The following is a 71,710-nucleotide window of genomic DNA, read 5'->3' on the forward strand; positions in this document are numbered from 1 at the left end:
ACATGAGAAGTTGCATACAGTCAGAGAACAAGAGACTGTAAACCCAGTTCTGAACTTAAACAATTTGTCAGCTTACATACTTCAAAGCTTAAAAGGAAGCTTTCCTAAACAGTCACCTAAGTGACAGCTTAAGTCACAGCTCAAAACCTCATTTCTATAGAAGCAAGCATCCTCACCTTTGCCAATACCAGAAGGAATTGTTCTCATGGATTAACTCCAGAGCCTTGACATGGTTACCTGTACACATCAAGTATTTTTAGCGTTGGCATAAGCAAGCTGCTGCTATGTCTCTGTGCTTTGCTAAAGATTGATTTAAGACCAGAGACATTTATCAAGCACAGCTGCTTTAAAGATGCAGTCTTAACCCTTCTATCTTTTGTTTGGTTAATTACTAGATCTTATTTCCAGAAAGAAGTGAATGGAGTCAGATTATCCATTTCAAAGAAGCATCTGACGCTGCCTGTCAGTTTGCCATCTCTACCTCCACCTGCTCAGTTTTTTTGTTTGTTTAAAGTCCATTAAACATTCAACAGCTGCCAACTATACCGCTCAGGTGAAGTCAGTCTTGCTTAACAACACAATCGCGATTCTCCAGCATGACGCCTTATTATTAGTGGGAGAATTACAAAATACGCTGGTTCTTAAGAAGAAAGGGCCAGCTGATTAGCTTTCACTACTTTCCCTTTCAAGATTTTCTCAGGGGCAGCTTCAGACTAATGACAAGAACCAAGACAAGTGCTATCTGTACTAAAACTGAGGTACACTGCATAAAGAACATTCAGATAACCCAGCTGCATATTCAAAAAAATCCGCTGTTTAGACTTGTCTTCACTGATTCTGTACAGGCAGACCTCCTGTGTCTGCAGTGCCCAGTTTCTCTCACTTGAATTGGGGATGCAGAGAAGTGAGTTCTATGCTTTTGGGGAAGAATACAAGCTGAAGGCATTCTGAAATAGCTTCCAAACTCAGCAAACATGAGGGACAAACTAATCCAATGGCTGGGTATTTCAATGCTAAGAGAGCACGGTACTCAGCCATTCAGAAACGTATTACTGATGTGTATTTTAATACCTACATTTGTTTCAATACTGCAAAGCTACACAAGTTCTAATAAAGAGGTAATCCATTGTCTTGTTACTGTAGTAAACAAACAGAAGATACATCATCTTAGGTCTTCTGCTTCCAGCTGCACTCTTCCTACATACAGTTGTGTAGGGAAGGAAAATCTGAAAATACTGTTGACGTTCTTCTGGATAGCCGAAGCAAGAAAACATGTTTGTGGCTTATTCTTGTTTTCAAAATAAAACAATATTAATTTAATCAAAAAATTTTGGCAAAGAAGTTTGGACAGTGCTCTCTTGGAGAAGAGCATTTCCATTCTAAAGCAGAAGGAGGCAACATTTGCAGAATTATGCTAGGTAAACAGAAACAGAAGTGTCATTTTTTACTATTTAACAGAACACACAAGCTAACCTCATGAACATACTGAAATTGTTTATATGAAGTCCTGTTTTGTCAGTATCCTGGATCAAAGTTCATCAAATTTGGTATCAATTCTTTAACCGTTCAGAGACCTGAATTGCCTTAAATAAGTGATAGAACTGAGCCGGTAGAGTAAGAAACCCTCTCAGGAAGTGCTAAGCTTTAAACTCCCCATTGCCCTAAGCTCATGAAAAGCAAAGAATAGCATTCTAAACCTGTTCTAGTAATAACGCCTTTGGCTTTCCCCCTGCGTTCCCATTTTTCCCCCCCACTTCTTTCCTTTCAACCCACTGTAAAACTAGTTATGTGCTTCTCTCAAACTAGAGGGAAAGCTCTAAGAACAAGAACTCCCTAGCATATAAAACCACTTGTTGTCCCTTCTACCTTATGCAGGCCCAAACCTGAAAATATTTACCAATGCATTCAGCTTTGCTACTGTTGAGAAACAAGGCTGGTTACAATGGCAGCTAAGCCCAAGTTGCGCTGTCTGGCTAGACTTAACAGTTGGATTCCCCCAGCCATCCTGAAGCAGGTTGATGAATCCAGGGAGTCAAAACATAGGACTTCTGCATTTCTGGTTTTGTAGACTGCATCCTGTGTGCAGCCACTACAGCAAGGGCCACAGACTTTCCAAAGGCAGAGCTACAAGAATCTGATTATTTAGAATAACTGTATCAATGCACAACTCCTTGGTTACCTTTTAGAAATTCCTATGCTCAGCCGGATTCCTTTTCCCCCCAGACCTGGTGCGTTCTGGCAGTCTTGCAGTGCCCTCATCTGATCACCTTGCTCACCAAATCTGTCATAGGCATACCCTCTACTATTTTCAAAAGGGAGAAAACCAATTCTGGTATGCATAACAGTTACAAAGCTAACGAATTCAATTTCTGTCTTCTACAAAAAACAGAAGATAGCAGCTACTATAGCTTCTATTACTTAAGCAACCTCTCTGGCATGTGCACGTGCACAGAAAAGGCTTTCACCAAATTAAAAAACTTGGGCCAGAAACAAAAAGCTTTGCAGCAACTTTCTAGCAGCAACTGCTTAGTTTTTTGTGGGGGTAGAGTTTTTTTTTTTTTTCTTGTTTGTTGATAAATGATAGAAAACAGAAAAGTATGTCCCTTTTACGGGGTTGGCAAACACAAGTTTTGATGAAAACTCTCCCCCCCACACACAATTTTTGTCATTTTGTTTAAAGTAATTACTTTCTTTGTTAGAGGATTTGACAAATTTGATTTAGTGTTCTATCAGTTTGTCCTCAATGCTGAGTGAAGCAGTGATGCTTACTTTAGCCCCAAAATTTAACTGAACTGTACCCACAATGCTGAATTAGGGAACAACGTTAAGTAGGTGAGGTGTATTCAGGGCTATAAAATTAAAAATAAATAAATAAAATAAAAACCACAAAAAACCACATGAAGTGGTTGTTGGTACTTTGTGTATTCTGTACATATTCAGCTAAGTCTTGAACTAAACTTAACTTGCAGGGGATGAGAGAGAAGACTTTGCCTGCAGAACAGCGAGCAGAACCATCTGAAAGGTATGACATCTATTAATTTAAAACTTACTTGAAGGAAGAAAGAAATCTCCTTTTTCAGTACGGTCTGCACCTGAAAGGTGGTGACAGTTCTCAGTAAAAAGAATGGGAAATCCAATGAAAATTTTGTATTTTGAGGGAGCTGCAAAGTCTGGATTGTGTTTGAAGATCAATATAACTTTGAGAAAATTGTTGTTTTTATGAAAGGAAGGAAGATGAGCAAGAATAAAAGTACTGATACACCACTTTTTATCCCAAGTTTATCTTCTGAGTAGGATACGAAGATGGGAAACGAGGCACGTTATAATGCTGTATCCACAGAAAGGATCTTTGCTATTGGAGGCCTAATTTTTTCCTTCTACAGGAAATATGGCTCATTTTGTAGTTTAACTAAATCTGTAGCGTTACAAATTTTGCTTTGACAGATATTTCATGGTTTATAACTCAGTTTACTTATAACAAAATAATTTGTCCCTCCTAATGTTCCCTAGGGGAAAAGCTATTAGTTTTAGCTATTTAATTGCTTGCAGTTTGAAAGCTCTGTCCTAATGGGATGATTCTTTCTGAAGCATTCTTTAGAAATTGAAGTAGGCGAAGTGAGTTACAGTTCAGGAGGATGTTTATTGATGTGTTTTTTTCTTTATTTTTTAAGCAAAAACATGGAGGAAGATTTATGATTTATTATTCTTTTTTTTAATACTCCTTTCATGATGAAGTTAATTGTCTGCTTTGAGTTCACATGAAGACCATGTGTTCTTTAGGATCATTTGAGGCCAAATGCTAACTCATCTCTAAAATAAAAAAAATCCAGCAGAATTAATTGAATTTCTTCTTGAGGAGACTGCTTTGTGTTATACTGCTTTCTTGGTTTAGGTCAAATGAGTTATCCTCCAGATAATATTGATGGCTTTTCCTTCTGGGCAAATGGTGTTTTGGGTAATAATGCTTGAGTTAAGGGACTTTGCACTCGGTTTTTAGGGGGTTGCTCTTTTCAAAGAACAGTAGCAGGGAATTTTGTTGACTCTATGCTCATCTGCCAAGCAATTCTTATGTGACCATGGGCATTCTTTGGCTTGCAGAAAGAACTCAACACTTTGTTTTGGCATCTAAAAGTTGGACTTCACAACAACCACCTTTTCAGGGGTGGAAGCGACTGGCTTTAAGGTTCTGGTACAGGTGCAATCAGGTGCTGGGTTTTAATTATGTTTTTTTCAAACTGTTCTAAATTGTCTCTGTTAGAACTCCTTTCTACTTCTCCATTTAGGAAGGAGATACAGCAAACTCATACTGCTTTTGATTTCGTTCACAAAGTTTATTGCAGTGCCCTACCTTTTGTTTGTAGAGTAGGTAGTGGTGGTAGTGTTTTTTGTGATGCTGGTCTCTGTTGGGTGCCATGTTCTGGAGCAGGAGCACCACACTGATCTGCTGGCAAGAGTCCCTTTGGACAGTTGAGTTGGAATACTCAGTAAATCTCTGGCCCACCAATGCTATATATCTATGCGTGTGTGTGTATATATATATATATTTTATATCCTGAGTCCAATTGTAGATTAGACTTGCTTGAAGGCTGACAACTGTCTTTGCCCCCTTGAAGCTCACAGGTGTTAACAGAAAGAGGAATATGGGCTGTTATGGGCAAGCGATAGTTGTCTGAATGAAGATCTATTTTGATGTAAGACTTTTTTCAGAATTCTAATGGATTGACAGTTCGGATTAGAGAAAAGTCTGAGCATATGCCTTAGGGATCTGTCTTCCTCTATGCAGTTACAGTGCTAAGCAGGCTGTTGTCAAGTATTTGACAAGTTTAGACCAGTTCTCCTCCTCAGTATTGTGGGAGTTTGACCTGGTGTCTTCCAGTGCGATCTAATGCACTTTTGTACTGACTGACTGATTGGCTGCAAGATAAGCTTTGATGTCACGGTTTTTCCAGGCATACTTCATTTTCTTGCCATAGTACTTTTGTTAGAGTTATTCCCTATTCCACTTCTGGTTTGGGTTATTTTTTCCCCATTTCCTCTTGGATTAGGATATCTTTCTGGTTATGTGCTAGGCTTTTTTAAGTACCAGAAAAATGCCTTTGTATGCCTTACAAAAGGGATCTGTATTCATGTCTGAAAAGACTTCTGGAATGTTGGCATACCCAAACACCTCTGCTGTTCCTGCTGATGGCCACATGAAAGCCAGAGCTGCTTCTGAAGCTTAGGCCATATTACCTTGCCACACAAGTCTGAGGCGTCCCTATTCTATCAGAGCTGTTGGCAGTGTTTCCCATGTGTATGTGTGCATATGTGCACTCTTTCTGTATTTTTGTGAGCTGTTCTTTTATATCCCTGCAAAAGATACACGTGCATCGCAGAATCAGAGAACCAGTCCTATTTAAAGGAAGCACTGGAAAATAACAATCTAAATCAGCTCTTCTATTTCAGGTCTTCTGGCTTAGTCATTGTTCCCATGTGAACGGTGCACTTATGTATGTCCTTTTCATTGCTGCTGTTAATAAAGTTTTTCCTATTTAGAACATCAAGTATTTACCAGCGTTTAGCAACTTGTGAGACAGCTTTAGTTTTTTTCTGATCAGCAGGTTTCAATTCTAGGACTAATAACAGCTCTAATATCTTGAAAAAAAAATTTGGCTGGTAATTTCTTTTTCTCTTTTTTCCCCCAACTTCTGTACTGTCGTGTGCTAGCAATGTGACCAGCTACAAATTCAGTACTGCTGCGTCCAATGGTCTGTCTTCAGGAGTGAGTAGCGGAGGCGGCAGAATGAGAAGGGAAAGAGGAATACACTATTTATCAGGAGCTGTACAAGAACAGGTAAGTGACTCTTAAATTAATTGCTGTCACTGAGCTTACTGAAGTAACTAGCTAAGTGTGTCAGTTTTATTGCATCATAGTAAATTATAACAATACCGCTTTATTTTTGCATTGTTTTTGTTTTCTTGTGGGTTTCAGAGCAGGCTCCAATTGATTTCCTGTGTTTGAATACCTGAACTTTGCTTATGTAATTTTGAAATTTTTAATTCTCTTACCTTCTCTTCAGATTCTTCAAACTATAACATTTCTCGTTAGCAATTGAATGAATGAGTCCTAAGAAGAGAAGTTTTGGTGAAGGTTTGTATAGTTTTTCTATAGGAATGATACTTGAAACGAGTGCCAAGTATAAAAAGAAAAAAAAAGCTTAATTTTTGGTTTCATATTTAAGTCATACAGAAAGATACAGGCCAAGAGTGTGAAAAAGAGTAGTAGAAGACAGCATTCTGCATGTCTGCTAACGATGACTCAGTTTTTGATACTCACCAAACTCATTGTGAGAGAGTTTTTTTCTCATTTTAATAGGAAAAATCTATTCCATAAAACTATGACCATGAATATTCAGATTATTTTTTCTTTTATTGGATGTTATATAAGCTGCCTGTAAGTTAATTTAAGTATTTATGTTAACATTAAGTATTTAATTAATATTAAGTTAATATTAAGTATTTAAGTTAATTTAAGTTTCAAATCATTAAATGGGACTTCTGGATGATGCAATATAAAGAAATCGTAAACACTGTTGTTTATTCCTGTAACGCAAATAAAATAATGGTCCAAATATCAAAAGTTCCATAAACTTTTCAAATCAAAACTGTGAAACAGATGTAAGCTACAGGATGCACTGAATATCAGTAGTACCAACTTACATCCCTGCCTAGTCATTTCTAAGTAGATCATGATAGTACTGTACAAATTTCGGTCAGATTTTCTATGCCATTTAAAACATAACTCATCCAATCTTAGTAATCAAATAAAGTAAGTGGCAGGGATGAAAATTGAAGTTGTTAAGAGGCTCTCTTCTGATTTTTATATTTGCATCCTGATACATGGTATAGACTGTATTTACCAGAACACAATCTTCAGTGCTGCTAGTCTGACTTTCTTTGGTGCTTTTTGTGTTTAGTTTGGTTGTTGAACCTACCTGCTTCTTTAAACATTACCTTTTTCCACGTTCACTGCTGTAATGACTTTAGAAACTTTGGCAGCTATCCTGCCTAATTTTGCAAGAGGAACACTTTCTCACTTGTCTTGAGAGTGTACTCTTAATTGAAGCCATGCGAGGGTAGTTAGAAAGGATGATGCTTCTCTAGAGCTTTGATGACTAAAGTATAGAAAAGAAAGAAAAAAAATGTGATCTGTGCGTCTCTGTTCTGCACAGGTTTTGAGTTAACTTTCAGTGTTCTTGCTGTACAGTTGTTGAATAGAGTATAATGTGGAAGCAGGCCTGCCATAAATTAAAATGACGTGGTAGACAGAGGTGGGGAGATCGGGATTTCTTCTGGAAACTTGCTTTCTCTTAATTTGTATGGATTTTTGTTCTATTTAATTTTGTTAATAAATTGGGTGGGATGGGGTGAGAAAGTAGTATGTCTTGTATAAGAAAAATTAAAATTTGCAACTTTAGGAAGTGGAGGAACCAGTGCTACCGAAAATACCCCTACCCATCAGTGCTGCATCGCTGCCTCAGTTCAATTCTAGTTTCATTGGTAGTAGCGCTGTCTCAGCGTCACCGAGCGCTGTTTCAACAGCAGCAATGAGCACGGCAACTCCAGCAGCTGCGACGGGCATGGCAAATCCATCAGAGGTGGAGGGCATGACAGATCCATCAGAGGTGGAGGGCATGACAGATCCATCGGAGGTGGAGGACTTGACAGATCTATCAGAGGAGGAGGTGGAGGACATGATATATACAACAGCGACGTCGGGCATAACATGTTCAACAGTGCCCTCAGGCTTGACATATCCAATAATGGCGGCGGGCATGCCATACCTGCTGATGACAAAGGACAAGGCAAAGTCAACAGCGGCAACGACAAGCGTGGCAAATTCAACGGAGGCGGCAGGCATGGCAGATGCAGCAGCGACGGCGGCGGGCAAGGTAAATCTTTATGCTATAAATAATGTTTACAATGAGTATACTGCTTTATTGCGAGTTGACTTTTTCTGTGGTGCTCATGAAACTAACAAATATTAGTTTCTACGCAGCTGAATGAATTGGGGTTGTATGCCAGTTTGGGGAAAAAGGCATAAATGTTTTGATTCTGCTTCTCTCAGTCTTAGAGCCTGCCAACTCCCATTTAACGTGATTGTATAACTGCTTCAAATGCTGTGGAAGTCTGCGGGGGAAGGGGGGTGTGGACTTTATGCCACGTTATTTATAGTGGTTTTGGCAGGGGTAGAGTTAATTTTCTTCGTAGTAGATGATGCTAGATGATGCTGTGTTGCAGATTTGTGAGCAAAACAGTGTTGGTAAGGCACTGGTGTTTTAGCTGTTGCTGAGCAGTGCTTACACAGTGACAAGTCCTTTTCTGTGTCTCACGCTGCCCTGCCAGCGAGGAGGTCGGGGATGCACAAGAGGCTGGGAGGGCACTCAGCCAGGACAGCGGAGCCCAGAGGACCGAAGGGATATTCCACACCATTTAGCATCGTGCTCAGCAATAAATGCTGGGGGAAAGAAGGGGAAGGAGTGGGGAGTATGTACAGGGTTATGGCATTTGTCTTTCCAGGTAGCCATTACATGCGATGAGTCATTAATGCTACCTCAAATTTAACAACTTTACTTCTTTATTTCCAGTTCTTTTCCCTGTTCCACTTGGAGGGAGTGAGCGAGTGGCTGTGTGGTGCTTAGTTGCCTGCAATGGTTAAACCACAACTTTATTTAAGTTATTAAATTAGAGGTAACGTGGTCATATAAGCCTCACATAGAATGAGCCTAGGGTGCAATAATTGGCATATTATTGCAATAAAATAAACATTAATCTGTTCCAGAGTACTTGAAATATTTTTTGTACGGTTTGAAGTAGACAGCTGCTTTAACATGTTGAGGTGTTTGCTGAAGTTCTTGGAGTATCATTGGGCTGAGTTTGCCGTTCTTCAGCTTCCTGGCTTGCTTTTCCGTGCATTTAGACCTAAGTAGCATCTCCAGCTTTTCCTCTCAGTTTCTGGAATTTGGTTTTGAAGATATTGTCCTATACCCACTTGGAAACTTCCCTGTGTTTTATTATTACTTTTATCTGCAAAATAACTCAAACATCAGGTTTTTCGACGTCACTGCGGGACTTCTGTTGGGTAGTGAATTCAAGTAGTTGTTGCTCTTAAATATAAACCTTTAATTCTTTTGAAAATACAGATACAACCAACAAGTACTGTTAGCAGTCCTGAGTTCGCGTTTTCATCTCCAGTTGTGAAATCTACTGAGGCAGAAGTGCTACCTACGTCTTCTGTAAGTAAAATAATAAAGGAGCTTGACTTTTTTTCTTAGGCATTTAGTAGGCTGTTGCAGAACACTAAAGCAGAATCTGCCTTGATGGAGAAAAGTATGTAGGCTTCTGGCTTATAATTTGTCATTCAGCATGCGTGCTACAAATGTGAAGAGCAGCTTTCAGATTTGGTTTTGTGTGTGCATTCGATTGAAGTTCCTGTGGCTTGAGAATCTGAAAAACCTCTCTTGTTCATAGCAGATTGGGTTTACATTTAGTGTTCCCGTTGTAAAATCGGCAGAACTTTCTGGACCCAGTGGTACTCCAGTGACGCCCTTTCTTACCCTAGGTAACTGAAACTTTAGCACTTCAGATCTGAAGTGCTGATTTTCCTTTTTTTCTTTATTAAATCTTCAATCTGTCCTGTCTGCGCATGCTAGCAATTCCAGGCAGTGTTGGACTTCTGCAGTATTTTTCCAGTGACAGATCTGCTTTTATAATTTTTGTTTTGTTTTGTTGCTTTTTGTTTTGCTTGTAATCATAAAGCATTGCAAAGTAAGTAGAATTTGTGAAGATTCTTATGTGAGAAGCATGAAGCTGGAAATTCTTGTTTCTAACAAAAGTGAGTATAATCTGCTCTAACTAGGTCACATTGTGAAAGCTGGTTTTGTTTTCTTTTGTTTCAAAAGACACCACCACCTCAACCAACATCAACACACAGAAAGAGGAGGTCAAAGATTTTGCTGGTGGTCCCTTCACCACTGCCCACGTCTTAAAGGAAGGAAGCGTCTTAGACGTTCTAAAAAATCCTGGTGAGATAATGAACTCCTTTTAAAAAGATGCTGCAAAAAATACGCTAGCATTTTTTATTAAAAAAAAACCAACACACGACTTATGGTTAATAGAGTATCTGCTATAAATATGAATGTAGGAGAGCATTACATTAAGCGCTGCGTTTGTTAGGGTGCATCTGCCCCCTTCTATTCTAAGTGGTGTTTGTTGCTGGAAGTAAAACTGCAAGATGAAAAGCAGATGGGTTGCATCTCCTTTACGTGTTAGGATGTAATTGTAAATGAGGTACTAAGAGAATTAGCCAGATAATCGGTGTTTCATTTTAAGTAAATACAATTTGTGGAATTGAAAAGGAAATGTTTGTAAAGCTCAACACTCCTGTCCCACCTTCAGCCCAGGTGAAGAAAGAATAGGAAAGAGCTTCAGTTCCAAATACATGGCGAAAGCTGCGAATCTTTGGGCCTTAGCTTACAATGGCTCCTGTGGATTAAAATTTAAACTGCAAACAGAAGTGGAGTGTTTTACGTTAAAAACCCTTTTCTGAATTTTGTTTTTAAGCAATTGCAATTGTTTTCAACAGTTTCATAAAGTGTGTCTGTGGAAAAGATATCTTTTAAGAAAAAGGGCTTTATTGAGTTTGATCTTTTCCCAAAAGTCTTCTTCTAACTTACATACTTGTTAAGAAGGCAGCACATTTCTCTACTGGAAAGAGCTAAGTGAGAGAAAATACATTGTGCATTTTGTTTAAGGGAAGACCTCTGAGTGAAGTGACATTCACTTTCTTTATCGGTTTAAAAGAAGCAGAATCTAAATCCACATTGTTCAAAGACTTCATTTTTGACTAAAAAAAAACCAACAAACCACAAAACAACTATGTTCAAGGTAGATTTACAAGCAACTTGAGCTGCTGTTTAAGATGCATTTCCTTTAGTCTTTCTGTATTAGTAGCTTGTCTTTTCTGTTAAAATTGCCACCTTTTAAATAAGGAGTTGTCCTGTGTCCGATGCATTTTGAAAACGATTATAGAAAATTAGACAGTTGTTCAATTGTCTTGAGTTTTTATTATTTAATTAATATTCAGCATCTGTGGGAAAATACCATACGGATTGCTGCTCCGAGTACAAACTTCTGTACAGTTACTGGAGTAGATTTGAGTCATCTGCTACGGAAGGAGGAGCTTTAGAAATTTGATTCGATTGGGCATCGCGTCTTAATCAAATTGTATTATTTCCATTCCACGTTGGACTGTCAGATTTCAGTCAGCTACTGTCTGTTTGTACTTGTATCGACCAGTGAAAATGTTGATTTAAAGCTTGCTTGGAAACAAAGAGTTAAATGAAGCTTTAACGAAATGTTCTGTTGTGACCCAGTGCAGCAGATGAAATTTCATCCGTTTAGATAAGATTTCTGGGGACTTCCTGTTGCGCTCGGTCTGAATGTCTAGTTGTAACCATTGGCACCTGAGTTGAAATTTTTGCCCTCTAGTAAAGTCACTTAGTTACATGTAGTGAGGTGCTGCGCTAACAGGAAGACTTTTTTTTCTTGCTTCCTAGACTTTGGATTGTTGAAAACACGCTCTTCTACGTCTGCACAACCTACAACAAGCACAGTGGTTTATACTAGGCCTGCAATAACAACTTTTTCTGCAGGTAAAGAGACTTCTAAACAAGCATCGTACTGGCAATCTGATACATGTGACCCTTTTCTGCAAAACAAAGACATAAAGGACAAATGTGTAACTTGTCAAGCTACTAAAGCCTCAACAGTTGAGAGTATGAAACAGACAGTAAGTTCAAGTCAATGCGACACCTCAAAGCCAGCAGCGCCCCCAGCAGGGATGCTGGGCTTTGGAGACAAATTCAAAACAGTACCTGGAACGTGGGATTGTGATACATGTCTTGTCCAAAACAAACCGGAAGCTACAAAATGTATAGCATGTGAGACACCAAAACCTGGAACGGGAGTAATGCCTGCTCTGACATGACCAGTGGTCACAGACAGCTCGGTGACAGTGACATCCTCCTCGAGCAGCACTGACACAACAGCCACTCTGGGCTTTGGAGACAAATTTAAGAAGGCGAAAGGCTCTTGGGACTGTGGAATATGCCTTGTACCAAATAAGACGGAAGATAACAAATGTGTAGCCTGTCAGTCTGAGAAACCAGGTATGGTCCTTTTTTTCCTGTTGTTTCCATCCTAGCCTCTGTGAATCTTGTACAGAATAAAAGTACGTTGCATATATGGAATATTTTAAGCAACACGATTCCCAGGTACGGTTGATGGGTTAGCGGCTGTCTGCAGGATTGGTTTACAGGCACTTCAGAGGTCTCAGCCCAGGTTCCAGCCTGTCGCATAAATTGAACTGATTGTGAAATGTATTAGTACGGAGCTGGATCAATGCAGATACCCCCGGCTTTGCAGCTGGTGAGGGAAGATGGCTGAAGTGAGTGACTTAATTTAAAAACAACATAGTGATTTTTCACTGGCGAAAATGAGAACTCCATAGAAAGAGTTAAAAATGACTGCGTTTTTCTCTTTCAAAAAATAAGTAAAAAAAATTACAGAATGTGGCCAAAATGCCTCTACTCACCGTTTGTATGTAATTGAGGGGAGATGTGAAGCCAGATTTCAAGACAGTGTAGTCTTAACTAGTCTTAAGCTAAAGCAGAGAGATGCCTATGAAGGTCAGTGGTAGGCTTCAAGAAAGCGAGTGACCCGCTGGATAACTTCTTCAGGGCAGTACTGGGTTGTTTCCCATTGTGTGTGACCGTAATTGATTTTGAGCGTGGTTGTATTGTTTTTAAAATACGATTCTAATTCTAACTTTGACTCTAAATGTCATTTAACATGCCATTACATCGAAAAACACCTGTGCAAATATATCCTGGAAGAAACAAATTAAGGTGGACTAGACCGGGCTTTTGTAATCATCCTGTGCGGTAAGACTGAAATTTCATGAGGTAAGATAATGGATTTCAGACAGAGTTGATTCTCTTGGACTTCCAACCTCTGAGCGGTCAGTCGGCATCTTTGTCTGAGGCTCTTGCCATTGCAAGGAGGAATTTTGGAAATGAGGGGTTTACTGTGACCATGGTGCAGTGAATTGCACGGTTACGTTGCACTTGTCAGGAGGAAGAGCGATGCAAGTAATACTAGGATAAAAGTTTTCTGCGTGTGCCGTGAAAGGGAAGAGCCATTCTTGTCTTTCCGGTTTTGAATTTGAAGCGTTATCTTCTGCTTCTCTCTTAAAAGGCACCTTTTTTTTTAAAAGGCACCTGTCAGGCCTCTTTATGGAGGTTACACTGTCGTCAACAGCAGCAGAAGCTTGTGTGCTGAACAGAGTTGTGTGTTGTTTGGAAGCTTTGAGTTCCACTCTGGTTTTTTTGTTTGTTTCTTTGTTTCTTTGTGGGTTTTTGGTGGCTTTTATTTTCTTCAGGGGCGGGGGGGGGAGTTGCGGAGTAGTTTTGAACATTTCTGTGGGATTTGACAAATCAAATTTAAAAGTTAATGCTCATTTTATAGTTCATGTTCAAACAGGATGGTTAACTGTCTTGTTTGTCTCACAGAGGGTCCAACACCTGTGACCAGTAGCAGTGCATCTGCATTTTCTGCTCCTTCTGGAGAATTTCTGGATTTAGACAAATTCAAGAAGCCTGAAGGAAGCTGGGATTGGGAGACCTGCTTGGTTCAAAACAAAGCAGAGGCCACGAAGTGTGTAGCCTGTGAAAGTGCAAAGCCAAGCACCAAAGCAGAGCTCAAAGGTAATACTTAATGATTAAAACGAGGATGCATATTCTGTGATTTATTTTTTGGTTTGCTCTGATTTTTTTTATTTTCTTACCTGTTAAGCACAATTATTTTTTCCTTTGAGGTGTGGCAAAATTATTCGTTTTTCCTGTAGGAATATTGCCTAGATAACATCTGTTTCCACACTTTTCCCCAAGAATAAGTTTATCCTTTTTAGAGAAAAGCTTTCATTAATGACGTGCTTGTTCTTTACATGCCCTACACGTTGTTCATTTGGAGTTCAGACTAAAAACATGATCTTTCAAAGAAGTTCGTATACTTTTTAAAGCCAGGTGGTGGGCAGAAAACACAATTGTGAAAAGTTTTATGTAGAGAGGAAGCATGGGGTTTTCTTGTTTGTTTTACTGTTTGGTTGGTTGTTTGTTAAACAGTTTTGACTGGAAAGATCAGGACTAGAATGTAGTTCAAACCTTCATGTACTGCAGATACACCGTGGGTTACGGACTTGACATTCACTTATTTCTGCAGGTTTTGGTACTGCGACTGCGTCCACAAAATGCTGCCTTGCCATCATTTACATTCGGTGTTCACTCAGAGTGTTCAGGTGCAGAGTCTGCAGCTGCCTCACAGTTTATTTTGGGAAGGACAGAAGAGAAGCAGGATTCTGTCACTACTGCTGCTCCGTTAGTGTTTGGAAAGAAAGCTGACACTGAAGAGTCAAAGACACAGCCTAGCTTTTCAGTTGGGAAGTCCGAGCGTACAAAAGAAGAGAGCACAGCAAAACCTATGTTCAACTTCAGTTTCGTTAAACCATCAGAGAAGGAACCTGAGCAAGCAAAGCCAGCTTTTTCATTTGGGGTCCAAACCAGTACTTCAGGTAAACAGAATATCTTTTGTCTTCACTTGTGCGCTTATGTCCATCAAGTAAGACCTCTGAAACCATACTAGAAAAAATCTGCGGGATTTGACATGTTCATGTACTAGAGCTTTAGAAAAAGTTTAATTCCTATATGCAGCATGTCTTCTGTCCTGGTTATTGATACGTACGCAATTAGTAGCAATCCCTTTTTTGATCTCAACACTAGGTTTAGACAAAAAATTGCGACACCTTAAGGAACCTGTCCTGCATCTCATACAAGCACAGAAGTTGCAGTGTCTCAATGCTAGCAGTACAGTTGGTGGTAAAATCTTTAGTAGGGTGAAATAGAGGCCTCACACTTTTCAGAGAAAAAAAGAGATGAGAGAGAGTATCTTATTCCCACGTACTTGCAACTATGCTGCAGAGTGTACTGCTGTTACTCTAGTGCTACAAAGGTCCAAAAATCACTGAACAGTTATTAGCCAGTTTTGTATTCCTTTAATTTGTTGAAAGACTGCAGTAGAGGATTGAAGTTTTTATTGAGGATCACTGTGTGGAAAAATTCTGATTGTTAAATGTCATTTGTATGACTTAAGAACCACGTTTTGGAGTACAGAATTCAGTATTAATTCCAGAAGGGGTAAGGGAAAGGACATTAGCTAGTAATCCCGAACAAAAGCAGTGTATAGAGCTATACTGATTTTAATCGCAGTATTCTTACAGTTGGTCTGTTACTGAACAGATATGTTTTGGGGAGATATGGTGGCCAGGGAGGCGTGTGTGTTTGTGTGCTTCCTCTTCTAGTTAAGGTTCTGGGGTTTGGTTTAGTCAGGAAAATTCGATGAGGCACCTTGTGTAAAAGGAAATGTTAACCAGCATTTTTCAACACGGTGTAGTCCCTTAAAAGTGTCATAGATGAAAAGAGGCCATAACCGCTGGGGGAAAAAGTTAGTGGGAAACTGAGAGCAGGATCACATTCAGTAGTGAGAGAGCGGCAGCCTAGGGAAAGCTGATGAATGACTGTAACAGATAGTTCTATTTTAAGTGTAAAACAACACTCAGTACTTTATAATGGTGGTCTTACCAGAGGGTTCTTCTCCATGGCTCCTAAAAGCACGTCTTGAAGGCATTCGAGTGCAGTGAACTTAAGCTGTAAGAGTTGGGCTGGTAAGCTTGGCCTGATTTGAAGCTGTAGGCACGGGGCTATAATTTCTGAACAGGCTACAAAAGAAACTGTACCACTGTGCTTTTCAGTGCTCCGTTTAGCAAAGCCATCAAATTGTTGCAGGCAATTGATGTTGTTCTTCTAAGAGCACCTGAAAGATATTTTTGTTTGAAGAGTTCAGAGGTACCGGTTAATACTGGTTCAGATAATTACAGCCAGCTCTTGGTGTTTGTGACCAATAAAGTTTGTGGCTCCAAAAGGAGTGGATTAGTGCTAACTGATTAACTGCTGTATATGCAGAAATATGGAATCTGATTACTTACGCAGAGAGCACTTAAAATGTATTGTTTTGCTGGCTCTCAGTGAGTTGCATCTTAATGCTACCAAGGAATAAGCTTTTTGCTTCTGGCCCAAGTTTTTTAATTTGGTGAAAGCCTTTTCTGTGCACGTGCACATGCCAGAGAGGTTGCTTAAGTAATAGAAGCTATAGTAGCTGCTATCTTCTGTTTTTTGTAGAAGACAGAAACTGAATTCGTTAGCTTTGTAACTGTTATGCATACCAGAATTGGTTTTCTCCCTTTTGAAAATAGTAGAGGGTATGCCTATGACAGATTTGGTGAGCAAGGTGATCAGATGAGGGCACTGCAAGACTGCCAGAACGCACCAGGTCTGGGGGGAAAAGGAATCCGGCTAAGCATAGGAATTTCTAAAAGGTAACCAAGGAGTTGTGCATTGATACAGTTATTCTAAATAATCAGATTCTTGTAGCTCTGCCTTTGGAAAGTCTGTGGCCCTTGCTGTAGTGGCTGCACACAGGATGCAGTCTACAAAACCAGAAATGCAGAAGTCCTATGTTTTGACTCCCTGGATTCATCAACCTGCTTCAGGATGGCTGGGGGAATCCAACTGTTAAGTCTAGCCAGACAGCGCAACTTGGGCTTAGCTGCCATTGTAACCAGCCTTGTTTCTCAACAGTAGCAAAGCTGAATGCATTGGTAAATATTTTCAGGTTTGGGCCTGCATAAGGTAGAAGGGACAACAAGTGGTTTTATGTGCTAGGGAGTTCTTGTTCTTAGAGCTTTCCCTCTAGTTTGAGAGAAGCACATAACTAGTTTTACAGTGGGTTGACAGGAAAGAAGTGGGGGGGAAAAATGGGAACGCAGGGAGAAAGCCAAAGGCGTTATTACTAGAACAGGTTTAGAATGCTATTCTTTGCTTTTCATGAGCTTAGGGCAATGGGGAGTTTAAAGCTTAGCACTTCCTGAGAGGGTTTCTTACTCTACCGGCTCAGTTCTATCACTTATTTAAGGCAATTCAGGTCTCTGAACGGTTAAAGAATTGATACCAAATTTGATGAACTTTGATTCAGGATACTGACAAAACAGGACTTCATATAAACAATTTCAGTATGTTCATGAGGTTAGCTTGTGTGTTCTGTTAAATAGTAAAAAATGACACTTCTGTTTCTGTTTACCTAGCATAATTCTGCAAATGTTGCCTCCTTCTGCTTTAGAATGGAAATGCTCTTCTCCAAGAGAGCACTGTCCAAACTTCTTTGCCAAAATTTTTTGATTAAATTAATATTGTTTTATTTTGAAAACAAGAATAAGCCACAAACATGTTTTCTTGCTTCGGCTATCCAGAAGAACGTCAACAGTATTTTCAGATTTTCCTTCCCTACACAACTGTATGTAGGAAGAGTGCAGTTGGAAGCAGAAGACCTAAGATGATGTATCTTCTGTTTGTTTACTACAGTAACAAGACAATGGATTACCTCTTTATTAGAACTTGTGTAGCTTTGCAGTATTGAAACAAATGTAGGTATTAAAATACACATCAGTAATACGTTTCTGAATGGCTGAGTACCGTGCTCTCTTAGCATTGAAATACCCAGCCATTGGATTAGTTTGTCCCTCATGTTTGCTGAGTTTGGAAGCTATTTCAGAATGCCTTCAGCTTGTATTCTTCCCCAAAAGCATAGAACTCACTTCTCTGCATCCCCAATTCAAGTGAGAGAAACTGGGCACTGCAGACACAGGAGGTCTGCCTGTACAGAATCAGTGAAGACAAGTCTAAACAGCGGATTTTTTTGAATATGCAGCTGGGTTATCTGAATGTTCTTTATGCAGTGTACCTCAGTTTTAGTACAGATAGCACTTGTCTTGGTTCTTGTCATTAGTCTGAAGCTGCCCCTGAGAAAATCTTGAAAGGGAAAGTAGTGAAAGCTAATCAGCTGGCCCTTTCTTCTTAAGAACCAGCGTATTTTGTAATTCTCCCACTAATAATAAGGCGTCATGCTGGAGAATCGCGATTGTGTTGTTAAGCAAGACTGACTTCACCTGAGCGGTATAGTTGGCAGCTGTTGAATGTTTAATGGACTTTAAACAAACAAAAAAACTGAGCAGGTGGAGGTAGACATGGCAAACTGACAGGCGGTGTCAGATGCTTCTTTGAAATGGATAATCTGACTCCATTCACTTCTTTCTGGAAATAAGATCTAGTAATTAACCAAACAAAAGATAGAAGGGTTAAGACTGCATCTTTAAAGCAGCTGTGCTTGATAAATGTCTCTGGTCTTAAATCAATCTTTAGCAAAGCACAGAGACATAGCAGCAGCTTGCTTATGCCAACGCTAAAAATACTTGATGTGTACAGGTAACCATGTCAAGGCTCTGGAGTTAATCCATGAGAACAATTCCTTCTGGTATTGGCAAAGGTGAGGATGCTTGCTTCTATAGAAATGAGGTTTTGAGCTGTGACTTAAGCTGTCACTTAGGTGACTGTTTAGGAAAGCTTCCTTTTAAGCTTTGAAGTATGTAAGCTGACAAATTGTTTAAGTTCAGAACTGGGTTTACAGTCTCTTGTTCTCTGACTGTATGCAACTTCTCATGTTTCAGACTGAAAGCAGAATTGCAGCGGTACCAGTCATGCAACTATAATGATTATTGCCAAGATTACCAGAACTACCACTCGCAGAGGAGTTACGATGCTTACGCTGACTACAACTACAGCTCCTATGCTCCCTATGACAGCATGCAAGCTGTTGGAGACTGCTCTTTAGGAGATTCTTTAATGGCTCCAGCTGTTTTTGAGGTAAAGATAGTGCACGCTTGCTGTAAAGAAAATATTTCACAGATAATACGTTGTACAGATTTGTGTGAATCAGCAAAAAGAATCCGAAGTTGAAAACATGCTTTCTGCTTAGTGTGAAGTTAAAAGAGCAGATTCCATTCAGAGGTGTTTGTATTTAAGTGCTTAAATAGTAAATCCATAGAATTAGTGATTTATACACCATTATTTGTTCACGCATACCAAAGAATGGTTTTGACAGCATAATTGCGTACGCTTCTTCTGTTCCTGTTCTTCTGATTTGCTTTGCTTAAAGCAAATTAAACAGTTGTTTTAAGTGGTCTTATCGTGGTCAATGTATTAGTTGTGACCTCCGGAAGTCCCTTCCAACCTGTACTGTAATATTGGCTTTCTTCTAAAAATAAATAGATAAAATGCCATCTATCCTTGTAGTTGTAGGAAGAAGGAATGGGTTGAGACTGCAGCACTTTGAATCTGTGATGCTTTCTGAAATGAGTTATGATTAAACTTAGCCTTTTCTGTCTTTCAGGAATCTTCAGTTATGACTGCAATCGGTGATGACCTAATTACTGACGGTAATAAGGGTTCTATCATTGTCACTTGAGTTTAGCCATCCTTGTGCCTTTTAACAATACAAGCCAACCTCTACTGGATGAAGAACATCTTGAAAATTCAGCTGAGGTCAAACCTCTGTGGGGTTGATCTGCAATCAGCTGGGGTTTTAAAGCTGATACAGCATACACTGACCGCATCAAGTAAAACGGGACACTGTCAATGCTTCGCAGCAGGTTTCTTGTACCTGTGCCTTCATTCCCATTTGAAAATGGTCTAAGACAGAATTTTGTTCTTTGTATTGGTTCCGCTAAACAGATTTTATATTAGAAACTCAGTAATATGCAAAAGCTTTGTTCTCCACCCTGAGGTAAAAGCTTATGTTGCAGATTCCAAAAGGAGGATTCAGCTTGCACTTACAAATACGGTACAAAACATATTTGTGTCCTGGAAGGTTTGCAAAGTTCCTCACGTGGAGGCATTTTGTGTTAGTGTTTAGAAACTATCCTATGTAACGTGTATTGCCGTAGAAGTGAATTAAATGACTCTTGGGAGGGTTTCATGGCTGATTATCCGTAAACGTTATCTTTACTATCTTAAACATTGTCTTTGTCTTTATCTTGAAAGACAGTTCTAGTCCCAGCCTTCTAATATACAAATTCCCAAAAGTTGGAGTTGTGAGGCTCAAAATTTTAGAGGACTAAATACCTCACTAAAATTAGTAGATCTAATAGCTTATTACACTTAGCTTAAAATACATTTTATTAGCCATTTCACGTGAAGTTTTTTTGTGCGCATGCCTCAGATTTGATACTTGGACTTACCAGGCTTTTATTTTCAGATCCACAGCTCTACTTGGATGTTGATGAAATGAACAGACAATTCACGGAGACAAGCGAAGAACTCTACGATTCACTCATGAATTGTCACTGGCAACCTCTGGATACGGTCACTTCTGAAATCCCCTCTGCTATTTAAGTGTCTTCTAGAGCATGACCGTTATGGCCAAAGTGCTAAAACTACATTTCTTCTACATTATTCTAGCTCATAAGTTTTAAAGCACAATGATAGGTTGGGTTTTTTTTGCTATGCTTTTGACAGTTTCTGTAATCTTTTTGTTCATCACTCCCTTCTTGGAGCATCATGAAGTCATGTAAATATTCGAGAAATGTAAAGAGGTAAATGGGGTCTAAAGATAGACTTGCCTGTGTAAATAAAAGATTTGTTTCTGCAAACCTGCCAGCAAGGGATTTTACTTGTACCTGTGTGCAGCACGTTCTCTTCCGGCTTATGGAATTTAACAAGGTAGTAAGGGTATTTCATCTGTCTTTATTTTTATATGGGCATTAGGACACAAGCAAAATCTAGCTTCCCCTTGTTTTCCTGGTTCCTTAGGTAAGCGACAAGCCAAGCCTTTCATGTGCTTGCTTAGACTGGAAGTATGTATGGGAGACACTCACAGGCCTTGCTATGGAAACACCTGTGCCCACTTTTTCCTGCAGGCTGCTGGCTCTAACTGTACTACTGATACATGCTAGGTCAGCTAAAATTGGCTTATAAATAGGGTATGTTAAGCATATGGAAGTGTAGACTTCAACTGCCATAGCTACAAACATCCCGTGGAATGAGGATGATGTCTGCTGGCACTCTCTGCATCAGCATTCAGTTTTCCCTTGCCCTTCTTACTGTTAGACTTCTCAGCTGACGCTTTACAGCGAAGAAATTGCTACAACATAATCCGTGTTCTTAAACCTAAAAAAAAAAAATCTTGGAGAAAACAACTTGCTGGTTTTCCCTCCTTGCTGGCAAGGAGAAAAATAGTCCACCAGGAACAACAAAAAAATCCTAGTAACAGCTCCTTAAGTTATACCCTCTGCTACCCTCTCTGATTGCTCTGGTCTTCCTTCATTCGTGGTAATGAAGTTTTTAAAGCTCTGGTAGAAGGATGACAGCACTCAAGTCAAAGGAGATGAGAGCAATGAGGAAAGCTTTGCTTTAAGCTAGAGCAGTCTTGCGAGTTGCTGCCTTTATGCTGTTCTTATCTTGAAGGGTACAGAGTCTTTTCCAGTCATAGGGACTCCATAACCCTATGAGTATGGAGAAATAGTTGCTAATTAACAGTGTGTATAATAAGTAAGTGAGGCTGGAAACAAAAGAATATTCCTCCAAGAAAAAAAAGGAAGCAGAAATTACTGTACTTAATAGCTGGGGAAGCTGTTAAAGCTAGTTGACACAGTTCTGGTACTGCCGTGTGTGTTTTGGGGGCAACATAAACCATAATTGCTGTGATGGCAGGTAAGAATCCAATTCTTTTTTATGGCTTAGTGTAGTCAGTGAAAGCAGTGGTCCTAAGCTGCATGCTGTTCTTAAATGTAATGCAAATTCTCTTTTGTGACTCCTCAGTACTTCCAGGTTACTTGTAGCTGATCACCAGCAACTGCTTCTGTTAGCTATTAGCTGTTGGGTTTTTGCTAGGAATACTTTCAGTCCTGAATTGAAATGATGACATCCTGAAACAGAAGAGGCTCTTGGAGTATTGTAGGAAGCACATTCTTCCTGGTTCTAGTGCAGGTGTACACGTAGGAGGAGGCAGAAGGCAAAGAACCTCACATAGGTGGAGGGGGTGAGGTGGCATCACAGTTAGAGCTGTTGCAGTTAACTCTTCCCAAAGCATGAAAGCAACGTGGCTGGGAACAGGGATTTGTTGGGTTGCTTCTTTGTGTGAGCCAGGGAGTCTTTTGAGGGGCAGATTAATAAGAATATGACACAAGGTAGAGGTGCAATAGATGAAGCAAAGAATCTGGGTGGGAAAAGGGTTGCTTGTACGTGTCTATGGAATTGTTTCAGGGGACTGAGCTGGGGCAAATTCAAGATAATAGATGCAGCCTCCTTGAATTTGGATGGCAGTGCTGAAGCTTCAAAACCTTACAAGCTTTGATGCCACTTCAATTGTAGTGCATAGCTGTGGTACTTGAGCTCAGAAGTGCAAACTGCACAGGATTTTTTTATCTATTTTCTTCAACGTGAGCAGCAAAACATCTTCCAGGAATGTGCCTGGGTGCTACGCTGCTTTGACACGGCTTGCTTTGCATCACCAAACACAGTAGTTAGGTTGCATCGAGTACTTTGTGGAAACATTCATTGTGTTGTCACCCAGAAATGGGATGCTACAGATGTGTGTTGGCCCGGCAGTATCAGTGCTGGTTTTTGGCCTTTGAGAGGTTGGTCCATAACATGTGACCTGTGTAATGAGGGGCCCACATAGATTGGTGACTTCATTAAGTCTGATGCTGTGGTGGTGTGTGACCCAAGGCCCTGAACGTCAGAAAATCAGGCTGTGGCCACCTATTTTATGCAGACTTTGCCTATTAACAAGGTCTCTACACTGTACGTTAGAGACGTGCGCCTCCTTTTCTGGACTAGATAGCGAAAATACCAGTTTTGTAGTTCAGTGAATGAGATTGGTTGGGCTGTTTGTTCTCCAGAGCTGAAAAATGTTGGGAGTGTATTCTCTTGGAGTCCACAGAAATGAAAATGATGAGAGGAAGAGAACGTTGGTTGCAGCCCGCGTGCTGCTGTTATAAAGTAGTTCTCTGATGTCTTTTTCCCTCTGCTGAGACTTATCAGCCTATCGTCCTTTCCTGTTAGGAGCGCATACCTGGCTTGGGATGGTGTGCGCAGGGCAGATTCTTTACCGTAAGAGCGCAGTGAATGCCAGACTTCTTCCTGTACTGCCGTGTTAACCGTGAGTCACAAATTCAGGAAGCAGTGATTGCATCGGAATTGCTACAATGCTTTGCGGAGTCTTTTTACTGGGTAAACTTCACAGCTGCAGTTACAACTTCCAGCCTGTGTTAGCTGAACACATCGTACTGGTGCCCGCCATCAGTTTGACAAAGATGGGATTGCAGTAGGGACTTGCTTTTTTCCTTCTTTTTAATTAAACAAGTCTTTGAAGCAACTTTTCCAACACCGCCATACTTCACTTCTTCCAGTTATTTTCTGTTTTACTTAGCTGAAATGTTTTTTTTTCTTCCAAGCTTGAGGAAGTTTTCTACAAGAATGTCCCGTAATGATTTCATAAACTCTTTTCGTTGTACCTAGCTGCAACAGAGAGTGCTTTTATTCAAAAACCTGCTGGTTTTCTTTTCCAAGAAGTAGTGGGGTTTTTCCTATCTCTTCACTGATGGGAAAGGCTGTAGGACAGTAGCTTGAGGGGCTACTAATGCTGTCATCAGTGAGCCGGGAAAAGGCAGGAGTCCGAAACGGGTAAAAAGTACTTAAAAGGATACCAAAAGAGTAAACGGTACTTAAGCCGTGGATGTTTCTTTTTGCAGGGATGCTCTGGACCAACCGCTTCTTTCTAGCGCTACCTCAAAGTAACTTGCAGATAGACCTCACAGGGAAGGTTGATCAAATGGTGATGATCGCTGTCATTCTGCTGGACACGCAGATACTTGCCTTTCGTTTTGGCTCATTTTTAATACCAATTAACTTCAGTGCCTCGCGTTAATAGACACCGTTTGACTGCATCGGCAAATGTTTCTGAGTCGTGAGTGTCATTAAAGGCCTGTCACCCTATGGAAATCCTTCTAAATAAGAAAAATGGCATTTAAATAAATAAATAAAGCAGCGTTTGAACTTATGAGCAAACCTAGCGTAGCTGCCTTTGACGCTGATCTGGAGGAGAAAAATCACGTTATCACGCTACTATGGTTGCCTTAATAGGTTTGGTGTACATGAGGGAGGGAAGTATTATGTGATGTTTGCCTAGCTATTACATGGCCGATGCAGGAGGGGTTTTAGTCAGTTCCCTGAGCACGTATTGTTGCAGAAGTCGGTGATTTCACTGCCCAATGTCTGTTATTAAGGGCACGATTCATGTCCCGTTATCGTTTTTATTCTTTATTTATGTGTTTATTTTCTGGGGCGGCGATCTGTCACGATGCCCATCGTTCCCCTGCCGTGGGGTAGAATTTAGCGTGACGACTGCCTCCCGGACCAACGGGGCCACGAATCCGGCCTAAAACACTGCTTGTGCGTTGGTTGTCGGCGTGGGGGCTGTTGGTTGTCGGTGCGGGGGTATCGGTTGTCGGTGCGGGGCTTTTCTGACGAGCACTGTGGGCTCGGGGCGCCGTCCCACGCCCGGCGCGGTGCTGCGGCACACCAGCGGTCGGCGCCACGGCGCGGGGAGGCTCTGGAGGTGACTCCTAGCCCCGTGCTTACGGTGGCCGGGCCGGGGTTCATTATGGCGGCCGGGTCCTGAGGGCGGGAGCGGGAGGGCGGCGGGACCGGGACGGGACCGGGGCGGGGCGAGGAACGGGAGCGGCAGCGGGAGGGGGGGGCGCGCGTTCCCGTGAGGGGAGGGGGCGCGCGAGGGAGGGAGGGGGAGGGTGTGAGAAACACTCCGTAGCCAATAACTTGGGCTCAGGCGAGGAGCGCGGCGAAGCAGGAATTTATTCGCGATCGCAGTGGCGGGCGTCCCGTCCGTGCGAGGACTACCGCACACCAAATTTCCCTGGTGTATTGCCAAGCACTTCCCCGTGCAAGGGCTTACCATACACCACATTTCCCGAGACTCTTCCTTTCTCTCCCTTATCTCACGCTTCGTCCGTCTCCGGCCGCGCCCCTCGCGGAGCTGCGGAACCGCGGATCAGGACTCCACACTCGCTCCGTACAAAAGTACGTCTCAATCACACGGCACACAGAGTCTCACCCGACCCCCAAGGCAATACTTCCTATTTCTTACCTTGGTCTGTGCACAGAGTTACCGGATCAATTCTCAAAGCCGGAGTGCCTGCCTTCTTCCCTTCCCCACTCCTTCACGGATCCTGCCTCTTTCATCAGTCTCGGGCCCTCTGTCAGCTCTCCGCAGAACCGCCGCCGTCGATGCACAGGACCGCTGAAATCAGCGGGGCATGCCTTCCTGCTGCTGCGGCGGTGGGGCTCCCCAGTAGGCGACTGGCTCCCGGACGAGCCCCCAAATTGTGAGAAACACTCCGTAGCCAATAACTTGGGCTCAGGCGAGGAGCTCAGCGAAGCAGGAATTTATTCGCGATCGCAGTGGCGGGCGTCCCACGAGCAGGAGCGCCCCTGCTGGTTCCAAAACCCAGTTTATATACTTTTTGATGACGGGACCCTCCCCTGTTTCCCCACTGAGGGGGTGATCCAGGCTCACAATCTGTCTGATGCTTCCCAGACAATGCATGGCCTTCAGTTGCCGGCCTGTTAAATTTCGAATTTCTTTCGACTTTTTTACTGGTTGAAGCGGTAATGGTTCTTCACTTACCTGACTTGACTCAACACCGTGATTTTCCCCGAATTGTTCTACGGAGTCTGGTTGTCTGCATTTTACAAGGTCGTCTGCTAAGCGTTCTTATCGCTGCAAGCACACCTCGATACCCCATTCCTTACCTTTAAACAACGTAACTCTGCAAAAACAACATTTTTATTCCCACGAGGGGCAGGGCAGGCCCCGCGGCGCGTGGCGGCGGGGGGCGGGGGGGCCCCGTGACGGCACCGAACGCGGGGGGGGGGCGGTATGGCCTCGGGCGGCGCGACCGGTAGCGGCGCGACCGGCAGCGGCATGGCCGGCGGTGGCAGGGCCGGTGGCGGCGGGGCGCCGGGCGGCAGCCCAGGAGCCCGATCAGGAGGAGGAGGAGCAGGAGGAGGAGGAGGAGGAGGAGGAGGAGGAGGAGGAGCGGCCGGCGGCAAGGTGAAGAGGCGGCGCCACCGTTTGGGCGCCGCGAAGCCCCCCTGTGCCAGGAGCAAGCGGGTGAGGAGCGGCCCCCCCACAGCGGGCCCTTCCCCCTCAGCCCACCAGTTACCCCCTTACTTACCCCCTTACCTTACCCGCCCCTTTATCCCCTTAGTTACCCCCTACCCACCTCCTTACCCCCTTAGTTACCCCCTCGACCGCTTAGTTACCCCCTTAGTTACCCCCTCAACGGCTTAGTTACCCCCTTAGTTACCCCCTCAGCCCCTTCCTAACCCCCTCAGTTACCCCCTCAGCCCCTTCCTAACCCCCTCAGTTACCCCCTCAGCCCCTTACTTACCCCCTTACCCCTCTACCCAGCCCATTACCCCCCTCCTCCCCCTCCCCTTCACCCCCAGCCCGCTGCCCTCAGGACCCCCAGTGCCACCCCCAGGGCTTTCCCCGCTCCCTGCACCCCTCCTCAGCCCATCATCAATTCTCTGAACGTTACCTGCCAGGCTTTGCTTCTCGTTTGTGCTGTAGGGTACAGCAGGTTGATGGTGAAAGCGGTCCGTCAATTCGGGGTGTGAAAATCCCCGTGCTGGAGGGGGGACGCGCCGAGATCCCTCCCAGCAGCTCTTTGCTAAGAAATGTCAGGACGCCCAGAGAGATGCTCTGGAGATGCCCTCTGCACATGTTTGTTCAGCCAAAACCTCTCCGCTATTAAATGAGCAACGTAGCTGAGGGGATTGATTATCATATGCAAAACCAAGGGAGCGCTACGCATGGATAGCTGCTCATTTAGGTTTTTATCACTTGCAGAAATGCCAAGTCCCTTATACCACATATTGACAATCAATCTTGTCCATCTAAAGCTGGCCTGGAAGGGCAATGCAAACATTCCCCACGCTTACAGAGCAACCGTTGAAACCTCTGGCTTGAACAGTGCATTAATGTTGAAAGTGCCATAGCTTGCGTGTGCCGACACTGTGTAGCTAACTGATAAACCTTACACGTGGATTGAAAATAATCAGTGGAGATGGTTTTCTAACTTTTCCATTGTCTGTTATCTCTGCGTGTTTTCCAGTAGGTTTATTTAAAGAGTGTGCCAGAGCAAACACGTGCGTGGGGATATCTGGGGGATTCTGCACAGAGAATGGCTGCTGCACATCCAGCGCAGATCAAATTAACAGTAACTTATCGGGGAAGAGTTTTAATGATTTGATAAATAGACAAACTGATAGGTGTTACATGTGTGCATTTATTATAGCAGTTAGCTTTGTAACCAGACGAATCGTGCAAATGTTCATAACGTAAAAGGACGAGCTTTGAGCAGATAGCTTGCTTAGAGCATTTGTCAATTAATTTCAGTTTATTTTCAATATCATGTCCACTCTGCAGAAGGTTCTGTGGCTTAATGTTAATTGTCTCTCAGTGATGCAGTTGGGGAGGCACGAAAGCGACCGATGCGATTTTGTGAGGTTATACCTCTGGTTCTGATCCCTACCCCGCTGTTTTTCTCATCCTTCCCCCTACAACTTTAGTCGATAAGTCGATTCTTAGAAATACTTAAATAGATGTGTTTTGTGTGCTTGTGATCATAATTACAGCCCACCAAACCCTCTGTCTCTTACCATTAAGCTCTGAAGGTGCCTGGGCACTGTAGGCAGTATAGTTAGCAGCTTCAAAGTTCCTGGGAACTAGTCCTGGATCTAATTTACCTTTTTTTTTTCCCCCTGCCTGCAGGAGGGATGATTAGCAGGATGCCTAGCTCATGATTGTCAGCTTTCTGGATATTAATTTTTATTATTAATTTTTATTATTAATTATATTCATTTATATTAATTTATCTTTTATTTAACCGTAGTTCCTGGGGCTTTCGGTCAGGTGGGAATTCTCCGATCGTACCCGATGTATGCCGCAGAGTCAGTCTTCTACAAAATACAGCAACAGCTTTAGAAGGCTCTTGCAAGAGGAGGTGCTGGTGCTATAGCTATAGCTGTGTTTCTTCCAGGACATCTTCTGGGTTAGCCTGACTGTTGAGAGCAGAACTGTTTTTTGTGCGTATAGTCACTGCAATTCAGCATTACTAAAATTGAAAATATTTAGATTCACTGATTTTAATGGGTAGTATGGTCCTGACTGTCGCAGTAGATAATTGCTGAACTTCTGGTTTAGTTGGTTTTCACGGGAGGGTGCGAAGAGGAAGAGTCCTGGAACAAGTCTGTAGGTCAGGAGCTGTTCAGGCGTAGAGTTTCCTGATAGCCTTGCAGATTGACGACCTGCTGGTGAATTTTGGCAGAGGTTTCAAAACTTTGAACCTTGCCAAGGTCACTTGGAAGTGCAGACAGTGATAGGTAGTTGTAAATCAATCTTAGGTGAATTTTAGGTTTACCAGAAGTGTAGCGATCCTATGCCAGGGATCAACCTCGTCGTCGTCTTCTGAATATTTGCTGTATAATATCTGTCTTCAAGGTCCGTGGAAGGTGGTATCGCAGCATATGCTGTTGACTGCGTTTCTGTAATTAAACAAGTGTTTTTTCTTTCAAGCAGGGAATAATTAGCAGAATGACAGAAACTGTGAAAAATATTGTACCGGCCTGGCTGCAGAAGTATTTCAATAAGCGTGAGGAGGAGTGTGTAGACAGAAATGAATCTGCAAACCAGGAGGAGACTCCGGTAAACTATCATCACGATTATTCAGATGAAGATACCAAAATCGATGAGAGATTCACGCCTGAACCAGCAGGAATTAGTAGACGAGGTATGTGAAAAATCATTTGGAATTCTGGCCATCTGTATTTATTCACAGATTTCTAGTTTTGAATCTGAATTTCAAAAGGAAATTGGAATGAGGGTTTTGACAGAATGAAAAAAAAAAACAAACAATCAAAAAAGTCGAAACAACTGTTTGTGAAACCGTCTTAGCTTTAAACTGTATACACAGTTACGAAGCATACATCTTATGCTCTTGGAAGGCATCAGTTAACTTTAGGTACTCTATTAGCCAGGTGCTAAATGCTGAAAATAAGTCATTTGCAAGTGTGCTGGGTTGCATTTTCCATCTTTTAAAAGATATGGAATGAAAATCTGTCTAATTGCCTAAGGCAATTAAAAAAATTAATTTGTTTTGCAGTCTTCGAAACAAAAGACTAGATGCTAGAATGGCAGAGGAAAATTCCGTCTCGTGTCCTGAGTTTGTTTGTTTTGTTTTGTTTTTTTTTGTTCTGGGCTTTGATCAATTTAGTAAAGTTCCTTGTTAACTTGATGGTGAACTGGGGAACTTGTGCACGGATGTGGTTTATGAGATTATTATCCTTAAAATATTCAATAATTTTAAGGTCTACGCGGGGGGAGGGGGTGTCTTTGAAAAGGTATTTGACCGTTGGCAACGAGGTTTGCAACTCCTTTACCTCATGAAAGATTAATTTGTCTTATATCCAGTGCCTCTCACTGTTCCTGTAGTCCTGTTGTATAAATTTGCATCTATTCTTATTTGAGTTTCTCTTAAATTAGCTGTTTTGGGGAAGTCAGCTTTTAATAAGTAAAGAAGTTTTGTCTGAGCGTGCGTAGGTAACCATAGATAATGTGGAAAGTCAGTTGCTTCTGTTGTTGGCAGAATCAAAAAATAAGGAGGAAATATCTTTGCCTCCAATCTCATCTAATTGTAAACAAGGAGATTGATGGCTTTCTGTGTAGCTGTAGCTTGGGAATGAGTTTGGAGAAAAGAATAGAGAAGGTCTTCGTGACTGAGGAACACATGTTGGCTTTCCTATGTAACTGCGTGAAAGGAGCTTTCAGTAAGAACAGCTGCACTGCAAGCTTGCTAACTCCAGGAGATCAGGAGCAGGTGGACACCCTGGAACCTTTTGCAGCTTATGTTGCTGTCCGTGGGTGTCGAATACTATGCTTAAGAATAAGATTTTTTTTAGCAAGATAGACTTCAAGGCCACCTATTCCAGGCCACTGGCATTGTTTGCAGACCCTTTGCTTCAAGAGGGAAAAATGCTCATCTGGTTACTTGGGTCAACATCCTTGTCCCTTGGGTCAAATTCCCAATAGTTAATGGGTAGGAGATGATGTTTTGCCTCTAACGTGAGCTGATATGGAAGAACTTGGGAAAAAAGTACTGCAAACGTTCATTTTCATGTTGTGTATTCAGATTAATATAACCTTTGTTCCAATATTATGGAAGCTGCAGTGTTATCTGTAATTTACCGTGTAATCTCAAATTTTGTAAAGCTTATTGCAAGCTGTACATGGGAGAAGGAGTATATATGTTTGATTTAGTGAACGGCCAAGTCAGCGTTAGAGCATTTGAGCACGGGGTCAGAATGTGGTGTTGTAAAACCTCATAGTTAACTACTTCTGGATGCAACATTAATACTGTGTATCGCAAGCAGTGTTGTTGTTGTAGCCAGACAGTTAGATGCAACCGTATCTGGGTGAGGAAGAAGTTAAATTTGGCTTCTCTCTTTTTGCGCTTAGAACTTGGCAATAGCATGGCTGTCGATAGGAAACAGGTTTTGGCTTCTGTGAGCTTGTCTATAGCAAAGCTAATTATCTCCCTGTTCTTGTCTAGAACCATCCACAAGTAGATCAGCACTGAACTTCCCAGTTGTGTTAACAAGGCCCTCTCTTCATCGGAGCCGTCTGAATTATACCATGCTGGATTCTCCTGTCCCACCTTGTCAGCCCTCGACATCTTCTATATTTGGCATTGGCAGTCCTAGGCTGTCCTTCATAAAAGAAATAGAAGATTCTACCTCTCAACAAGACGATGATAACATCTCAACAACCAGTGATTCCTCCTCTAGAGCATCTGATGAAGGTGATTTTTGTGTTCTCTGTTTAATTGACTTTTTTTTTAATGTGAAGTACCTTGCATTCTTTAATATTCCACATCACCTTAGTAAATAAAATAGGTGAATGTCAACTTTGGATGCGAGAATTAAATTGAATTTTTAGTGTTTTAGAAGTATATAATCCTATCACCTTTTTAATAGAAGCGTGCTTTGGAATGCGTTTATGATACCCTGATATTAGAAAGAGTCAATGCTGAAATATACACGTTCAGCTAGGTTATATGTAAATTTTGAACTGGGACGGTAGGAAATCAGGCTGACTTGCCGTAGCTTGACAACTAGGCTGATTGTCTAGAAGGAAGAGTGACTCAGAATATCTAACAGACAGCTGGTTAAATGTGAATAAGTGCAGGTGACAAATAGGAACACGAGATGTTTTCCTGTGTTTCAGCAAGAGAAGATAAAGAAACTACTCTGACATAAGCTATAGGCTGTTTTTTGACCTTTCTTGGTAGAAGGCTTCAGCTGTCAATACTTTCATGTCTTTTGCCAAATTCATTGAGGAAAGCACACCATTTTAAAATAAAAAATAAGCATCGTGTCGATGTAGGTTGGTACGTAGGTCTTCTCGCTGAAAGGGCGAACAGCAGGTTTGCAGCTTTTTCTAGTCCCCCATATAGACAGGGACTGACGTGTGCTCAGCAGGTTTTGCAGAGAACTTTTGTACAGCTGAGAGTAGAGTTGCTGGGCTTTAGCAATATAACCTGAGTGCACTAGAACTTTCTGGTGTGTCTTCGTAAAACATACATGGGCAGAAGATCGTTAACTCTTAGAGCAGCCTTTGGGGAATCTTCCAGGTTTAAAACCTGTGCGATTATGATCTGTGCTGGCCTCCAGCCTTTTACCAACACAGAAAAAAGCTTTGTCCGTACAAATGCACTGATGTTTATGCGGTCCTCTTTTATCTTAGCCTGAAGGAAAAAAATACCTGCATTGGAAGCACAGTATTAACTTGGTAAGATTGGTGAAAACTACTTGCAGCTCTGTGAACAGTTTTCAAGTTTGTAGGTGATACTTGGTTTTCAGTCTGTACGTGAAGTTGATCTATTTAAAGAAGCTGAAGTCATGCTTATTTTTCTGTATTGAAGAACTTGAATTAGTGTGATCTTTATTGTTAAAGTTCTGTACGTACGAGAGGCATTTACATCTAGCATACGTCATTTTGGCAGATGTTGCAGTTTTAAAAAATACTTCATCGTCACTGCTCTGGCCCACAGAAGCTGAAAGAACTCATTCCCTCTCGCAGCATTCTGCAGCTAGCTCTAAGAAACCTGCATTCAGTTTATTTGTTTTTGGAGGACTGTGTCCTGTAAGTACTGCACAGTATTTCTTTTAATCAGTTTGAATGTGTACCTGTTTTTCTATCCACTTCTCATACTGTGTTTCCGTAGGTACGTGGAAGCACGTCTGTTTTTAAGCAAAACCAGCTTGGGTTTTCTCCATTTTACCCCGGAAAGACGGCCTATGCCGGTGGTGCAGCTGTAAGATCAAGGCAGCCAAAGACGGAACCTTATCAGGTATGAGAAAAGTAGTGTAGTGGGAAATAGTGATGGAAATAAAAAAAGCAGCACTGCCAAAGGAGCTTTGAGCAGGGAGCTGAATATGTGGTAACAGTTGCTCTTCTGCCCTCTTGGTCTACAAAAATAGACGTCTGAGATTGATTTCTGTTTAAATTCTTTAATGACAGTTTTTACCACAGGTAATACTTGTCAGAAAGAACAAGAATGACAGTTTGGGCTAGTTGTTGGTAGTTGGGGTTTCCTCTGTTGTTAGGTCTTTCAAAAAATTCCATTCAAGTGCCATTGTCTGCCTCTGACTACATTACGTTAAAATAACTTGATGCAAAAAAACCAATGACAGCATAACTTTGAAAACTTGTGTTTATGGTAGCAAAAGCTACAGTAGATAAACCTGGCTAATATTTATCTGTGGATCTTCTTTTCCAAGCATGCCTACATTCATGCTATGGATATGTTGTATAAACCTGCAGTCTTTGAAAATATCTAAAATCAACTTTGCTGATCCTTTGTTCTTCTGGTACACAGAGGCATGCAGGACTAAATGCAGTCCCAAGATAAGCAGTAACATGCTTTCTGTTTTGAATGATTCATATAGTTCTTGGAGAGAGTTATTTGCCCCCAAGAGTTCTTGGAAATAGCAAATAAAAACTGCTGACAACTCTGATTAGCTAGAGCTGAATCGAAAAGGAAAGTCAAATCAGGTTTGGTAGGAATGTATTTAAATGAAAGTGACTTTTATCGATAAATCAAAAGGAATTTTAAGAAAATGAAAACGCGGGTTTGCTGGCTCTGTTCTGACAGTCCATTTGTGCAACGGAAAAAGGGCAGTACAAGTACCTCACTTACGGGAAACCTTGAAACCTTGTGGTGCAAAGCTGGGAACCCTCTTTGGTCGGCTATTTTTGTTTTTTACAATATTACTGCATTATGGTAAAAAGAGGAACCAAAATACTAGGCTTTTAAAGGAGAGAGTAGCTTGCTTCTTGCTGCTTGCTGTGAATGACAGCAAGGTACTAGAGAGTCCAGCGAAGGGCCACCAAGAAGATCAAGGGACTGGGAGCACCTCTCCTCTGAGGAGAGGCAGGGACTGCTGGGCCTGTTTAGCATGGAGGAGAGGAGGTTTGGGGGGATCTTATTGGTGTATATAAATACCTGAATGGATGGTGCAAAGAGCATAGAGAGCCATTGTGTTTTCAGCGGTGCCCAGTGCCAGGTCAAGAGGCAACAGGCACAAACTGAAATGTGAGGCTCTGTCTGAGCATCAGGAAATGCTTTTGCACTGTGCGGCTGATGGAGCCCTGGCACGGGTTGCCCGGAGAGGCTGTGGAGTCTCCCTCTTTGGAGGTCTTCAAGAGCTGACTTGACATGGTCCTGGGCAACCTGCTCGGGGTGGCCCTGCTTGAGCGGGGGGGTAGACCAGGCGATCTCTAGAGGTCACTTCCAACCTTAACCATTCTGTGGTTCTGTGAGTCTCACTTGTGTTTTTACATGCTGCGTGGTCTGCTTCCTGTCTTCACATCGTGTGATAAGCACAGTGTGGTTATTTGAGGGGTTTAACCTGGGAAGAAAAAAAGTCACACCAAAGGAAGTTTTTGACTGATATTTGAAGTTGGGTGGTGCAAATAAACAGTTTACTTTTTCAGTGTAATGTTTAGATCTGTTACAGTTTAAATCAGATCTTTATCTTTTAAGACAAAGATTTGCAGCCAACTTTAATCTTGGGGGAAGGGAGGAAGCAAGAGAGAAGTAAAACTAGTTCCTGGTTATGATTGTATACACTGATTTTAAGATGGTACACTTAGACCATCGTGAAACTCTGAGGTCTGTGTTGTTACTGAAAATGCTTTCTGTACCACAAGCCTTTTCTTGAGTTCTGTTTCCCTGATTACTGCTTCGGAGGCCTTAGCAGTCCTGGCATCATCCGTCTTGACCTTTTACAAGTACGGAGTTCTTTTATTGCTCGTGCAACAAGCACGTGCAAGATGCACTGAGGCCCAAGGTAAACTTCATTAAACTCCGAACGTATTCTCTTCTTTATGGCTTGAACTCCCAGTGACTGCATGTTTCTCTGTCATCAGAATATATTGATTGTATCATCAGTGTAGCCTTGGGACGTAAAAAACATGCCTCCTTAGCTGAGAATTGACCATTGTAACACTTAAAATGCTAATTTTTCAGGCACAAAAGAGAGCGAAAGCTAGAGAAGAAACTGTGCGGTCCCACGCTACCTTGAGTACCTCAGCGTGGTGCATCTTGGAGGCAGTGGAGAAGCTGTCAAGCCCTTTGTTGGTAAATAGCACTTCTTTTAATCTGTTTTTGCTTCATGTGTTTATAAAACTTAGTAAATGTGCCATCAAAGGATAAAGATAAAACTATTCTTCCTTACGTTGTGGCCGGTTTAATTTATTGCGCTGTTTTTTCAACAGGATGCTAAAAGAATGACATCTCTTTTGCCGCTGTGTTGTGTAAGTTGACCATGAACCCCCACATTTTTGTTGCAGGGAACCCTCTCTCTCAGGAGAAAAAAATTGCCCTCTAATATTTATGCTTTGTTTTTTCCCTCAGCCTCCGGACATAGATAAACCGGATATTACTGACTTCCAGTCCAAACGAAGAAAGGTAAGAACCAATAATGTCTTAAGCTGAGGTAGATAACTTTTTCAATGCTTTATCACTATTAGAAAAATTTTCTCAAACCTCAGTGACAACATAGACATCAAATCAAGTTAATATTGGCATGTATCCACAGTAGATGATGGGCTGTGAAGATTACTCAGGTTAAGAATTATGTTATCTTTGTAAGTTGAGAGCAACAACTCTAGAACACACCAAGTCGTTTTATCTTGTCCCCCAACTTGGGGTGAAGCTGCATATTAAAATTCCTCTTGAGGCAAGTTTTCTCTTGAAGAAATGATCACAAATAGAAAAATACTGATTGAGTGGTCATATAGACTTTGTACAGACTTCCGTGTTCATTCGGGCACAGAAAACTAGTTTTTGTGCTTTTTATCACCATTCAAAGTAAAGAGGAGGAAAATTGTTAATTTCCGACGCTATAAATCTTACGCTCCTAATTTCCTATTTGGAGGTAGCACAGAACTGGTGAGAATGCTGTGGTAAAGCATGATTTCCTTTCATTTTGTTTAAAAAATGAAAACTAGTCATCTTTTTTTGATGACTTTAGTTAGGGGTATCATTAAATTGCAAAACTGTACCAGGCAGAATAGCTCTTGGTGTATTAAATGCCTAACTGGGGGAATTAATATTTTTCATTTTTACCTTTAAAACCAGCGATGAACCATCGTTGGAGTCTGATAAATTTTCCATAAAATTAAATGGGCATCTCTTTCTGCGAAAACATCTGTGTTTCCAGTATCAGTCTGAGTGTACAAATGACCACTTGTTAAGTGTATGGGCTTCTTAGGCTGGAAATCAAAGTGGACAGTAATACTGGTTGCTTATTGCTTTTAACTCTTTCAATCTCTGTATTGTTTAGCCAGCACAATCTCCATTTGGTAAAGTTCTAAAATGAATGTAGCAGCAACTGCTTAGTTTTTAGGGGGGTAGAGGTTTTTTTTTTTCTTTTTCTTTTCCGACGCTATAAATCTTACGCTCCTAAATTCCTATTTGGAGGTAGCACAGAACTGGTGATAATGCTGTGGTAAAGCATGATTTCCTTTCATTTTCTTTAAAAAATGAAAACTAGTCATCTTTTTTTGATGACTTTAGTTAGGGGTATCCTTGGGCTTATTAAATTACAAAACCCTTAGATGACCACTTGAAGATCAGGTGACTGAAGGAAATAACAAGATGTGCAAACTTTTCATCTTCTGTTCTAATGAGCAAAGGGACAGTGTCTCAAGAAGTTTCTGTGCTAATTCCTTGATTGGATGGATGTATAATTAAGTTTACAATCACTTCAGAGTTTACAAACATCTCAGATTTCCTGGACCATCTTTTCACCATCTGCCAAATTACAAGGGCATGGAGAAGTGAAGTATATCATAAATATTATCCAAATAACTAAAACCAAATCTGGTGTGAATTCTCAGTTATATTATAGCAATACACCTGTGATAAGGCATTAAGAAAGATCTGCCAGATTTGCAACAGAGAGCCTGAAATTGTCAGCCACTAAATGAATGTTGCACGCAGCTGTCAGTGGGTGAAAGGAGATAGATTGTCTATTCATAATACTAGAATTCATAATGGTGGCGGGAGAAGGGTAGCCCGTGATGAGAAGCAATTATTTGCTGAGGAGACGATCGTGTGTTTTCCTGCTAAAGTGAACATGCGGTTGACGGAACACTTGTGCACTCAGGCTAAACTTCTGCAGTGGGTAGCAGTGATGTGGTATTTTTCTTATTTCAAGGAGCTGTACCAGGCAGAATAGCTCTTGGTGTATTGAATGCCTAACTGGGGGAATTAATATTTTTCTTTTTTACCTTTAAAACCAGCAATGAACCATCGTTCACTCGAAGTAGATTTGTGAACTTACATAAAACATGTCTTATTCAAGGTTTCAAACTGAATGTAATATTTTTTAGAAAGATGTATTTTTATATACTTTAGAGAGAGTGTGAATTCTATTACTAAGAGCTGGGAGATACTGTGAAATTAAAGCTGCAGTGTAAACAAAAATTTCCTGTTGGTATTGATTTGAACAATAGCATGCTTCCTAAGACTGTATTTTCTGATCCTTAAGACCGCAGGCGGAGCCATCGGTAAATCTTGTAGCCTTTAGGGTTTGTTTTCTGTCTGACAGTTCAGTTAAGTCAGTTTTGCAGAACACGCAGTGGTCTGTGTTAAAAATTAACTCTGGTCTGTGAAAATGCTTTGAAAAGGGAAGTCAAACCCACTACGTGAAGTGCATCTAATGCACATGTAAAGCATTGGATCATATTTTAATGAATGAGATTATTGTAAGACTGACAAGTTGGTTTTTTTGAGTGTGTTCTATTGTTTGTGTAACTTTGAAGAGGGAAAATGTAGGGGATGTGAAGCCCAGAAGCCTGTATAATTAGTTGCTTAACACTTCGAATGTTAAATTAATGAATTAAGCTACTGAAAAAAAAAAATCACAGTGTGGGCAGAGGAAAAGATAGGAGCATATTCTAGGAACATGGATTATTTTAATTATGGTAGCATGAATTATTTTGTCTATGAAGCTAACTGCCAAATTTTGAAATGGAATTCAGTCAGACTTTGGCTACTTATATATAGCTTTATGGATTTCGTTACTGGTTTTCTGGTGATTTCCCTCTACAAGTTGAACGGTCTTCAGAATTTTCAAATCGTATTCACTGAGTGCCAAGACCGATGGGGGGAGGTTTATAGTTCTGTAATTTGTTTTCATCAATAAATATTGGAATTAATTTGGGTGGACGTAAGGATAAATTGATTGCTGTTTCCCTTTCAAAGCTGGAATCCCAGAATGCATTCCAGCCTCCACCTGTTAAGAGACTTGTGACACCAACGGTAAACCGTCAACCGATGCGTTATACGCGGTATTCTGAACCATCACCGACTTCAACTACTCAGTCCAGCAAAATTTGCCAGAGAGTAGACACAAAGTTCCAAGTGAGTACATTTTTGAGTCCTTATGTGCCTGTTTTTTTTTTCCAGTCTTGGAATGTTTCTCAAACCAATTGTTATCCTATCTTTGCAAAAAGTACTGATAGTATGTTTGAGGCGAGCTTTAAGGCAGTGGGAACCATTGTGAAATAGATTGAGCTTTTATGGATTTAATTCTGTTTTTGGAACACTCAGTGTCTTGTGGTTGTTTTCACGATGTCATGATGTGCTATTGAGTCATCCTGTTGTCAGTGAAAGAATATTAAAAGACAGAAATGTTTTCCTTTTATATTCTCATGTACACAAAGCTGTCACTGATGAAACATGCTCGTGTTCTGTGTAAACTATTCCAGGTGAGCTATGTGCTCCAAGTGAGAGTTCTGACAATGTGCTGAGTTATCGGTTTTGATTGCTTTGGAGTAGATGGAGTCTAATAAATTTTCCATAAAATTAAATGGGCATCTCTTTCTGCGAAAACATCTGTGTTTCCAGTATCAGTCTGAGTGTACAAATGACCACGTGTTAAGTGTATGGGCTTCTTAGGCTGGAAATCAAAGTGGACAGTAATACTGGTTGCTTATTGCTTTTAACTCTTTCAATCTCTGTATTGTTTAGCCAGCACAATCTCCATTTGGTAAAGTTCTAAAATGAATGTAGCAGCAACTGCTTAGTTTTTAGGGGGGTAGAGGTTTTTTTTTTCCTTGTTTGTTCATAAATGACAGAAAACAGAAAAGTATGTCCCTTTTACGGGGTTGGTAAACACAAGTTTTGATGAAAACTCTCCCCCCCACACACACAATTTTTGTCATTTTGTTTAAAATAATTACTTTCTTTGTTAGAGGATTTGACAAATTTGATTTAGTGTTCTATCAGTTTGTCCTCAATGCTGAGTGAAGCAGTGTGCTTACTTTAGCCCCAAAATTTAACTGAACTGTACCCACAATGCTGAATTAGGGAACAACGTTAAGTAGGTGAGGTGTATTCAGTGCTATAAAATTAAAAATAAATAAATAAAATAAAAACCACAAAAAACCACATGAAGTGGTTGTTGGTACTTTGTGTATTCTGTACATATTCAGCTAAGTCTTGAACTAAACTTAACTTGCAGGGGATGAGAGAGAAGACTTTGCCTGCAGAACAGCGAGCAGAACCATCTGAAAGGTATGACATCTATTAATTTAAAACTTACTTGAAGGAAGAAAGACATCTCCTTTTTCAGTACAGTCTGCACCTGAAAGGTGGTGACAGTTCTCAGTAAAAGGAATGGGAAATCCAATGAAAATTTTGTATTTTGAGGCAGCTGCAAAGTCTGGATTGTGTTTGAAGATCAATATAACTTTGAGAAAATTGTTGTTTTTATGAACGGAAGGAAGATGAGCAAGAATAAAAGTACTGATACACCACTTTTTATCCCAAGTTTATCTTCTGAGTAGGATACGAAGATGGGAAATGAGGCACGTTTTCTGTATCCACAGAAAGGATCTTTGCTATTGGAGGCCTAATTTTTTCCTTCTACAGGAAATATGGCTCATTTTGTAGTTTAACTAAATCTGTAGCGTTACAAATTTTGCTTTGACAGATATTTCATGGTTTATAACTCAGTTTACTTATAACAAAATAATTTGTCCCTCCTAATGTTCCCTAGGGGAAAAGCTATTAGTTTTAGCTATTTAATTGCTTGCAGTTTGAAAGCTCTGTCCTAATGGGATGATTCTTTCTGAAGTATTCTTTAGAAGGTGAAGTAGGGGAAGTGAGTTACAGTTCAGGAGGATGTTTATTGATGTGTTTTTTTCTTTATTTTTTAAGCAAAAACATGGAGGAAGATTTATGATTTATTATTCTTTTTTTTAATACTCCTTTCATGATGAAGTTAATTGTCTGCTTTGAGTTCACATGAAGACCATGTGTTCTTTAGAATCATTTGAGGCCAAATGCTAACTCATCTCTAAAATAAAAAAAATCCAGCAGAATTAATTGAATTTCTTCTTGAGGAGACTGCTTTGTGTTATACTGCTTTCTTGGTTTAGGTCAAATGAGTTATCCTCCAGATAATATTGATGGCTTTTCCTTCTGGGCAAATGGTGTTTTGGGTAATAATGCTTGAGTTAAGAGACTTTGCACTCGGTTTTTAGGGGGTCGCTCTTTTCAAAGAACAGTAGCAGGGAATTTTGTTGACTCTATGCTCATCTGCCAAGCAATTCTTATGTGACCATGGGCGTTCTTTGGCTTGCAGAAAGAACTCAACACTTTGTTTTGGCATCTAAAAGTTGGACTTCACAACAACCACCTTTTTAGGGGTGGAAGCGACTGGCTTTAAGGTTCTGGTACAGGTGCAATCAGGTGCTGGGTTGTAATTATGTTTTTTTCAAACTGTTCTAAATTGTCTCTGTTAGAACTCCTTTCTACTTCTCCATTTAGGAAGGAGATAGAGCAAACTCATACTGCTTTTGATTTCGTTCACAAAGTTTATTGCAGTGCCCTACCTTTTGTTTGTAGAGTAGGTAGTGGTGGTAGTGTTTTTTGTGATGCTGGTCTCTGTTGGGTGCCATGTTCTGGAGCAGGAGCACCACACTGATCTGCTGGCAAGAGTCCCTTTGGACAGTTGAGTTGGAATACTCAGTAAATCTCTGGCCCACCAATGCTATATATCTATGTGTGTGTGTGTGTGTGTATATATTTTAAACCTGAGTCCAATTGTAGATTAGACTTGCTTGAAGGCTGACAATTGTCTTTGCCCCCTTGAAGCTCACAGGTGTTAACAGAAAGAGGAATATGGGCTGTTATGGGCAAGCGATAGTTGTCTGAATGAAGATCTATTTTGATGTAAGACTTTTTTCAGAATTCTAATGGATTGACAGTTTGGATTAGAGAAAAGTCTGAGCATCTGCCTTAGGGATCTGTCTTCCTCTATGCAGTTACAGTGCTAAGCAGGCTGTTGTCAAGTATTTGACAAGTTTAGACCAGTTCTCCTCCTCAGTATTGTGGGAGTTTGACCTGGTGTCTTCCAGTGCGATCTAATGCACTTCTGTACTGACTGACTGATTGGCTGCAAGATAAGCTTTGATGTCACGGTTTTTCCAGGCATACTTCATTTTCTTGCCATAGTACTTTTGTTAGAGTTATTCCCTATTCCACTTCTGGTTTGGGTTATTTTTTCCCCATTTGCTCTTGGATTAGGATATCTTTCTGGTTTTGAGCTAGGCTTTTTTAAGTACCAGAAAAACGCCTTTGTATGCCTTACAAAAGGGATCTGTATTCATGTCTGAAAAGACTTCTGGAATGTTGGCATACCCAAACACCTCTGCTGTTCCTGCTGATGGCCACATGAAAGCCAGAGCTGCTTCTGAAGCTTAGGCCATATTACCTTGCCACACAAGTCTAAGGCGTCCCTATTCTATCAGAGCTGTTGGCAGTGTTTCCCATGTGTATGTGTGCATATGTGCACTCTTTCTGTATTTTTGTGAGCTGTTCTTTTATATCCCTGCAAAAGATACACGTGCATCGCAGAATCAGAGAACCAGTCCTATTTAAAGGAAGCACTGGAAAATAACAATCTAAATCAGCTCTTCTATTTCAGGTCTTCTGGCTTAGTCATTGTTCCCGTGTGAACGGTGCACTTATGTATGTCCTTTTCATTGCTGCTGTTAATAAAGTTTTTCCTATTTAGAACATCAAGTATTTACCAGCGTTTAGCAACTTGTGAGACAGCTTTAGTTTTTTTCTGATCAGCAGGTTTCAATTCTAGGACTAATAACAGCTCTAATATCTTGAAAAAAAAATTTGGCTGGTAATTTTTTTTTCTCTTGTTTCCCCCAACTTCTGTACTGTCGTGTGCTAGCAATGTGACCAGCTACAAATTCAGTACTGCTGCGTCCAATGGTCTGTCTTCAGGAGTGAGTAGCGGAGGTGGCAAAATGAGAAGGGAAAGAGGAATACACTATTTATCAAGAGCTGTACAAGAACAGGTAAGTGACTCTTAAATTAATTGCTGTCACTGAGCTTACTGAAGTAACTAGCTAAGTGTGTCAGTTTTATTGCATCATAGTAAATTATAACAATACCGCTTTATTTTTGCATTGTTTTTGTTTTCTTGTGGGTTTCAGAGCAGGCTCCAATTGATTTCCTGTGTTTGAATACCTGAACTTTGCTTATGTAATTTTGAAATTTTTAATTCTCTTACCTTGGAGATTCTTCAAACTATAACATTTCTCGTTAGCAATTGAATGAATGAGTCCTAAGAAGAGAAGTTTTGGTGAAGGTTTGTATAGTTTTTCTACAGGAATGATACTTGAAACGAGTGCCAAGTATAAAAAGAAAAAAAAAGCTTAATTTTTGGTTTCATATTTAAGTCATACAGAAAGATACAGGCCAAGAGTGTGAAAAAGAGTAGTAGAAGAGAGCATTCTGCATGTCTGCTAACGATGACTCAGTTTTTGATACTCACCAAACTCATTGTGAGAGAGTTTTTTTCTCATTTTAATAGGAAAAATCTATTCCATAAAACTATGACCATGAATATTCAGATTATTTTTTCTTTTATTGGATGTTATATAAGCTGCCTGTAAGTTAATTTAAGTATTTACGTTAACATTAAGTATTTAATTAATATTAAGTTAATATTAAGTATTTAAGTTAATTTAAGTTTCAAATCATTAAATGGGACTTCTGGATGATGCAATATAAAGAAATCATAAACACTGTTGTTTATTCCTGTAACGCAAATAAAATAATGGTCCAAATATCAAAAGTTCCATAAACTTTTCAAATCAAAACTGTGAAACAGATGTAAGCTACAGGATGCACTGAATATCAGTAGTACCAACTTACATCCCTTCCTAGTCATTTCTAAGTAGATCATGATAGTACTGTACAAATTTTGGTCAGATTTCCTATGCCATTTAAAACATAACTCATCCAATCTTAGTAATCAAATAAAGTAAGTGGCAGGGATGAAAATTGAAGTTGTTAAGAGGCTGTTTTCTGATTTTTATATTTGCATCCTGATACATGGTATAGACTGTATTTACCAGAACACAATCTTCAGTGCTGCTAGTCTGACTTTCTTTGGTGCTTTTTGTGTTTAGTTTGGTTGTTGAACCTACCTGCTTCTTTAAACATTACCTTTTTCCACGTTCACTGCTGTAGTGACTTTAGAAACTTTGGCAGCTATCCCGCCTAATTTTGCAAGAGGAACACTTTCTCACTTGTCTTGAGAGTGTACTCTTAATTGAAGCCATGCGAGGGTAGTTAGAAAGGATGATGCTTCTCCAGAGCTTTGATGACTAAAGTATAGAAAAGAAAGAAAAAAAATGTGATCTGTGCGTCTCTGTTCTGCACAGGTTTTGAGTTAACTTTCAGTGTTCTTGCTGTACAGTTGTTGAATAGAGTATAATGTGGAAGCAGGCCTGCCATAAATTAAAATGACGTGGTAGACAGAGGTGGGGAGATCGGGATTTCTTCTGGAAACTTGCTTTCTCTTAATTTGTATGGATTTTTGTTCTATTTAATTTTGTTAATAAATTGGGTGGGATGGGGTGAGAAAGTAATATGTCTTGTATAAGAAAAATTAAAATTTGCAACTTTAGGAAGTGGAGGAACCAGTGCTACCGAACATACCCCTACCCATCAGTGCTGCATCGCTGCCTCAGTTCAATTCTAGTTTCATTGGTAGTAGCGCTGTCTCAGCGTCACCGAGCGCTGTTTCAACAGCAGCAATGAGCACGGCAACTCCAGCAGCTGCGACGGGCATGGCAAATCCATCAGAGGTGGAGGGCATGACAGATCCATCAGAGGTGGAGGGCATGAAAGATCCATCAGAGGTGGAGGACTTGACAGATCTATCAGAGGAGGAGGTGGAGGACATGATTTATACAACGGCGACGTCAGGCATAACGTGTTCAACAGTGCCCTCAGGCTTGACATGTCCAATAATGGCGGCGGGCATGCCATACCTGCTGATGACAAAGGACATATCAAGGTCAACAGCGGCAACGACAAGCGTGGCAAATTCAACGGAGGCGGCAGGCATGGCAGATGCAGCAGCGATGGCGGCGGGCAAGGTAAATCTTTATGCTATAAATAATGTTTACAATGAGTATACTGCTTTATTGCGAGTTGACTTTTTCTGTGGTGCTCATGAAACTAACAAATATTAGTTTCTACGCAGCTGAATGAATTGGGGTTGTATGCCAGTTTGGGGAAAAAGGCATAAATGTTTTGATTCTGCTTCTCTCAGTCTTAGAGCCTGCCAACTCCCATTTAACGTGATTGTATAACTGCTTCAAATGCTGTGGAAGTCTGCGGGGGAAGGGGGGTGTGGACTTTATGCCAAGTTATTTATAGTGGTTTGGGCAGGGGTAGAGTTAATTTTCTTCGTAGTAGATGATGCTGTGTTGCAGATTTGTGAGCAAAACAGTGTTGGTAAGGCACTGGTGTTTTAGCTGTTGCTGAGCAGTGCTTACACAGTGACAAGTCCTTTTCTGTGTCTCACGCTGCCCTGCCAGCGAGGAGGTCGGGGATGCACAAGAGGCTGGGAGGGCACTCAGCCAGGACAGCGGAGCCTAGAGGACCGAAGGGATATTCCACACCATTTAGCATCGTGCTCAGCAATAAATGCTGGGGGAAAGAAGGGGAAGGAGTGGGGAGTATGTACAGGGTTATGGCATTTGTCTTTCCAGGTAGCCATTACATGCGATGAGTCATTAATGCTACCTCAAATTTAACAACTTTACTTCTTTACTTCCAGTTCTTTTCCCTGTTCCATTTGGAGGGAGTGAGCGAGTGGCTGTGTGGTGCTTAGTTGCCTGCAATGGTTAAACCACAACTTTATTTAAGTTATTAAATTAGAGGTAACGTGGTCATATAAGCCTCACATAGAATGAGCCTAGGGTGCAATAATTGGCATATTATTGCAATAAAATAAACATTAATCTGTTCCAGAGTACTTGAAATATTTTTTGTACGGTTTGAAGTAGACAGCTGCTTTAACATGTTGAGGTGTTTGCTGAAGTTCTTGGAGTATCATTGGGCTGAGTTTGCCGTTCTTCAGCTTCCTGGCTTGCTTTTCCGTGCATTTAGACCTAAGTAGCATCTCCAGCTTTTCCTCTCAGTTTCTGGAATTTGGTTTTGAAGATATTGTCCTATACCCACTTGGAAACTTCCCTGTGTTTTATTATTACTTTTATCTGCAAAATAACTCAAACATCAGGTTTTTCGACGTCACTGCGGGACTTCTGTTGGGTAGTGAATTCAGGTAGTTGTTGCTCTTAAATATAAACCTTTAATTCTTTTGAAAATACAGATACAACCAACAAGTACTGTTAGCAGTCCTGAGTTCGCGTTTTCATCTCCAGTTGTGAAATCTACTGAGGCAGAAGTGCTACCTACGTCTTCTGTAAGTAAAATAATAAAGGAGCTTGACTTTTTTTCTTAGGCATTTAGTAGGCTGTTGCAGAACACTAAAGCAGAATCTGCCTTGATGGAGAAAAGTATGTAGGCTTCTGGCTTATAATTTGTCATTCAGCATGCGTGCTACAAATGTGAAGAGCAGCTTTCAGATTTGGTTTTGTGTGTGCATTCGATTGAAGTTCCTGTGGCTTGAGAATCTGAAAAACCTCTCTTGTTCATAGCAGATTGGGTTTACATTTAGTGTTCCCGTTGTAAAATCGGCAGAACTTTCTGGACCCAGTGGTACTCCAGTGACGCCCTTTCTTACCCTAGGTAACTGAAACTTTAGCACTTCAGATCTGAAGTGCTGATTTTCCTTTTTTTCTTTATTAAATCTTCAATCTGTCCTGTCTGCGCATGCTAGCAATTCCAGGCAGTGTTGGACTTCTGCAGTATTTTTCCAGTGACAGATCTGCTTTTATATTTTTTTTTGTTTTGTTGCTTTTTGTTTTGCTTGTAATCATAAAGCATTGCAAAGTAAGTAGAATTTGTGAAGATTCTTATGTGAGAAGCATGAAAGCTGGAAATTCTTGTTTCTAACAAAAGTGAGTATAATCTGCTCTAACTAGGTCACATTGTGAAAGCTGTTTTTGTTTTCTTTTGTTTCAAAAGACACCACCACCTCAACCAACATCAACACACAGAAAGAGGAGGTCAAAGATTTTGCTGGTGGTCCCTTCACCACTGCCCACGTCTTAAAGGAAGGAAGCGTCTTAGACGTTCTAAAAAATCCTGGTGAGATAATGAACTCCTTTTAAAAAGATGCTGCAAAAAATACGCTAGCATTTTTTATTAAAAAAAAAACCAACACACGACTTATGGTTAATAGAGTATCTGCTATAAATATGAATGTAGGAGAGCATTACATTAAGCGCTGCGTTTGTTAGGGTGCATCTGCCCCCTTCTATTCTAAGTGGTGTTTGTTGCTGGAAGTAAAACTGCAAGATGAAAAGCAGATGGGTTGCATCTCCTTTACGTGTTAGGATGTAATTGTAAATGAGGTACTAAGAGAATTAGCCAGATAATCGGTGTTTCATTTTAAGTAAATACAATTTGTGGAATTGAAAAGGAAATGTTTGTAAAACTCAACACTCCTGTCCCACCTTCAGCCCAGGTGAAGAAAGAATAGGAAAGAGCTTCAGTTCCAAATACATGGCGAAAGCTGCGAATCTTTGGGCCTTAGCTTACAATGGCTCCTGTGGATTAAAATTTAAACTGCAAACAGAAGTGGAGTGTTTTACGTTAAAAACCCTTTTCTGAATTTTGTTTTTAAGCAATTGCAATTGTTTTCAACAGTTTCATAAAGTGTGTCTGTGGAAGAGATATCTTTTAAGAAAAAGGGCTTTATTGAATTTGATCTTTTCCCAAAAGTCTTCTTCTAACTTACATACTTGTGAAGAAGGCAGCACATTTCTCTACTGGAAAGAGCTAAGTGAGAGAAAATACATTGTGCATTTTGTTTAAGGAAAGACCTCTGAGTGAAGTGACATTCACTTTCTTTATCGGTTTAAAAGAAGCAGAATCTAAATCCACATTGTTCAAAGACTTCATTTTTGACTAAAAAAAAACCAACAAACAAACCACAAAACAACTATGTTCAAGGTAGATTTACAAGCAACTTGAGCTGCTGTTTAAGATGCATTTCCTTTAGTCTTTCTGTATTAGTAGCTTGTCTTTCCTGTTAAAATTGCCACCTTTTAAATAAGGAGTTGTCCTGTGTCCGATGCATTTTGAAAAAGATTATAGAAAATTAGACAGTTGTTCAATTGTCTTGAGTTTTTATTATTTAATTAATATTCAGCATCTGTGGGAAAATACCGCATGGATTGCTGCTCCGAGTACAAACTTCTGTACAGTTACTGGAGTAGATTTGAGTCATCTGCTACGGAAGGAGGAGCTTTAGAAATTTGATTCGATTGGGCATCGCGTCTTAATCAAATTGTATTATTTCCATTCCACGTTGGACTGTCAGATTTCAGTCAGCTACTGTCTGTTTGTACTTGTATCGACCAGTGAAAATGTTGATTTAAAGCTTGCTTGGAAACAAAGAGTTAAATGAAGCTTTAACGAAATGTTCTGTTGTGACCCAGTGCAGCAGATGAAATTTCATCCGTTTAGATAAGATTTCTGGGGACTTCCTGTTGCGCTCGATCTGAATGTCTAGTTGTAACCATTGGCACCTGAGTTGAAATTTTTGCCCTCTAGTAAAGTCACTTAGTTACATGTAGTGAGGTGCCGCGCTAACAGGAAGACTTTTTTTTCTTGCTTCCTAGACTTTGGATTGTTGAAAACACGCTCTTCTACGTCTGCACAACCTACAACAAGCACAGTGGTTTATACTAGGCCTGCAATAACAACTTTTTCTGCAGGTAAAGAGACTTCTAAACAAGCATCGTACTGGCAATCTGATACATGTGACCCTTTTCTGCAAAACAAAGACATAAAGGACAAATGTGTAACTTGTCAAGCTACTAAAGCCTCAACAGTTGAGAGTATGAAACAGACAGTAAGTTCAAGTCAATGCGACACCTCAAAGCCAGCAGCGCCCCCAGCAGGGATGCTGGGCTTTGGAGACAAATTCAAAACAGTACCTGGAACGTGGGATTGTGATACATGTCTTGTCCAAAACAAACCGGAAGCTACAAAATGTATAGCATGTGAGACACCAAAACCTGGAATGGGAGTAATGCCTGCTCTGACATGACCAGTGGTCACAGACAGCTCGGTGACAGTGACATCCTCCTCGAGCAGCACTGACACAACAGCCACTCTGGGCTTTGGAGACAAATTTAAGAAGGCGAAAGGCTCTTGGGACTGTGGAATATGCCTTGTACCAAATAAGACGGAAGATAACAAATGTGTAGCCTGTCAGTCTGAGAAACCAGGTATGGTCCTTTTTTTCCTGTTGTTTCCATCCTAGCCTCTGTGAATCTTGTACAGAATAAAAGTACGTTGCATATATGGAATATTTTAAGCAACACGATTCCCAGGTACGGTTGATGGATTAGCGGCTGTCTGCAGGATTGGTTTACAGGCACTTCAGAGGTCTCAGCCCAGGTTCCAGCCTGTCGCATAAATTGAACTGATTGTGAAATGTATTAGTACGGAGCTGGATCAATGCAGATACCCCCGGCTTTGCAGCTGGTGAGGGAAGATGGCTGAAGTGGGTGACTTAATTTAAAAACAACATAGTGATTTTTCACTGGCGAAAATGAGAACTCCATAGAAAGAGTTAAAAATGACTGCGTTTTTCTCTTTCAAAAAATAAGTAAAAAAAATTACAGAATGTGTCCAAAATGCCTCTACTCACCGTTTGTATGTAATTGAGGGGAGATGTGAAGCCAGATTTCAAGACAGTGTAGTCTTAACTAGTCTTAAGCTAAAGCAGAGAGATGCCTATGAAGGTCAGTGGTAGGCTTCAAGAAAGCGAGTGACCCGCTGGGTAACTTCTTCAGGGCAGTACTGGGTTGTTTCCCATTGTGTGTGACCGTAATTGATTTTGAGCGTGGTTGTATTGTTTTTAAAATACGATTCTAATTCTAACTTTGACTCTAAATGTCATTTAACATGCCATTACATCGAAAAACACCTGTGCAAATATATCGTGGAAGAAACAAATTAAGATGGACTAGACCGGGCTTTTGTAATCATCCTGTGCGGTAAGACTGAAATTTCATGAGGTAAGATAATGGATTTCAGACAGAGTTGATTCTCTTGGACTTCCAACCTCTGAGCGGTCAGTCGGCATCTTTGTCTGAGGCTCTTGCCATTGCAAGGAGGAATTTTGGAAATGAGGGGTTTACTGTGACCATGGTGCAGTGAATTGCACGGTTACGTTGCACTTGTCAGGAGGAAGAGCGATGCAAGTAATACTAGGATAAAAGTTTTCTGCGTGTGCCGTGGAAGGGAAGAGCCATTCTTGTCTTTCCGGTTTTGAATTTGAAGCGTTATCTTCTGCTTCTCTCTTAAAAGGCACCTTTTTTTTAAAAGGCACCTGTCAGGCCTCTTTATGGAGGTTACACTGTGGTCAACAGCAGCAGAAGCTTGTGTGCTGAACAGAGTTGTGTGTTGTTTGGAAGCTTTGAGTTCCACTCTGGTTTTTTTGTTTGTTTGTTTGTTTCTTTGTGGGTTTTTGGTGGCTTTTATTTTTTTCAGGGGCGGGGGGGGGGAATTGCGGAGTAGTTTTGAACATTTCTGTGGGATTTGACAAATCAAATTTAAAAGTTAATGTTCATTTTATAGTTCATGTTCAAACAGGATGGTTAACTGTCTTGTTTCTCTCACAGAGGGTCCAACACCTGTGACCAGTAGCAGTGCATCTGCATTTTCTGCTCCTTCTGGAGAATTTCTGGATTTAGACAAATTTAAGAAGCCTGAAGGAAGCTGGGATTGGGAGACCTGCTTGGTTCAAAACAAAGCAGAGGCCACGAAGTGTGTAGCCTGTGAAAGTGCAAAGCCAAGCACCAAAGCAGAGCTCAGAGGTAATACTTAATGATTAAAACGAGGATGCATATTCTGTGATTTATTTTTTGGTTTGCTCTGATTTTTTTTATTTTCTTACCTGTTAAGCACAATTATTTTTTCCTTTGAGGTGTGGCAAAATTATTCGTTTTTCCTGTAGGAATATTGCCTAGATAACTTCTGTTTCCACACTTTTCCCCAAGAATAAGTTTATCCTTTTTAGAGAAAAGCTTTCATTAATGACGTGCTTGTTCTTTACATGCCCTACACGTTGTTCATTTGGAGTTCAGACTAAAAACATGATCTTTCAAAGAAGTTCGTATACTTTTTAAAGCCAGGTGGTGGGCAGAAAACACAGTTGTGAAAAGTTTTATGTAGAGAGGAAGCATGGGGTTTTCTTGTTTGTTTTACTGTTTGGTGGGTTGTTTGTTAAACAGTTTTGACTGGAAAGATCAGGACTAGAATGTAGTTCAAACCTTCACGTACTGCAGATACACCGTGGGTTACGGACTTGACATTCACTTATTTCTGCAGGTTTTGGTGCTGCGGCTGCGTCCACAAAATGCTGCCTTGCCATCATTTACATTCGGTGTTCACTCAGAGTGTTCAGGTGCAGAGTCTGCAGCTGCCTCACAGTTTATTTTGGGAAGGACAGAAGAGAAGCAGGATTCTGTCACTACTGCTGCTCCGTTAGTGTTTGGAAAGAAAGCTGACACTGAAGAGTCAAAGACACAGCCTAGCTTTTCAGTTGGGAAGTCCGAGCGTACAAAAGAAGAGAGCACAGCAAAACCTATGTTCAACTTCAGTTTCGTTAAACCATCAGAGAAGGAACCTGAGCAAGCAAAGCCAGCTTTTTCATTTGGGGTCCAAACCAGTACTTCAGGTAAACAGAGTATCTTTTGTCTTCACTTGTGCGCTTATGTCCATCAAGTAAGACCTCTGAAACCATACTAGAAAAAATCTGCGGGATTTGATATGTTCATGTACTAGAGCTTTAGAAAAAGTTTAATTCCTATATGCAGCATGTCTTCTGTCCTGGTTATTGATACGTACGAAATTAGTAGCAATCCCTTTTTTGATCTCAACACTAGGTTTAGACAAAAAATTGCGACACCTTAAGGAACCTGTCCTGCATCTCATACAAGCACAGAAGTTGCAGTGTCTCAATGCTAGCAGTACAGTTGGTGGTAAAATCTTTAGTAGGGTGAAATAGAGGCCTCACACTTTTCAGAGAAAAAAAGAGATTATTCCCACATACTTGCAACTATGCTGCAGAGTGTACTGCTGTTACTCTAGTGCTACAAAGGTCCAAAAATCACTGAACAGTTATTAGCCAGTTTTGTATTCCTTTAATTTGTTGAAAGACTGCAGTAGAGGATTGAAGTTTTTATTGAGGATCACTGTGTGGAAAAATTCTGATTGTTAAATGTCATTTGTATGACTTAAGAACCGCGTTTTGGAGTACAGAATTCAGTATTAATTCCAGAAGGGGTAAGGGGAAGGACATTAGCTAGTAATCCCGAACAAAAGCAGTGTATAGAGCTATACTGATTTTAATCGCAGTATTCTTACAGTTGGTCTGTTACTGAACAGATATGTTTTGGGGAGATATGGTGGCCAGGGAGGCGTGTGTGTTTGTGTGCTTCCTCTTCTAGTTAAGGTTCTGGGGTCTGGTTTAGTCAGGAAAATTCGATGAGGCACCTTGTGTAAAAGGAAATGTTAACCAGCATTTTTCAACACGGTGTAGTCCCTTAAAAGTGTCATAGATGAAAAGAGGCCATAACCGCTGGGGGAAAAAGTTAGTGGGAAACTGAGAGCAGGATCACATTCAGTAGTGAGAGAGCAGCAGCCTAGGGAAAGCTGATGAATGACTGTAACAGATAGTTCTATTTTAAGTGTAAAACAACACTCAGTACTTTATAATGGTGGTCTTACCAGAGAGTTCTTCTCCATGGCTCCTAAAAGCACGTCTTGAAGGCATTCGAGTGCAGTGAACTTAAGCTGTAAGAGTTGGGCTGGTAAGCTTGGCCTGATTTGAAGCTGTAGGCATGGGGCTATAATTTCTGAACAGGCTACAAAAGAAACTGTACCACTGTGCTTTTCAGTGCTCCGTTTAGCAAAGCCATCAAATTGTTGCAGGCAATTGATGTTGTTCTTCTAAGAGCACCTGAAAGATATTTTTGTTTGAAGAGTTCAGAGGTACCGGTTAATACTGGTTCAGATAATTACAGCCAGCTCTTGGTGTTTGTGACCAATAAAGTTTGTGGCTCCAAAAGGAGTGGGTTAGTGCTAACTGATTAACTGCTGTATATGCAGAAATATGGAATCTGATTACTTATGCAGAGAGCACTTAAAATGTATTGTTTTGCTGGCTCTCAGTGAGTTGCATCTTAATGCTACCAAGGAATAAGCTTTTTGCTTCTGGCCCAAGTTTTTTAATTTGGTGAAAGCCTTTTCTGTGCACGTGCACATGCCAGAGAGGTTGCTTAAGTAATAGAAGCTATAGTAGCTGCTATCTTCTGTTTTTTGTAGAAGACAGAAACTGAATTCGTTAGCTTTGTAACTGTTATGCATACTAGAATTGGTTTTCTCCCTTTTGAAAATAGTAGAGGGTATGCCTATGTCAGATTTGGTGAGCAAGGTGATCAGATGAGGGCACTGCAAGACTGCCAGAACGCACCAGGTCTGGGGGGAAAAGGAATCTGGCTGAGCATAGGAATTTCTAAAAGGTAACCAAGGAGTTGTGCATTGATACAGTTATTCTAAATAATCAGATTCTTGTAGCTCTGCCTTTGGAAAGTCTGTGGCCCTTGCTGTAGTGGCTGTACACAGGATGCAGTCTACAAAACCAGAAATGCAGAAGTCCTATGTTTTGACTCCCTGGATTCATCAACCTGCTTCAGGATGGCTGGGGGAATCCAACTGTTAAGTCTAGCCAGACAGCGCAACTTGGGCTTAGCTGCCATTGCAACCAGCCTTGTTTCTCAACAGCAGCAAAGCTGAATGCATTGGTAAATATTTTCAGGTTTGGGCCTGTATAAGGTAGAAGGGACAACAAGTGGTTTTATATGCTAGGGAGTTCTTGTTCTTAGAGCTTTCCCTCTAGTTTGAGAGAAGCACATAACTAGTTTTACAGTGGGTTGACAGGAAAGAAGTGGGGGGAAAAAATGGGAACGCATGGAGAAAGCCAAAGGCGTTATTACTAGAACAGGTTTAGAATGCTATTTTTTGCTTTTCATGAGCTTAGGGCAATGGGGAGTTTAAAGCTTAGCACTTCCTGAGAGGGTTTCTTACTCTACCGGCTCAGTTCTATCACTTATTTAAGGCAATTCAGGTCTCTGAACGGTTAAAGAATTGATACCAAATTTGATGAACTTTGATCCAGGATACTGACAAAACAGGACTTCATATAAACAATTTCAGTATGTTCATGAGGTTAGCTTGTGTGTTCTGTTAAATAGTAAAAAATGACACTTCTGTTTCTGTTTACCTAGCATAATTCTGCAAATGTTGCCTCCTTCTGCTTTAGAATGGAAATGCTCTTCTCCAAGAGAGCACTGTCCAAACTTCTTTGCCAAAATTTTTTGATTAAATTAATATTGTTTTATTTTGAAAACAAGAATAAGCCACAAACATGTTTTCTTGCTTCGGCTATCCAGAAGAACGTCAACAGTATTTTCAGATTTTCCTTCCCTACACAACTGTATGTAGGAAGAGTGCAGTTGGAAGCAGAAGACCTAAGATGATGTATCTTCTGTTTGTTTACTACAGTAACAAGACAATGGATTACCTCTTTATTAGAACTTGTGTAGCTTTGCAGTATTGAAACAAATGTAGGTATTAAAATACACATCAGTAATACGTTTCTGAATGGCTGAGTACCGTGCTCTCTTAGCATTGAAATACCCAGCCATTGGATTAGTTTGTCCCTCATGTTTGCTTAGTTTGGAAGCTATTTCAGAATGCCTTCAGCTTGTATTCTTCCCCAAAAGCATAGAACTCACTTCTCTGCATCCCCAATTCAAGTCAGAGAAACTGGGCACTGCAACCACAGGAGGTCTGCCTGTACAGAATCAGTGAAGACAAGTCTAAACAGCGGATTTTTTTGAATATGCAGCTGGGTTATCTGAATGTTCTTTATGCAGTGTACCTCAGTTTTAGTACAGATAGCACTTGTCTTGGTTCTTGTCATTAGTCTGAAGCTGCCCCTGAGAAAATCTTGAAAGGGAAAGTAGTGAAAGCTAATCAGCTGGCCCTTTCTTCTTAAGAACCAGTGTATTTTGTAATTCTCCCACTAATAATAAGGCGTCATGCTGAAGAATCGCGATTGTGTTGTTAAGCAAGACTGACTTCACCTGAGCGGTATAGTTGGCAGCTGTTGAATGTTTAATGGACTTTAAACAAACAAAAAAACTGAGCAGGTGGAGGTAGAGATGGCAAACTGACAGGCAGCGTCAGATGCTTCTTTGAAATGGATAATCTGACTCCATTCACTTCTTTCTGGAAATAAGATCTAGTAATTAACCAAACAAAAGATAGAAGGGTTAAGACTGCATCTTTAAAGCAGCTGTGCTTGATAAATGTCTCTGGTCTTAAATCAATCTTTAGCAAAGCACAGAGACATAGCAGCAGCTTGCTTATGCCAACGCTAAAAATACTTGATGTGTACAGGTAACCATGTCAAGGCTCTGGAGTTAATCCATGAGAACAATTCCTTCTGGTATTGGCAAAGGTGAGGATGCTTGCTTCTATAGAAATGAGGTTTTGAGCTGTGACTTAAGCTGTCACTTAGGTGACTGTTTAGGAAAGCTTCCTTTTAAGCTTTGAAGTATGTAAGCTGACAAATTGTTTAAGTTCAGAACTGGGTTTACAGTCTCTTGTTCTCTGACTGTATGCAACTTCTCATGTTTCAGACTGAAAGCAGAATTGCAGCGGTACCAGTCATACAACCATAATGATTATTGCCAAGATTACCAGAACTACTACTCGCAGAGGAGTTACGATGCTTACGCTGACTACAACTACAGCTCCTATGCTCCCTGTGACAGCATGCAAGCTGTTGGAGACTGCTCTTTAGGAGATTCTTTAATGGCTCCAGCTGTTTTTGAGGTAAAGATAGTGCACGCTTGCTGTAAAGAAAATATTTCACAGATAATACGTTGTACAGATTTGTGTGAATCAGCAAAAAGAATCCGAAGTTGAAAACATGCTTTCTGCTTAGTGTGAAGTTAAAAGAGCAGATTCCATTCAGAGGTGTTTGTATTTAAGTGCTTAAATAGTAAATCCATAGAATTAGTGATTTATACACCATTATTTGTTCACGCATACCAAAGAATGGTTTTGACAGCATAATTGCGTACGCTTCTTCTGTTCCTGTTCTTCTGATTTGCTTTGCTTAAAGCAAATTAAACAGTTGTTGTAAGTGGTCTTATGTAAGTGGTCAATTTATTAGTTGTGACCTCCGGAGGTCCCTTCCAACCTGTACTGTAATATTGGCTTTCTTCTAAAAATAAATAGATAAAATGCCATCTATCCTTGTAGTTGTAGGAAGAAGGAATGGGTTGAGACTGCAGCACTTTGAATCTGTGATGCTTTCTGAAATGAGTTATGATTAAACTTAGCCTTTTCTGTCTTTCAGGAATCTTCAGTTATGACTGCAATCGGTGATGACCTAATTACTGACGGTAATAAGGGTTCTATCATTGTCACTTGAGTTTAGCCATCCTTGTGCCTTTTAACAATACAAGCCAACCTCTACTGGATGAAGAACATCTTGAAAATTCAGCTGAGGTCAAACCTCTGTGGGGTTGATCTGCAATCAGCTGGGGTTTTAAAGCTGATACAGCATACACTGACCGCATCAAGTAAAACGGGACACTGTCAATGCTTCGCAGCAGGTTTCTTGTACCTGTGCCTTCATTCCCATTTGAAAATGGTCTAAGACAGAATTTTGTTCTTTGTATTGGTTCCGCTAAACAGATTTTATATTAGAAGCTCAGTAATATGCAAAAGCTTTGTTCTCCACCCTGAGGTAAAAGCTTATGTTGCAGATTCCAAAAGGAGGATTCAGCTTGCACTTACAAATACGGTACAAAACATATTTGTGTCCTGGAAGGTTTGCAAAGTTCCTCACGTGGAGGCATTTTGTGTTAGTGTTTAGAAACTATCCTATGTAACGTGTATTGCCGTAGAAGTGAATTAAATGACTCTTGGGAGGGTTTCATGGCTGATTATCCTTAAACGTTATCTTTACTATCTTAAACATTGTCTTTGTCTTTATCTTGAAAGACAATTCTAGTCCCAGCCTTCTAATATACAAATTCCCAAAAGTTGGAGTTGTGAGGCTCAAAATTTTAGAGGACTAAATACCTCACTAAAATTAGTAGATCTAATAGCTTATTACACTTAGCTTAAAATACATTTTATTAGCCATTTCACGTGAAGTTTTTTTGCGTGCATGCCTCAGATTTGATACTTGGACTTACCAGGCTTTTATTTTCAGATCCACAGCTCTACTTGGATGTTGATGAAATGAACAGACAATTCACGGAGACAAGCGAAGAACTCTACGATTCACTCATGAATTGTCACTGGCAACCTCTGGATACGGTCACTTCTGAAATCCCCTCTGCTATTTAAGCGTCTTCTAGAGCATGACCGTTAGGACCAAAGTGCTAAAACTACATTTCTTCTACATTATTCTAGCTCATAAGTTTTAAAGCACAATGATAGGTTGGGTTTTTTTTGCTATGCTTTTGACAGTTTCTGTAATCTTTTTGTTCATCACTCTCTTGGAGCACCATGAAGTCATGTAAATATTCGAGAAATGTAAAGAGGTAAATGGGGTCTAAAGATAGACTTGCCTGTGTAAATAAAAAATTTGTTTCTGCAAACCTGCCAGCAAGGGATTTTACTTGTACCTGTGTGCAGCACGTTCTCTTCCGGCTTATGGAATTTAACAAGGTAGTAAGGGTATTTCATCTGTCTTTATTTTTATATGGGCATTAGGACACAAGCAAAATCTAGCTTCCCCTTGTTTTCCTGGTTCCTTAGGTAAGCGACAAGCCAAGCCTTTCATGTGCTTGCTTAGACTGGAAGTATGTATGGGAGACACTCACAGGCCTTGCTATGGAAACACCTGTGCCCACTTTTTCCTGCAGGCTGCTGGCTCTAACTGTACTACTGATACATGCTAGGTCAGCTAAAATCGGCTTATAAATAGGGTATGTTAAGCATATGGAAGTGTAGACTTCAACTGCCATAGCTACAAACATCCCGTGGAATGAGGATGATGTCTGCTGGCACTCTCTGCATCAGCATTCAGTTTTCCCTTGCCCTTCTTACTGTTAGACTTCTCAGCTGACGCTTTACAGCGAAGAAATTGCTACAACATAATCCGTGTTCTTAAACCTAAAAAAAAAAAATCTTGGAGAAAACAACTTGCTGGTTTTCCCTCCTTGCTGGCAAGGAGAAAAATAGTCCACCAGGAACAACAAAAAAATCCTAGTAACAGCTCCTTAAGTTATACCCTCTGCTACCCTCTCTAATTGCTCTGGTCTTCCTTCATTCGCGGTAATGAAGTTTTAAAGCTCTGGTAGAAGGATGACAGTACTCAAGTCAAAGGAGATGAGAGCAATGAGGAAAGCTTTGCTTTAAGCTAGAGCAGTCTTGCGAGTTGCTGCCTTTATGCTGTTCTTATCTTGAAGGGTACAGAGTCTTTTCCAGTCATAGGGACTCCATAACCCTATGAATATGGAGAAATAGTTGCTAATTAACAGTGTGTATAATAAGTAAGTGAGGCTGGAAACAAAAGAATATTCCTCCAAGAAAAAAAAGGAAGCAGAAATTACTGTACTTAATAGCTGGGGAAGCTGTTAAAGCTAGTTGACACAGTTCTGGTACTGCCGTGTGTGTTTTGGGGGCAACATAAACCATAATTGCTGTGATGGCAGGTAAGAATCCAGTTCTTTTTTATGGCTTAGTGTAGTCAGTGAAAGCAGTGGTCCTAAGCTGCATGCTGTTCTTAAATGTAATGCAAATTCTCTTTTGTGACTCCTCAGTACTTCCAGGTTACTTGTAGCTGATCACCAGCAACTGCTTCTGTTAGCTATTAGCTGTTGGGTTTTTGCTAGGAATACTTTCAGTCCTGAATTGAAATGATGACATCCTGAAACAGAAGAGGCTCTTGGAGTATTGTAGGAAGCACATTCTTCCTGGTTCTAGTGCAGGTGTACACGTAGGAGGAGACAGAAGGCAAAGAACCTCACATAGGTGGAGGGGGTGAGGTGGCATCACAGTTAGAGCTGTTGCAGTTAACTCTTCCCAAAGCATGAAAGCAACGTGGCTGGGAACGGGGATTTGTTGGGTTGCTTCTTTGTGTGAGCCAGGGAGTCTTTTGAGGGGCAGATTAATAAGAATATGACACAAGGTAGAGGTGGAATAGATGAAGCAAAGAATCTGGGTGGGAAAAGGGTTGCTTGTACGTGTCTATGGAATTGTTTCAGGGGACTGAGCTGGGGCAAATTCAAGATAATAGATGCAGCCTCCTTGAATTTGGATGGCAGTGCTGAAGCTTCAAAACCTTACAAGGTTTGATGCCACTGCAATTGCAGTGCATAGCTGTGGTACTTGAGCTCAGAAGTGCAAACTGCACAGGATTTTTTTATCTATTTTCTTCAACGTGAGCAGCAAAACATCTTCCAGGAATGTGCCTGGGTGCTACGCTGCTTTGACACGGCTTGCTTTGCATCACCAAACACAGTAGTTAGGTTGCATCGAGTACTTTGTGGAAACATTCATTGTGTTGTCACCCAGAAATGGGATGCTACAGATATGTGTTGGCCCGGCAGTATCAGTGCTGGTTTTTGGCCTTTGAGAGGTTGGTCCATAACATGTGACCTGTGTAACGAGAGGCCCACATAGATTGGTGACTTCATTAAGTCTGATGCTGTGGTGGTGTGTGACCCAAGGCCCTGAACGTCAGAAAATCAGGCTGTGGCCACCTATTTTATGCAGACTTTGCCTATTAACAAGGTCTCTACACTGTACGTTAGAGACGTGCGCCTCCTTTTCCGGACTAGATAGCGAAAATACCAGTTTTGTAGTTCAGTGAATGAGATTGGTTGGGCTGTTTGTTCTCCAGAGCTGAAAAATGTTGGGAGTGTATTCTCTTGGAGTCCACAGAAATGAAAATGATGAGAGGAAGAGAACGTTGGTTGCAGCCCGCGTGCTGCTGTTATAAAGTAGTTCTCTGATGTCTTTTTCCCTCTGCTGAGACTTATCAGCCTATCGTCCTTTCCTGTTAGGAGCGCATACCTGGCTTGGGATGGTGTGCGCAGGGCAGATTCTTTACCGTAAGAGCACAGTGAATGCCAGACTTCTTCCTGTACTGCCGTGTTAACCGTGAGTCACAAATTCAGGAAGCAGTGATTGCATCGGAACTGCTAGAATGCTTTGCGGAGTCTTTTTACTGGGTAAACTTCACAGCTGCAGTTACAACTTCCAGCCTGTGTTAGCTGAACACATCGTACTGGTGCCCGCCATCAGTTTGACAAAGATGGGATTGCAGTAGGAACTTGCTTTTTTCCTTCTTTTTAATTAAACAAGTCTTTGAAGCAACTTTTCCAACACCGCCATACTTCACTTCTTCCAGTTATTTTCTGTTTTACTTAGCTGAAATGTTTTTTTTTCTTCCAAGCTTGAGGAAGTTTTCTACAAGAATGTCCCGTAATGATTTCATAAACTCTTTTCGTTGTACCTAGCTGCAACAGAGAATGCTTTTATTCAAAAACCTGCTGGTTTTCTTTTCCAAGAAGTAGTGGGGTTTTTCCTATCTCTTCACTGATGGGAAAGGCTGTAGGACAGTAGCTTGAGGGGCTGCTAATGCTGTCATCAGTGAGCCGGGAAGAGGCAGGAGTCCGAAATGGGTAAAAAGTACTTAAAAGGATACCAAAAGAGTAAACGGTACTTAAGCCGTGGATGTTTCTTTTTGCAGGGATGCTCTGGACCAACCGCTTCTTTCTAGCGCTACCTCAAAGTAACTTGCAGATAGAACTCACAGGGAAGGTTGATCAAATGGTGATGATCGCTGTCATTCTGCTGGACACGCAGATACTTGCCTTTCGTTTTGGCTCATTTTTAATACCAATTAACTTCAGTGCCTCGCGTTAATAGACACCGTTTGACTGCATCGGCAAATGTTTCTGAGTCGTGAGTGTCGTTAAAGGCCTGTCACCTGTTGTGGTTTAACCCGGCTGGCAGCTAAACACCACACAGCCGTTCGCTCACCCTCCCCCCTCCCTCTCTGGGATGGGGGAGAGAAACGGGAAAGTGAAGCCGGTGAGTTGAGATAAAGACAGTTTATTAAGACAGGAATATAATAATAACAATAATAGTAATAATAGTGATAATGATAATAGTATTAATAATAATAATATGTAAGAAAACAAGTGATGCACAATGCAATTGCTCACCACCCGCTGACCGATGCCCAGCCTATCCCCGAGCAGCCGGCCCCCCACCCCAGCCAGCCACCCCTATGTATTGTTTAGCATGACGCCAGATGGTATGGAATACCCCTTTGGCCAGTTTGGGTCAGCTGTCCTGGGTCTGTCCCCTCCCAGCTCCTGCTGCACCCCCAGCCTGCTCGCTGGCAGGACAGAGCGAGAAGCCGAAAAGTCCTTGGCCTGGTGTAAACACTGCTCTGCAACAATTAAAACATCAGCATGTTATCAGCGCTCTTCTCATCCTAATCCAAAACATAGCACCCTACCAGCTACTATGAGGGAAAATTAACTCTGTCCTAACTGGAACCAGGACAAACTGCTTCAGCACTTTTGATCTTTTACAAACTCAGCTAAATTATTTAAGTTCTACTTTGGGCACCGTGTTCCTTCATCAGCCAGGATTTTGTGGATAGAGTTGAGTCTTCTTATCACGCGAGGCCAATAAAACAACTGAGTAATTTAAACCTTTGTGGCTGCTCCCACCCCCAACACTTTCCCATTCCCATGACGACTTCTCATCCCCCAAATGACTTCTCACCCCCAGGTCTCACTCGGGGACCCACCACCCGCAGCCGCTCCCCATCAGGAGCAGACATCCCCAAACCAATTGGCGACGCGGGCAGCGGCAGAGGGCTGCGTTCAGCCCCCACCCCCCCCACCCCCCCCCGCTGACCGATGCAGGAAATAAGTGCAGGCAGAGGCTTTGCAGGGTGGAACAGTTTGTAATTTATTCCCGGGGTAATTAATTGTGGCTGCCACCCCCAGCCCGTCCCCAGGTGAGGCCCGGCCGCCTGCTCAGGCGGGGGGCCCGGCCTGCCGGCCCGTGCGGTCTCCGGCCCCCGGCTCCTCCTGCCTGACCCTATGCAGCCAGGACGTGTCCCCGACATCGTCGTCCTGCTGGGACCTTGGCAGTCTGCGCCCCACCTGCCCCGCGTGCCAGGAGAAGCTCCTGACGAGCTCTCCTGCCATGGAGGGGCTGCGCTCCCTGCGCCGGGGCGAGACGCTGCGGGAGCGGTAGCTGGAGGGGCTCGTCTGGCGCTGCTGCTGCTGCTGCCGCTGCCCCAGCCGTGCGTTGCGCTGGAACCTCCTGCGTGGTCGTCGGGCCAGGCGCACGATGCCAATGATGTGCCCGCGGCACAGCGGGCAGGTGTCTCTTTCGGCAGCCCAGACGTGGACACACTCCAGGCAGAAGATGTGCCTGCAGGGGTCGATGCGAGCCGCGCTGGACATGCGCTCCAAACAGATGGGGCACGTCTCCTCCTCGGGGGCCTCCTCTGGCTGCCGCCGTGGCCGCCAGCTCATGATGCCTGTGGCCGCCGCAACGTGGAGCTGGTTTTCGTCTGGGGGAGGCTGCCCTGGTGCCAGGCACTTAGCAGCAGCCTGGGGTCTTCAGCACCCCCCGGGTCGCCGGCAGGACCTCGATGCCTTGCGTGTCGCTGTCTGGATCTCGACGCTTGGCGTGACACCAGCAGGACTACTGCAGATAGGAGCAGGAAGAAAACATTGCAGCAGCAAAGAGACATCAGCTTTCTAGGTTCAACCAATTGTCTAGAGTACTGTAGCGGTAACTGTTCTGTGTATGGATTGCAGACATTGCCGTTAGAATGGCAAATCTGCTTGTGGTAGGTTATACATGGCAAGACCGCGCTTAGGACAGATGAGGCAGATAGATGTCTATAGATTTGAGAACATTACCGAAGGACCTCGATGGCTCGGGTGCAACAGCAATGGCTTCGCGTGTGCCTCTCGGCACACCTCCGCCTCTCTCTTTCCTTCCAGCCTTAGGACCTCGAGCTTTCGATACCGCCAGCTGGACTGGCCGCAGGCGCGCCGCTCAGGGCATTTATAGCCAGCCACCTCTTGTGAGGCAATAGGGTGACATCACCAGGGTCTCGGGGTGCCCATCAAGCACTGACTTGATGGGAGTCTCACGTATTTGAACGTATTTGAAGTGACACTTTATTCTTGATACCTTAGGGCCCACTCCTTGGCCCACTCTTGGGTTCGGTCTCTTCCGAGATGGCTTTTCTTAATTAGCCTAATACCGCTCTCCTTGCTTGGCTTCTGTCAGCATGGAGCAGCCATCTCACATCAGCATTTTCTCGCAACAGTCAGGTGATCTCTGTCAGTGCTGCCAACAGGGGCACCCCGAGACCCTGGTGATGTCACCCTATTGCCTCACAAGAGGTGGCTGGCTATAAATGCCCTGAGCGGCGCGCCTGCGGCCAGTCCAGCTGGCGGTATCGAAAGCTCGAGGTCCTAAGGCTGGAAGGAAAGAGAGAGGCGGAGGTGTGCCGAGAGGCACACGCGAAGCCATTGCTGTTGCACCCGAGCCATCGAGGTCCTTCGGTAATGTTCTCAAATCTATAGACATCTATCTGCCTCATCTGTCCTAAGCGCGGTCTTGCCATGTATAACCTACCACAAGCAGATTTGCCATTCTAACGGCAATGTCTGCAATCCATACACAGAACAGTTACCGCTACAGTACTCTAGACAATTGGTTGAACCTAGAAAGCTGATGTCTCTTTGCTGCTGCAATGTTTTCTTCCTGCTCCTATCTGCAGTAGTCCTGCTGGTGTCACGCCAAGCGTCGAGATCCAGACAGCGACACGCAAGGCATCGAGGTCCTGCCGGCGACCCGGGGGGTGCTGAAGACCCCAGGCTGCTGCTAAGTGCCTGGCACCAGGGCAGCCTCCCCCAGACGAAAACCAGCTCCACGTTGCGGCGGCCACAGGCATCATGAGCTGGCGGCCACGGCGGCAGCCAGAGGAGGCCCCCGAGGAGGAGACGTGCCCCATCTGTTTGGAGCGCATGTCCAGCGCGGCTCGCATCGACCCCTGCAGGCACATCTTCTGCCTGGAGTGTGTCCACGTCTGGGCTGCCGAAAGAGACACCTGCCCGCTGTGCCGCGGGCACATCATTGGCATCGTGCGCCTGGCCCGACGACCACGCAGGAGGTTCCAGCGCAACGCACGGCTGGGGCAGCGGCAGCAGCAGCAGCAGCGCCAGACGAGCCCCTCCAGCTACCGCTCCCGCAGCGTCTCGCCCCGGCGCAGGGAGCGCAGCCCCTCCATGGCAGGAGAGCTCGTCAGGAGCTTCTCCTGGCACGCGGGGCAGGTGGGGCGCAGACTGCCAAGGTCCCAGCAGGACGACGACGTCGGGGACACGTCCTGGCTGCATAGGGTCAGGCAGGAGGAGCCGGGGGCCGGAGACCGCACGGGCCGGCAGGCCGGGCCCCCCGCCTGAGCAGGCGGCCGGGCCTCACCTGGGGACGGGCTGGGGGTGGCAGCCACAATTAATTACCCCGGGAATAAATTACAAACTGTTCCACCCTGCAAAGCCTCTGCCTGCACTTATTTCCTGCATCGGTCAGCGGGGGGGGGTGGGGGGGGTGGGGGCTGAACGCAGCCCTCTGCCGCTGCCCGCGTCGCCAATTGGTTTGGGGATGTCTGCTCCTGATGGGGAGCGGCTGCGGGTGGTGGGTCCCCGAGTGAGACCTGGGGGTGAGAAGTCATTTGGGGGATGAGAAGTCGTCATGGGAATGGGAAAGTGTTGGGGGTGGGAGCAGCCACAAAGGTTTAAATTACTCAGTTGTTTTATTGGCCTCGCGTGATAAGAAGACTCAACTCTATCCACAAAATCCTGGCTGATGAAGGAACACGGTGCCCAAAGTAGAACTTAAATAATTTAGCTGAGTTTGTAAAAGATCAAAAGTGCTGAAGCAGTTTGTCCTGGTTCCAGTTAGGACAGAGTTAATTTTCCCTCATAGTAGCTGGTAGGGTGCTATGTTTTGGATTAGGATGAGAAGAGCGCTGATAACATGCTGATGTTTTAATTGTTGCAGAGCAGTGTTTACACCAGGCCAAGGACTTTTCGGCTTCTCGCTCTGTCCTGCCAGCGAGCAGGCTGGGGGTGCAGCAGGAGCTGGGAGGGGACAGACCCAGGACAGCTGACCCAAACTGGCCAAAGGGGTATTCCATACCATCTGGCGTCATGCTAAACAATACATAGGGGTGGCTGGCTGGGGTGGGGGGCCGGCTGCTCGGGGATAGGCTGGGCATCGGTCAGCGGGTGGTGAGCAATTGCGTTGTGCATCACTTGTTTTCTTACATATTATTATTATTAATACTATTATCATTATCACTATTATTACTATTATTGTTATTATTATATTCCTGTCTTAATAAACTGTCTTTATCTCAACTCACCGGCTTCACTTTCCCGTTTCTCTCCCCCATCCCAGAGAGGGAGGGGGGAGGGTGAGCGAACGGCTGTGTGGTGTTTAGCTGCCAGCCGGGTTAAACCACAACAGGTGACAGGCCTTTAACGACACTCACGACTCAGAAACATTTGCCGATGCAGTCAAACGGTGTCTATTAACGCGAGGCACTGAAGTTAATTGGTATTAAAAATGAGCCAAAACGAAAGGCAAGTATCTGCGTGTCCAGCAGAATGACAGCGATCATCACCATTTGATCAACCTTCCCTGTGAGTTCTATCTGCAAGTTACTTTGAGGTAGCGCTAGAAAGAAGCGGTTGGTCCAGAGCATCCCTGCAAAAAGAAACATCCACGGCTTAAGTACCGTTTACTCTTTTGGTATCCTTTTAAGTACTTTTTACCCGTTTCGGACTCCTGCCTCTTCCCGGCTCACTGATGACAGCATTAGCAGCCCCTCAAGCTACTGTCCTACAGCCTTTCCCATCAGTGAAGAGATAGGAAAAACCCCACTACTTCTTGGAAAAGAAAACCAGCAGGTTTTTGAATAAAAGCATTCTCTGTTGCAGCTAGGTACAATGAAAAGAGTTTATGAAATCATTACGGGACATTCTTGTAGAAAACTTCCTCAAGCTTGGAAGAAAAAAAAACATTTCAGCTAAGTAAAACAGAAAATAACTGGAAGAAGTGAAGTATGGCGGTGTTGGAAAAGTTGCTTCAAAGACTTGTTTAATTAAAAAGAAGGAAAAAAGCAAGTTCCTACTGCAATCCCATCTTTGTCAAACTGATGGCGGGCACCAGTACGATGTGTTCAGCTAACACAGGCTGGAAGTTGTAACTGCAGCTGTGAAGTTTACCCAGTAAAAAGACTCCGCAAAGCATTCTAGCAGTTCCGATGCAATCACTGCTTCCTGAATTTGTGACTCACGGTTAACACGGCAGTACAGGAAGAAGTCTGGCATTCACTGTGCTCTTACGGTAAAGAATCTGCCCTGCGCACACCATCCCAAGCCAGGTATGCGCTCCTAACAGGAAAGGACGATAGGCTGATAAGTCTCAGCAGAGGGAAAAAGACATCAGAGAACTACTTTATAACAGCAGCACGCGGGCTGCAACCAACGTTCTCTTCCTCTCATCATTTTCATTTCTGTGGACTCCAAGAGAATACACTCCCAACATTTTTCAGCTCTGGAGAACAAACAGCCCAACCAATCTCATTCACTGAACTACAAAACTGGTATTTTCGCTATCTAGTCCGGAAAAGGAGGCGCACGTCTCTAACGTACAGTGTAGAGACCTTGTTAATAGGCAAAGTCTGCATAAAATAGGTGGCCACAGCCTGATTTTCTGACGTTCAGGGCCTTGGGTCACACACCACCACAGCATCAGACTTAATGAAGTCACCAATCTATGTGGGCCTCTCGTTACACAGGTCACATGTTATGGACCAACCTCTCAAAGGCCAAAAACCAGCACTGATACTGCCGGGCCAACACATATCTGTAGCATCCCATTTCTGGGTGACAACACAATGAATGTTTCCACAAAGTACTCGATGCAACCTAACTACTGTGTTTGGTGATGCAAAGCAAGCCGTGTCAAAGCAGCGTAGCACCCAGGCACATTCCTGGAAGATGTTTTGCTGCTCACGTTGAAGAAAATAGATAAAAAAATCCTGTGCAGTTTGCACTTCTGAGCTCAAGTACCACAGCTATGCACTACAATTGAAGTGGCATCAAAGCTTGTAAGGTTTTGAAGCTTCAGCACTGCCATCCAAATTCAAGGAGGCTGCATCTATTATCTTGAATTTGCCCCAGCTCAGTCCCCTGAAACAATTCCATAGACACGTACAAGCAACCCTTTTCCCACCCAGATTCTTTGCTTCATCTATTCCACCTCTACCTTGTGTCATATTCTTATTAATCTGCCCCTCAAAAGACTCCCTGGCTCACACAAAGAAGCAACCCAACAAATCCCTGTTCCCAGCCACGTTGCTTTCATGCTTTGGGAAGAGTTAACTGCAACAGCTCTAACTGTGATGCCACCTCACCCCCTCCACCTATGTGAGGTTCTTTGCCTTCTGTCTCCTCCTACGTGTACACCTGCACTAGAACCAGGAAGAATGTGCTTCCTACAATACTCCAAGAGCCTCTTCTGTTTCAGGATGTCATCATTTCAATTCAGGACTGAAAGTATTCCTAGCAAAAACCCAACAGCTAATAGCTAACAGAAGCAGTTGCTGGTGATCAGCTACAAGTAACCTGGAAGTACTGAGGAGTCACAAAAGAGAATTTGCATTACATTTAAGAACAGCATGCAGCTTAGGACCACTGCTTTCACTGACTACACTAAGCCATAAAAAAGAACTGGATTCTTACCTGCCATCACAGCAATTATGGTTTATGTTGCCCCCAAAACACACACGGCAGTACCAGAACTGTGTCAACTAGCTTTAACAGCTTCCCCAGCTATTAAGTACAGTAATTTCTGCTTCCTTTTTTTTCTTGGAGGAATATTCTTTTGTTTCCAGCCTCACTTACTTATTATACACACTGTTAATTAGCAACTATTTCTCCATATTCATAGGGTTATGGAGTCCCTATGACTGGAAAAGACTCTGTACCCTTCAAGATAAGAACAGCATAAAGGCAGCAACTCGCAAGACTGCTCTAGCTTAAAGCAAAGCTTTCCTCATTGCTCTCATCTCCTTTGACTTGAGTACTGTCATCCTTCTACCAGAGCTTTAAAAACTTCATTACCGTGAATGAAGGAAGACCAGAGCAATCAGAGAGGGTAGCAGAGGGTATAACTTAAGGAGCTGTTACTAGGATTTTTTTGTTGTTCCTGGTGGACTATTTTTCTCCTTGCCAGCAAGGAGGGAAAACCAGCAAGTTGTTTTCTCCAAGATTTTTTTTTTTTAGGTTTAAGAACACGGATTATGTTGTAGCAATTTCTTCGCTGTAAAGCGTCAGCTGAGAAGTCTAACAGTAAGAAGGGCAAGGGAAAACTGAATGCTGATGCAGAGAGTGCCAGCAGACATCATCCTCATTCCACGGGATGTTTGTAGCTATGGCAGTTGAAGTCTACACTTCCATATGCTTAACATACCCTATTTATAAGCCCATTTTAGCTGACCTAGCATGTATCAGTAGTACAGTTAGAGCCAGCAGCCTGCAGGAAAAAGTGGGCACAGGTGTTTCCATAGCAAGGCCTGTGAGTGTCTCCCATACATACTTCCAGTCTAAGCAAGCACATGAAAGGCTTGGCTTGTCGCTTACCTAAGGAACCAGGAAAACAAGGGGAAGCTAGATTTTGCTTGTGTCCTAATGCCCATATAAAAATAAAGACAGATGAAATACCCTTACTACCTTGTTAAATTCCATAAGCCGGAAGAGAACGTGCTGCACACAGGTACAAGTAAAATCCCTTGCTGGCAGGTTTGCAGAAACAAATTTTTTATTTACACAGGCAAGTCTATCTTTAGACCCCATTTACCTCTTTACATTTCTCGAATATTTACATGACTTCATGGTGCTCCAAGAAGAGAGTGATGAACAAAAAGATTACAGAAACTGTCAAAAGCATAGCAAAAAAAACCCAACCTATCATTGTGCTTTAAAACTTATGAGCTAGAATAATGTAGAAGAAATGTAGTTTTAGCACTTTGGTCCTAACGGTCATGCTCTAGAAGACACTTAAATAGCAGAGGGGATTTCAGAAGTGACCGTATCCAGAGGTTGCCAGTGACAATTCATGAGTGAATCGTAGAGTTCTTCGCTTGTCTCCGTGAATTGTCTGTTCATTTCGTCAACATCCAAGTAGAGCTGTGGATCTGAAAATAAAAGCCTGGTAAGTCCAAGTATCAAATCTGAGGCATGCGCACAAAAAAACTTCACGTGAAATGGCTAATAAAATGTATTTTAAGCTAAGTGTAATAAGCTATTAGATCTACTAATTTTAGTGAGGTATTTAGTCCTCTAAAATTTTGAGCCTCACAACTCCAACTTTTGGGAATTTGTATATTAGAAGGCTGGGACTAGAACTGTCTTTCAAGATAAAGACAAAGACAATGTTTAAGATAGTAAAGATAACGTTTACGGATAATCAGCCATGAAACCCTCCCAAGAGTCATTTAATTCACTTCTACGGCAATACACGTTACATAGGATAGTTTCTAAACACTAACACAAAATGCCTCCACGTGAGGAACTTTGCAAACCTTCCAGGACACAAATATGTTTTGTACCGTATTTGTAAGTGCAAGCTGAATCCTCCTTTTGGAATCTGCAACATAAGCTTTTACCTCAGGGTGGAGAACAAAGCTTTTGCATATTACTGAGTTTCTAATATAAAATCTGTTTAGCGGAACCAATACAAAGAACAAAATTCTGTCTTAGACCATTTTCAAATGGGAATGAAGGCACAGGTACAAGAAACCTGCTGCGAAGCATTGACAGTGTCCCGTTTTACTTGATGCGGTCAGTGTATGCTGTATCAGCTTTAAAACCCCAGCTGATTGCAGATCAACCCCACAGAGGTTTGACCTCAGCTGAATTTTCAAGATGTTCTTCATCCAGTAGAGGTTGGCTTGTATTGTTAAAAGGCACAAGGATGGCTAAACTCAAGTGACAATGATAGAACCCTTATTACCGTCAGTAATTAGGTCATCACCGATTGCAGTCATAACTGAAGATTCCTGAAAGACAGAAAAGGCTAAGTTTAATCATAACTCATTTCAGAAAGCATCACAGATTCAAAGTGCTGCAGTCTCAACCCATTCCTTCTTCCTACAACTACAAGGATAGATGGCATTTTATCTATTTATTTTTAGAAGAAAGCCAATATTACAGTACAGGTTGGAAGGGACCTCCGGAGGTCACAACTAATAAATTGACCACTTACATAAGACCACTTACAACAACTGTTTAATTTGCTTTAAGCAAAGCAAATCAGAAGAACAGGAACAGAAGAAGCGTACGCAATTATGCTGTCAAAACCATTCTTTGGTATGCGTGAACAAATAATGGTGTATAAATCACTAATTCTATGGATTTACTATTTAAGCACTTAAATACAAACACCTCTGAATGGAATCTGCTCTTTTAACTTCACACTAAGCAGAAAGCATGTTTTCAACTTCGGATTCTTTTTGCTGATTCACACAAATCTGTACAACGTATTATCTGTGAAATATTTTCTTTACAGCAAGCGTGCAGTATCTTTACCTCAAAAACAGCTGGAGCCATTAAAGAATCTCCTAAAGAGCAGTCTCCAACAGCTTGCATGCTGTCATAGGGAGCATAGGAGCTGTAGTTGTAGTCAGCGTGAGCATCTTAACTCCTCTGCGAGTGGTAGTTCTGGTAATCTTGGCAATAATCATTATAGTTGTATGACTGGTACCGCTGCAATTCTGCTTTCAGTCTGAAACATGAGAAGTTGCATACAGTCAGAGAACAGAAACTGTAAACCCAGTTCTGAACTTAAACAATTTGTCAGCTTACATACTTCAAAACTTAAAAGGAAGCTTTCCTAAACAGTCACCTAAGTGACAGCTTAAGTCACAGCTCAAAACCTCATTTCTATAGAAGCAAGCATCCTCACCTTTGCCAATACCAGAAGGAATTGTTCTCATGGATTAACTCCAGAGCCTTGACATGGTTACCTGTACACATCAAGTATTTTTAGCGTTGGCATAAGCAAGCTGCTGCTAAGTCTCTGTGCTTTGCTAAAGATTGATTTAAGACCAGAGACATTTATCAAGCACAGCTGCTTTAAAGATGCAGTCTTAACCCTTCTATCTTTTGTTTGGTTAATTACTAGATCTTATTTCCAGAAAGAAGTGAATGGAGTCAGATTATCCATTTCAAAGAAGCATCTGACACCGCCTGTCAGTTTGCCATGTCTACCTCCACCTGCTCAGTTTTTTTGTTTGTTTAAAGTCCATTAAACATTCAACAGCTGCCAACTATACCGCTCAGGTGAAGTCAGTCTTGCTTAACAACACAATCGCGATTCTCCAGCATGACGCCTTATTATTAGTGGGAGAATTACAAAATACGCTGGTTCTTAAGAAGAAAGGGCCAGCTGATTAGCTTTCACTACTTTCCCTTTCAAGATTTTCTCAGGGGCAGCTTCAGACTAATGACAAGAACCAAGACAAGTGCTATCTGTACTAAAACTGAGGTACACTGCATAAAGAACATTCAGATAACCCAGCTGCATATTCAAAAAAATCCGCTGTTTAGACTTGTCTTCACTGATTCTGTACAGGCAGACCTCCTGTGTTTGCAGTGCCCAGTTTCTCTCACTTGAATTGGGGATGCAGAGAAGTGAGTTCTATGCTTTTGGGGAAGAATACAAGCTGAAGGCATTCTGAAATAGCTTCCAAACTAAGCAAACATGAGGGACAAACTAATCCAATGGCTGGGTATTTCAATGCTAAGAGAGCACGGTACTCAGCCATTCAGAAACGTATTACTGATGTGTATTTTAATACCTACATTTGTTTCAATACTGCAAAGCTACACAAGTTCTAATAAAGAGGTAATCCATTGTCTTGTTACTGTAGTAAACAAACAGAAGATACATCATCTTACGTCTTCTGCTTCCAACTGCACTCTTCCTACATACAGTTGTGTAGGGAAGGAAAATCTGAAAATACTGTTGACGTTCTTCTGGATAGCCGAAGCAAGAAAACATGTTTGTGGCTTATTCTTGTTTTCAAAATAAAACAATATTAATTTAATCAAAAAATTTTGGCAAAGAAGTTTGGACAGTGCTCTCTTGGAGAAGAGCATTTCCATTCTAAAGCAGAAGGAGGCAACATTTGCAGAATTATGCTAGGTAAACAGAAACAGAAGTGTCATTTTTTACTATTTAACAGAACACACAAGCTAACCTCATGAACATACTGAAATTGTTTATATGAAGTCCTGTTTTGTCAGTATCCTGGATCAGAGTTCATCAAAT

General features: G+C 41.9%; 2 protein-coding genes and 1 pseudogene across 3 annotated transcripts in view; 1 reads left to right on the forward strand and 2 right to left on the reverse strand.

Moving 5' to 3' along the window:
* Nucleotides 1-26,088: 26,088 nt before the first annotated feature.
* LOC310892109 (nuclear pore complex protein Nup153-like) lies at nt 26,089-50,048 on the forward strand (annotated as a pseudogene). The gene is made up of 7 exons: nt 26,089-26,232; nt 28,705-28,915; nt 30,734-30,982; nt 32,186-32,325; nt 32,408-32,491; nt 47,850-48,441; nt 49,843-50,048. The product of its transcript is annotated as a nuclear pore complex protein Nup153-like (transcript).
* An 18,388-nt stretch (nt 50,049-68,436) lies between these two features.
* The window catches only part of LOC310892110 (uncharacterized protein C6orf52), a gene marked incomplete at its 3' end in the record, with an annotated part of 7,061 nt that continues 3,787 nt past the window's right edge, over nt 68,437-71,710 (reverse strand). Inside the window, exons 3-5 of the mRNA XM_083854274.1 lie at nt 69,967-70,162; nt 69,392-69,437; nt 68,437-68,573 (exon numbers count right to left, since the gene is read on the reverse strand). Coding sequence (XP_083710400.1) covers nt 68,437-68,573; nt 69,392-69,437; nt 69,967-70,026 — 243 coding nt within the window. The 5' untranslated portion in view covers nt 70,027-70,162. The remainder of the gene's footprint in view (nt 68,574-69,391; nt 69,438-69,966; nt 70,163-71,710) is intronic.
* The window catches only part of LOC310892096 (uncharacterized protein), a gene marked incomplete at its 3' end in the record, with an annotated part of 10,670 nt that continues 9,034 nt past the window's right edge, over nt 70,075-71,710 (reverse strand). The window contains exon 4 of the mRNA XM_083854268.1: nt 70,075-70,098. Coding sequence (XP_083710394.1) covers nt 70,075-70,098 — 24 coding nt within the window. The remainder of the gene's footprint in view (nt 70,099-71,710) is intronic.

Source organism: Anser anser (assembly GCF_964211835.1).
Source record: "Anser anser genome assembly, contig: HAP1_SCAFFOLD_66, whole genome shotgun sequence".
NCBI classification, from domain to species: domain Eukaryota; kingdom Metazoa; phylum Chordata; class Aves; order Anseriformes; family Anatidae; genus Anser; species Anser anser.